Source organism: Pteronotus mesoamericanus, unplaced genomic scaffold (assembly GCF_021234165.1).
Source record: "Pteronotus mesoamericanus isolate MK-2021 breed Mesoamerican mustached bat unplaced genomic scaffold, CSHL_Meso_final contig_182, whole genome shotgun sequence".
Taxonomy (NCBI): domain Eukaryota; kingdom Metazoa; phylum Chordata; class Mammalia; order Chiroptera; family Mormoopidae; genus Pteronotus; species Pteronotus mesoamericanus.
This window is the reverse complement of record NW_026555078.1, coordinates 27,199,687-27,271,775: the sequence shown is the minus strand read 5'-3', so window position 1 is coordinate 27,271,775 and position 72,089 is coordinate 27,199,687. Positions and strand designations below refer to the sequence as shown.

The window sequence follows — 72,089 nt, the reverse complement described above, 5'->3', positions numbered from 1 at the left end:
AGCAGGCTTAATAAGTATTTGATTCTTTTTATTTGTTCTAGTCACATTCTTTCCCTTTGTCTACTTCTTTTTCAAGCTGTTGTCTGACTGTTTCTCTCTCCATATCTATCATTTCACCCTCTCTTACTTTCTCACACCTCAAAATCCTCCTTCACCCCACTTCTGTTAAGTGATGTCCTTTTATATTAAGAGCAATATCAATAAGTAAACACTTCCCTCTCTTGGGCCCTTTCATATTGCTATTTGTTGTTCCCACAGCCTCCCCTGAAATATCTTATTATAAATGCTTGAAGATTCACCTTGAAAATCAGTTGCTGATGGTTCATCATATGTATGAAAAAGTGAAAAATTAAAACTGACTCAAATGTTTCTCAGTGGGCAACTGGTTAAATGAATTCTGGTGAATTCATAAAATAAAATACCATACAAGCATTAAAGATACAACTATGTATTGACATAAAAGATTATGACGTATTTTTGCATGAAAAAAGTCAGTTACAGTGCAGGATGCACAGAACAATATGAAGACACTTTTAAATATACATATTTATGTCTTCGTTTGGACTACTGTAACAGAATGCCATAGACTGGATGGCCTATAAACAATATTTATTTCTCACAGGTCTGAAGGCTAGCAAGTCCAAGACCAAGGTACTGGCTGATTTGGTGTTTGATGAAAGTACACTTCTTAGTTCACAGATGGCCACCTTCTCATTGTGTCCTCACATGGAGGAAAGGACAAAGGAGCAATCTGGGGTCTCTCTTATAAGGGCACTAACCCCATTCATCAGGGTGCCACCCTTACAACCTAGTCACCTCCCAGATGCCCCACCTTCTAATACAATCACATTGGGGATTAGGTTTTAACATGAATTTGGGGGAACACAAACATTCAGTCTATAAAAATTTACATGTTAATAGTTTAAGAAGAATTTATTCCAAATTGTCAGAGAGGTTGCTCTTATGTAGCAAAATTAGAAATAATTTAATTGTTTCTAATTAGTGTTATGATAAATCCATGTTATTGTTTCTTTTATAAATTTAAAATGTTTCCACAATACAAGGTTTGTCATTGCTATTCAAAGTAAGATATCAATGACTCATTTTCCAAACTTCTCACTGCTGCTCCATTTTTAAGTGTATAAATCGAGTCCCCAGACCCAATTTCAACACAGGGGGCCAGTCAGGGGGTTCCCCTCTACCAAAAAACAATTCTCAGATACCAACAATGTGTCTGAGAATTTAACTCAATTCTGACACTATCTACTCAGTGATAGCCCCAGGATCCACAAGTTCAGGTTCAGCCCTATAAGAATGACCCACTACGTCCACACACCAGGTGCCAGCCACAAGCCCAGGCGACCTGTGCTTCTAACTGACTAGCCACATATTGGGGTTCCAATGACCCCTTCCAACTCAAAATGCCAATTGCAAGTCCAATGTTGTCACCTACTCTTCTGACCAACTGGCAGTAATCAGAGGTTCCCACAATCCCCTCCTTGGTTTTGATTAATTTTCTAGAATGGCTCATAGAACTCAGAAAAACCTGTTCCTTGCTAGAACCTTACTAGATCACTGGTTTGTTGAAAAAGGATACAACTCAGGAACTGTTGCATGGAAGAATGCATGGGCCACGGTGTGGGGAAATGGCACTTGCATGCTCTCTCCAGGCACACCACGCTCTCCACATCTCCATGTGTTCACCAACCGGGGAGCTCCTCAAACTCTGTCATTTTATGGAGGTGTCATTACACAGGCAAGATTGATTAAATCACTGACCGTTGTGGACTTATTCAATCTCCAGCCCCTCTTCCCTTCCCAGAAATCAGCAAATGGGCCTGAGAGTTCCAACCCTCTATTCCAAGGTTGGTTCCCCTGGTAACGAACCCCACCCTTACGTGCTTCTCAAAGGTTATTTTATTAACATAACAAAAGACACCGGTTTTTTTGGTTTGTTTGTTTGTTTGGGTTTTTTCTTTTCACTCTCAACACTTTGAAAATTCCAAAAGTTCTGGGAGCTGTAAGACAGGAATTGTGGACAAAGAACAAATGTATATGAGGAATATATTTTGGTCATCTCAGTCACCGCATATACATTTCTTATAAATCAAAATAGCACAATGTAGGTAGCAGGAGGAAATATTTCTCATGGGTTTTCAATCACCAGAAGACAGGGGACACACTGAAGCTGTCGCTGGCCTCATTCCTTCCCTCCCAGCCGCAGATCCAGCAGCACGCAAATATGCACAGTCCCTGGAACCCAGTATGGACCCTCCCTGCGGGAATGAAACAAAGATCCACAGCTCTCTGGGACTGACCTAATGACCTAACTCTCCTCTGGGCCAGAGCCAACACCTACTCTTTGTAATGTCCTATTTGTAACATCCAATTTATTCAGCTACAACTCAGAGTTGGTAATGTGGACCATGGCTAATGTTACCTATGCAGATCATTACCAAGGAAATCGATTGTGTTTCCAAAATCAAAGGGTTCCGGGGAATGTTTAATCCATTTAAACAAATATGCTATCTTCTGTTTATTTAGCAATAGCCCTTATATATACAGTTGTAAACACAACTGCAATGATTTCTAATTATTCTTATCTGCTCAATAGGTGACTTAACAACTGGGGCAATTTATTACTGTTCATTCATTTGTATCATGACAATCCTGAGGGCAATTGAACTACATATGCTAACAAAAACTCAGTGATTCAGATTTCTTTTTTTTTAAGATTTTATTTATTTTTAGAGAGTGGGGAAGAGAGGGAGAAAGAGAGAAAGAGAAATATCGATGTGAGACATCAATCGGTTGCCTCTTGCATGCCCCCAGCTGGGGAACTGGCCTGCAACCCAGGCATGTGCTCTGGCTGGGAGTTGAACAGGTGACCCTTTAGTTCACAAGCCAACACTGAATCCACTGAGCCACACCAGCCAGGCTGATTCAGACTTCTTATGCATTCAGACAGGGTACTTGCAGGTTGACTGAATTCACTGTTATTATAAAATGTATTCACCAATTAATATCACCTATGCATAAAAATAATGCATAGGGTTTGTGCCTTCATGTCTTCATTCAATAAACACACATTATTGAATCCCTATTTTGTACCAGGTGTTGAGTTGGCCCTGAGAACATAGATAGACATAAGGTAGTCTTTCTGAATTTAAGGATCTTTCAGGCTGGTGTCAGACAGTCAGGTAAGGAGACAATTGCCCCCCAGGGAAGTAAGTGGTATGAGAGATACTCATTATCTATGTGTTGATGACTTTCTATCTCTTGTCCACATACTCAGCTGCTTTCTGAATGTCCCCACTTGGATGTTCCTCAGAAAAACAGAACTCACTTTGAGTATTTAAAACAGAGAGTTTAATGCTACACAGGTGAGATAAAAGCTGAGAGGACAAAGAGGAGATTCTGAGGGAACCCTAAGTCTGGCAACAGCAGGAAGCCACTACCACCCCCAAAGTGGAGGGACAAAGGAAGGTGATTGTGTCACCAGAACACTAGGCAAGGAGCTACTGGAGGAGACTGGGACAAGCCTGTGTGAGGAGCTGGGGCCACAGAGCAGACACGGCTGCTGCTGGAGACACTGCCAGAGGCAGAAAGAGAAGGGGAACCATATCCCGGCTTCTCCCCTGCTCTTGTTCTCTAAACCGGGGCCAGTGCCTCCTTCTGCCCAAACGAAGCCAGAGGCCAGCTGACGTGAGGGCCTGGGAATTGTAGCCAGCAAATTAGCTCCTGGTGACACACCACTAACAGGGACAGGTTTAGGAAAATGATCTGTGGGCAAACAGGCCCAGGACCAACACGTGCCTCAGATCCACTCAAAATGTTCAAAACTGAACTCTTCACCTCCCTCACAGCCCAATCTCATCCCCAGAAACCTCTTCATCCTCCTGTTTTCTACCTTAATGATTGCTGCCAAGAGTTGTGCAAACCAAAAACTCGATTATCCTTGATTGCTTGCTCATCCTAATTCTGACAATCACCATGTCATTTGACCTCTGTCCCCTTAATCTCTCAAAACAGTTGTTCTTCACCCCAACTGCATAGCCTTCTTCAGGTCACCTTCATCTCTAACATCAGTGACCACACCAGCTTCCAGACTGATCTCCTGCTGCTAGACTTGCCTCTTGTTGTCCTTCCAATTTATTTTATAAAGTACAGATCTGATTATGTCAACCTCTCGCTTAAAATCTTTCTTCTAGTGAGTACTTAGGGCATGTCCTCAGAATTAAATCTAAATTCATTTTCATGAATGAAAGGTCCTTCTGATCCGGCCCCTTCTTCTTCAGCCTCATTCGTTCATTCATTCGTTCATGTTTGCATTTATTCATTTAATAAATGTTCACTGAGTGCCTGCTCTGTTAGGCACTGGGCCAAGCACGTGGGATGCTTCCTCGCCCAAATGAGCCAGGCTCTCATTAACCGGTGCTCTCAACCACATTCTCTCTCCTTCCTCTTCCCCACCCACAGCCTCCTGGACCTCTTTCCGTCCCCACGCTTATTCCTATTTTCCTTCATATCTTAAATGGATCCTCCTCCAAGGATTTGTAACTCTTTATCCAAGTCTGGACCTCTGCCCCTCCTAAGTATCCATAGAGTGTCTTATGCCTACTTCCTTTATTAGCTTCATATGCCTACTTTATCAAAAGTCCTCTTACAGATCTAAATCCTCAAATAGTGTGTACATTCCTTGAAAGAAGGAGCTCGATTTCATTCACTGCTGTATTATTCCAATCACCTAACACAGTGTTTAATACATTAATAAGATCTTTATTAAATGATTTGATTAGTTAACTAATGAGCACAAGAGGCTCTAAGAAGGTGTCCTGTCAGAAGCATCCCACCTTCCCTGAGAGTGGCAGAATGGCAGGAAGTGTTAACTTGGGGAAGGTAGTACGTAAACTGTATTTTGAAGGACAACTTGGAACAACTGCTAGAAGTTGGGAGGACAAAAATTAGGTAAAAAGATAAGGGAAAGCACATCAGTAAGAAAAGTTAGCATGGTATGAACACGGAGGCTCATTCCAGGAATTTTAGGTAGCTCTATAAAGCCTGATTCATAAAGTTTTAGAGTAAAGAGAGTGAAAGATGAAGCTAACTAGGGATAATGAAGGGCCTTGCTAGAAAGTTAAGAGTTTAAACTGAAAATTTGTAAAATGTGCTAAACAAGGAATGATGAGATCATATTGCATTTACAAATGACATTCTGGCTGCTGTGTGGTGGATGAATTAAAGATGAGCAAGGTTGGGTGCAGGAAAACAATTGAGACAAGAAACAATTAGTGTGGAACCTGAACAAGGTGAAGAGATATACAGAAATAGAATTGACAGAACTTGGTGATTGACAAGGTAAAGGGAAAAATAAAGGGTCAATCTGGTATCACCCGTTCAATTTCACCATGTTGGATTTGAGATGCCTTTTGCTCACCAAGGGAGAAATGTCCATTTAGATTAGATAGGTCTGAACTCAGAAATGGTCTATACTGGATTTATGGGATAGGAGTGCCTATTGGAACGAGAAGGTCTAGTGAGAAAGGGATGGGTATATGGATGTTCACTGAACAATTTTTCCAACTTTTCTCTCACTCATAATTTTGCATAATAAAGTGTTAAGAAAAATGAGAAGATGAAGAAAATAATGAAAATGAATAGAACGGAATAAAAATAATAAAATAAAGAAGATGCAACTCAAGAAGAAGATGGAAAAGTAGCAAAAGGTAGTATTCTAGAAATCAAAAGAAGTGTTTCAAGAGGGAGGAAGCAATTAAGTCTGCAGATCAATAAAGTGAGATAAAAACCCTAGTCACTTATTGAACTAAGCAATTTAAAACCTAGGTAAAGGCAGTTTCCTGGACTGATGAGAACAGAAGGCACTGAGAATAGGCAGTGAGCAGGAAGTAAAAAGTAGAGACAATGAGTGATGACTAATCTTTTCAGAAAATATGGGTGTGAAGGGAAAGCAATATCAGGTGACAGCTAGAGGGGCTATTGAAAGAATCTCTTTTCAAATTGGGAGGCACCTGAGCCTATTTGTACTCAGCGGAAAAGGGGAGATGGCAGGTGTGAGAGGAGATAAATGGTGTTTCCAGATCCCTGAAGAAAGGGCAGGTGATGAAGAGAAGAGATTAGCTGCTGGCAGCTGGAGAGAGATCTCTTCCTAGAGACAAAGGGGTAGAGATAGAATAGATGCAGGTAAATTTGTTACGGAGATGTGAGAAGTAGAGTGAATTTTTGCCCATCTACCTCTAGTGTCTCTGTGAAATGTTGTCAAGGACAGTTGCTGGTAGGGATGGGGAGGAACCAGCCAAACAGCAAGGTGATAGAATAGAGCTATCTGCTTGATAGAGTTTCCATGCATACTGCACATGTTTACTAATTTTTGTGGAATTAGAGAACTGTAGGATAAAATGCAATCAATACTATATTCGATTATTCATATGTAACTTAATCTTTCTTTAAAGATATTCCCAGACAAGAGAAATCTAAATGAGTTCATCATCACCAAACCATTATTACATGAAATTTTAAAGTGACTTATTTAAGAAAAAGAAGATCCAAACTATGAACAGTAAAATGGCAATAAACAATTGAATCTAAAAAACTAGCTAAGCAAATAAGAACAGAGACAGAATCATGGATACGAGGAATGTTTTGATGGTTGTCAGGTGGGAGGGGGGTGGGGGGATTAAGAAGTACAAATATGTAGTTACAGAATAGCCATGGGGATGTAAAGTACAGTATAGGAAATGGAGTAGCCGAAGAATTTATATGTCTGCCCATGGACAGGAACAATGGTGTGGGGACTGCCTGAGGGAGTTGGGGAGAGCTCGATGAAGGAGGGTAAAGGAGGAAATATTGGGACAACTGTAATAGTATAATCAATAAAATATAATTTAAGAAAAACTTTTTATTGCTTAAAAATTGTCATTACTTTTACAAATAACAATCATAATTACGGTGCAATCTGCTTAAAGAAGTGCTGTTTCATGGAAATAACATTTTTATGCCTCACAATGCTTGTCTGTAAATCAAAGTGCTATATCAAGTGGGCTTCAACTCTTATGATTAATACATGCAATGGGTCTTCAGGCACCTATGCAATGTGCTGGATCCTTTGGTCTCGGGGCAGTGTTTTTGAAGATGTTTTCTTAAGAACTATTCAAAGAATTTCTTAACACAGCTTCCACAGCATAAAATTGTTTTGGGCTAAGAATTCACTTCAGTGAAAGTTATCTCAGAAATCTCCCTTCCCTCCTAAACAACACAGAATATAACTAAAGTCAGACTGGGTTTAGGTCAGTCTTTCTGTAAATACATTATTTATTATGGGTAATTATGAGGTAAAAAATTGAAAAGTTCATGTCTTAAGACTACTGTAAGCCTAGGGGGAATCTCATTTTTTTTTAATCCTCACCCAAAGATATGTTTATTGATTTGGGGTGGGGAGAGAGAGAGAGAGAGAGAAACATCAATGTAAGAGAGATACATCAATCAGTTGCCTCTCGCATGTGCCCCAACCAGGAATTGAACCCACAGCTGTTTAGAGTATGGGAGGATGCTCCAACCAGCTGAGCCACCTGGCCAGGAAGGATCTCATTTTTTTATGTGACTTAAACAAGGAGCACTTTTTTCTCAGTTATCAGTAACCAAAGCCATTGTTTTAAAAACAACATTCATGAAATAAGTAGATGGAAGAAGAAATCCTTTCTCCCCTTTACCTCCACCACCTCACTGTTTTTACCTCTAAAAATCTATTTAGTGATAAACACTTACAGCGATGCCTCATAAAAACATTTCTTTCAACAACAGACAGCATATATGACAATAATGGTGGTCCCATAAGATTATAATGGAGCTGAAAAATTTCTACTACCTAGTGACATTGTAGCTGTCGTAAAGTCATAGCTGGCATAATGTTATAGCCATCAAAACATCACAGCCGTCGCAATGTATTACTCACAGCTAGGATATAAAAAAGAAATATTTTTGTATAGCTGCACAATGTGCTTGTGCTTTAAGCTATGTGTTATTATAAAAAAGTGAAAAGGTTTTTAAAAGTTAAGTTTATGAAGTAAAAATGTTTTAGTAAGCTAAGGTTAATTTATTATTGAAGGAAAAAAAATTCTTATAATTTAGTGAAGCCTGAGTGTACAATGCTTATAGAGTCTATAATAGTGTTCAGTAACATCCTAGGCCTTCACGTTCATTCACCACTCACTCACTCATGCACCTAGAGCAACTTCCAGTCTTGCAAGCTTCATTCATGGTTAACACCCTATATGCACAAATGTACCATTTTTTAAATCTTTTTTTTAGATTTTATTTATTTATTTTTAGACAGAGGGGAAGGGAAGGAGAAAGAGAGGGAGAGAAACATCAATGTGTACTTGCCTCTTGTGTGCCCCCCACTGGGGAAATGGCCCACAACCCAAGCATGTGCCCTGACTGGGAATCAAACCAGTGACCCTTTGGTTCTCAGGCCGGTGCTCAATCCACTGAGCTACACCAGACAGGGCCCATTTTTTAAATCTTTAGTGTTATATTTTTATTGTACCTTTTCTACATTTAGATATATTTAGACACACAAATACCACAAATACTGTACAGTATTCACTACCATAATATGCCACACAGATTTGTAGACTAAGAGCAATAGGCTATACCATCTAGGTTTGTGTAAGTGCGCTCTGTGTTGTTTGCACAATGGTAAAATTGCACAACGATGCATTTGCACAATGATGACATTGCACAACAATGCATTTCTCAGAATATGCCTCCATAGTTAAATGATACATGACTGTATACTTTTCCACAAAGTTCTGCTACTATCCTACAGATATTTGTTGGGCTACATTTAAACTACATAAAAATTTTCTTAAAATATGAATGAACCAATAAACATTTATTTTATCTGAAGTCAACAATACTGTCTTTTTAAAAAGTATATTTTATTGATTATGCTATTATAGTTGTCCTAATAGTCTCCCTTTTGTCCCCCTCCACCCAGGAGCCCCAATTTCTCATGCAATCCCCACACCATTGTTCATGTCTGTGGGTCATTGATACGGATTCTTTAGCTACTCCATTTCCTATACTGTAGAGCCCCATGGCTATTCTGTAATAATAATACTGTTTTAAGAAAAGTTTGCTTAAGGAGATAACACCTACAAAGAAGAGAGGGGTTATCTCCTTAAGCAAATAGAATTGGGTAGAGGTAGAAACCAGGCCACAGTGTGTTGTAACTGAGACTTCAACTAATCCAACAGAACTCCAAAGCTGAGATGGCCTTCCAGAGCTGACTTGAACTGAGGCAATGGTTGCGCCTTTGTACCCCCACATCAGCCAGGCATTGGCAACAGGCCACTCCACAGGGGAGTGTACACATGTGGTGAGGCCTTTCTCTGAGTGTAGCTGAAGGCAGTGGCTGTGAGAGACACAGCTGCAAGCTGTTAGTTGATATTCCCAGCAGTTGAGATTGAATGAGCCAGCCCTGAAGAGGGGATCTGAGTGGAGCACTATGGAATCCACTAAAGCCCACCATCAAACAGCATAGTCCACTTATTTTTTACACATTTGCTCCATCTGGGAGTAGTTTCTCCAGGAGTTCGGTTGGGAAACCTTATGTTTTCTGGGTGACTTAGAAAGGTTAGTGGAATAAAGTACAGCTGCTGCTGCTCCAATTAATCTTAGAACCATAACTGATTCTCATTATTTCTTCCACCATCCACCCTCATTAAGCATCTCTATTGATCTAAGCAAGCTGCCTAGTAGGGTAAGCCAGACCCTTTGGGGAAACTGAGTCTCCAGTGACCATTGCACTCCACAGGTGGTGGCTATAGATGGTGTCCATTTACTCTCAAAAAGAAGGCATGAGAAAACCAAGAGTGGCTGCAGTGGGTCACTTCAGTGTCAAACATATTCTTCCCTGCCCCTAGTATGGAGAAGTAGCCCTACTTCCTCCTGATGATTAAGGGAAATCACATTTGCCAGGACAGTGATTCCTGTTCTTGCCTGGTGGTTTCTTGGCACATGAGGTCCAAAGAGGCAAGGTGAAAGCTGAAGCTTGAAGTGCAATGAGATTCGCTCATTATGTCCTCTGATAACAGGACTGCCAGACCTACAGTGCCTAAAGCAGGGAAAAGAAGTACAGACTTTTCAAATGAGTCACTGCTAGTGATGACTTAGAGAGACAGTCCCATTCCACCCCTTGGCCTCCAAACTCCGGTGTTTTACCTAGTAGGGATACAGAAGTACCACACAGTGTTTGTTCTTTAGGGTGTACATAGCATCCTAAGAGATGGTGTCAACCTTACAGCGTATCATCTCCAAAATGGAGCCTCCGATGCATTTTTAAGAAGCTATTTTACCACTCTATCAGGATGATGGCTTCTGAGAGGTACAGCATGAGATAGGACCAATGGACCCCATGGCCTTGTGTCACTGTTCCATGCATTTTCTGTAAGGTGGGTTTGTAGGTGGGTCTGCATGAATCCAGCTCGTGATGGGCAGCACTAATCAAATGGCTATTTGATATCATGTGGTCACATGCTCTGTCTCTACCATGGCCCAATAGCCCACTGAGTGGTTTTTGAATGGCTTGCAGTTCTTTGCAGCAGAAGGCATGGCCCTGTGCCAGAGGGCTACATTATAATTTTTCTTTTAAAACTTGCCATGAACTGCAAATGATGACATTTCCCATTATAAATACCTCAAGCACACGTATTTTGAATGAGGGCGAAATTGCACATAAGAGGGCAAAAATTGATTACTGGGTGGAAAAAAACTCTTAGATATTACAATGGTTTGTGGGTCTCCAAAGCTCCTAACACCCCTACCTAACAAAATCGTATTTCTTAATATTTTATTTTTCTCATTGGATTTTTGAGCATGAGCAGCACAGACATTAATTTCATGGCAAATATGCAAAAGGCATGTTGGAAGAGTGCTATAAGACTATGGTGAACAATGGCTGTGTCATCTCTCGATGGATTTCTCTATTCTAGTCATATGGTGAGAGTAGGCTGCCTGTATCTATTGGCTGCCATTGACTACCTTGTGGATGTTGTCTGTTTAAGCCTCAGTGCTTATGCATGTGACTTGGACTTTGAGAATTAAGTAAAAATATCTGATATTTTGTTATTTCATTTTACAAAATTCCTACAAAAGTCCTTCAACTCATCATTAATTATATCAAGTGCTAAAAAATAAAAGATGTCAACAATATTTTACTGAATATATCAGCCCATGGTTTTATTAAAAGCCAGTCAACTCAAGACAGTCCATTTGTCATATATTGTGATAGCTTTTTTTCTAACTATAAAGCTGTTCCAAATATGACACCATTAAGACTTTTGGATCACTTGAAAAGAAAACATCCTAATTAAGCAGGTAAGTGTACAGAATATTTCAAAACTTTAAACAGAATTTTGAGCTATGTAATATTGCTACTCCCTTAGTTAAGAAGAACACAGATGAAACGACAATGGATTGACTGGATCTTATAAAATTGCAGAAATCATTTCAAAATCAGGTAGTACTCAGAGTTAGTTGTTGAGACTGTTGTATGAATATAGAGAATGCAATTTCAACAGTGATGCAGCAAGATCCAGTAAAAGAACTGCCATTGGGCAATAATTCAATTCAAAGATGTGTCAATGAGTTGTCAGTTTACATTGAAAAGCAGTTAATTGGTATATTGAAACAGAGAAAACTTTCTATTCAGACTGATGATACTGAGCTACTAACAGTAAGGCCCTTCTAATGACAACTATTTGTTATCTTTATGATTATTATAATTATAAGAAGGGATGTTTGTAAATTCTTTGAGAAATAACTATACTAGGGTGTCTATTTTTGCTCCTGTAAAACTTTGGTTTCATGAAACACAAGTAACAGTGGAGAATTAGGTGCCCTGTTCTTCTGACAGAGGAAAATGTAGTTAGAAGACATGAAGATGTATAGACCCACCCAAAGGCAGTACATCCTGAAGTTCTTGCGATAAACTGCATTGTACATCAACATCAACTGGTTGCAAAAAAAAGAAAAGAAAGTGAATTCAGTTCTTGATCTCACTGTTATAATTAGAACTATGAATAAAGCAGTCACACATAGTAAATATGACTTCCTTTTCAGAAAGTTTGACATTGACAAGAAACAATATGTAAGACTTCTACAAACAGAAGTTAGAAGGCTCTCTGAAGGAAACTGTATAACAAAATTTGAAAACCTTTTTGATATGATAATTTCTCAGAAAGCAAAGGAGACAGATTTAGCAAATGAGATCAGCGCGCGCACGAGCACACACACAGACACACAAAATAGCTTACATAAAATGAGTCAAATTTTTCAGATTTAATGAAGAGTAATTTGAACTTCAAGTACAATTATAATAAATTTTCAAATTTAGCAACGTTCACTGAAGAATTGAAGAAATTTTAAATCAATTTAATGAGAAAATGTTTTCATGGTATGCAGGAGTTAACAGAAATTAATGGATTATTCACTGAGAATAGGCTTAACAATTTTTCAGATAGTTTAAGAAGTCAAACTTCTAGCCAGAAAGCAAACTAGAGCAGCATGGTTTAAGGGCCAAAATCCAGGGGCAAAAAATTCATTGTCTTGTAATCCTGCATGACATTTTTCTTAGTAGTAGTTCTCACCTGTTTAGGTAGGAATTCTAATTCCCCAAAGTATTTCTGAGAATTGCAGAGGAGTATCTCATATGCATTAACTAATTAATTCAGGTCATTCATGGCCTCAGCCATGCTGGGGCTCTGCTGTGATTAAATGCCAGTTGGAGATCTGCTTAAATGCTGTGGCTTGCTTCCGCATGTTGATGTTCTTTACACAAGGTTAGATCCTTGCCGAACACTCCAGCTACTGCCGCTCTCAACCATTGCTGAGTGTGGTAGTACAGCAGCAGTGAGCTGCAACATGAGAACAGAAACAGTTTTCTCCCCGCTGTATTGTACTGTGAGAGGGTTTCACAGCAACATTCTTAAATGTTAATGTGTCTTTTAAAAAAAATCCAGCACTGCTATCTCTTCAACCCCCTTGTTTATGTTGGTAAACCCAATCCACACCAGAGTTTCTCCCTATAAAATAGGTTGTCTGAGTTTCAGTTGTCCTTTTATTGTAGTTTGCTCCCACTGGGTTCTTTATAATCTATAGGAGCTTATATATACTTGAAATCCAGTAACTGACACTATCACAATTATTTATTTCCCAAAAAGCCTTTATCAGCATCTGTAGAAATCAGATCAAATAGAGTAGGTGTGGGTAGAAAGGAAGTGTCCTGTCTCCGCCCATGGCTGTACCAGAATCTTAGTTTTGGCCAACCTAGAATGTCCATTACATTCTTTTTTTTTTTTTAAGTAAGATTTTGCTAGGCAACTTAAAAATATATATATATTAAAACTACTAAAATGAGAATTCTGAAAATTTGGATTCTAGTCTTACGTCTGTTACTAGTTTTCTCTTTGAACTCATGCCATGAACCTATTTCTTAGTGCACTATATGAAATGTTTCACAAGGTGGTTTTGAATATCAAATGGGGTGGTAGATGTCAATGTGCTTTGAAAATATTAAATGTTCTATTCAAATGTGAAAGTTTCTTATTTTTACAATGTTTAATTAAAATTTTGGCCTTTGGCTTGCATTGTTCACCTACTAAGCAATGGCATTTATTTTGTTTTTTAGTCTTATTTCTTTAAACACTATGTGAGATAAATTATTTTAGAGATTGCTATAAAATTTTAGAGCTGGAAGGGACTTTGGAGATTATATAGCTCAAGTCTCTCATTTTTCAGATGAGGAAATGGAGTCCCAAAAAGAGTAGGTTATCGAGATTGTGGATGGTGTAAAATGTCAGGAACCCAAGATCCTTATCCACATGTAGTACTCATTTCACTGCATCATGGAAGAGTGATCTCAAGGATGTTCTGTCCTCTTTTTTATAGAGTATTCAATGTGAACAGTTGTCCACCATGCTATTCACTGGGCCCCCAATAAGTAAGCTATGTGATATTTATTCATACCATTTCTTATTTCCAGAACTTTTACACACTAGAGTTCATAAGGTCCAGTTTTTAGGACATCAACAAAATTGAATTCATTGAGTTGCTTTTCTGTGCTAGGCACTATTCAAAGCACTGAAGATATAACATTTAATAAGACAGACACATCACTTCCACAGTAAAGCTTATATTCTACTCACATATTAGGCATAAAAGCAATATATGTGTTAAGAAGAAAATAAAGTGTTTTCTCAGACTTATAGGACATACAGCTAATACTCTCCTTTGCAGTGTACTTCTTTAGTTGGAAGTGTCTATTGAAACATTCCTTCTCCATATTGGACCAACATTTAAGTTTCAGTCTTCTTTGAGGTAGTTTCCAAGTTCTTACTTAGGCCATTTAAGAATATATCTATGCAAGTCCACATGCAATATGAGAACCACTTTATGTCTCATATTATCTGTCTTGTTCTCAATGGCACAAGTATTTTGCTAATACCCTGGGTTTCTTTCATTCCCTGAACATGGAGCAGTTCTTGGTTGAGCAAGAAGGAGTGAAGAACTGGCTTTTAACATCTGTGTCTAGCCATTTCAACCTCCCTCCACATTTTGGACCAGAGGGAATTCATTCAGCTATTCTGTCCTCCTGAATTCTTCTCCTTTATGCCAGCTGACAATTAGCTGCTGCACATATTCTAGTTGAGGTAGTGAGAATGGGGTGTATAAGGCTCTGAGAAATGAAACTGGGATCCAGCAGCCAAGGGGCCATAGACAGAGCCAAGATGAACAACCAAAGGCTAGGCTCTCAACAGCATAGATACTTGAAATGCAGCCTGGTGGGAAATGCAGCCTGGTGCGGACGATACTAAGGAAAAGGTCAGAAATTAGAAGGTGGTCAGCCTTTTTATGATAGTGTCATTTCTAATCAACTTTACTGAGCTATAATTTACATACGATAAAATAAACCCATTTTATGTGAGTTCGATATGTTTTGAAATATGTATATACTTGCATATCTACCACCACACCAACATCATAGTACTTTGGATTGAACTCCTGTTTTCCTGCCACATAATCTTCTCAGCTATTTCCCTGTGCAGGTCCTAGGTGATCCAAGCTCTAGGATTTGTCTTTGCTCCAATGGAAATTTTCAGTGACGTACCAGTAGCAACAAGACCTTGAGATAAACTCCTTCCTGAATCTAATTGCTACAGATCTTGCTAATGGGATTTGCAAAGGGCTTTGAGAACATCCATGCAGCAAGGATCACGGATGTTTTGCAGCCTGGTCACATGGGGAGTGTAGAGGGAGCAGTCAGCTCATAGATCCAGACACTTACCTGTCCACATACAAAACCTTTTAACAACTCACTGAATTGTCTTTCTTTTATCCCTCACAATCCTAGAATAGGGGACAGAAAGTGGGGAGTAGGGGTGAGGGTCAAGACTAGGTGTTTGTTGAAGTAATGTAGACAAAGTTTGGGATTCCCAAGATTCACCCCAACCCTTGGCACATAGTGCATGTTTAATATCATGAGCCCTGATAATAAGATAATGCTGTGAAGCTTTGGCTTGCTTAGTATTGCCATGTAATTTATACTCGCACAGGAGAGTAGCTAACCTGTCTTTGCAAGTCCAGGTCTAAAATTAATCAACTTCTGTGATTGCGTCTGGTTCTTCATAGACAAGTTCTGACACACTTAACCAAAGGAGCCTTTATACATTTTCCAATATAAGAGCCAAACAGCTAATGTTTCTGCATTACCCACCAAAAAAATCAAAGGGAAAACATTACCCACCCAAAATTTGGAAAATATGAGTTGCCAGTGGTTTAGTGCACATGGAAAGAAAACCAGGCTAGGATTAATATTAAGCAGTGTCAGGAGCTTCTTTCTGTTTTAATTTTTCTATCACAGTTTTTCATTTAAAGATGGTTATTTTAAAGTCGCTGAATAAGAAAGACATGACTTGTAGTGAAAATTAACATCTAGTGGAAAATACCTTTTAAATGCCAGGTTCACTGGAATTTTTAACGTTCTGGTGTGTATGTGTATGTTTTATTTTACTGATAGAAACCACAGTTGTTTTGGAGAGAATGACTGTATCACACAGTTTATAAAAGTAAGCACTTGACTTCTAAGATTTATTTTGAGATTCTCTCACCTACCCTCCATCATCTGACTGCCTGTACTGTAATATGAAAAAAAATATTTTCCTTGTAGCATTGAAACAGAGTTGGAAGGAGATGCATAGAAATTCTGGAAGCACAAGAGCTTATCTTTCAGCAGGGTTTTGGCAGAACTTCAGCAGACTGTATATCGAACTTGAAGATGTTTCCCCTCTACAGATATATGAACAAATCTGAATTTTGGCCTTAAATAAAGAATAATTATATAATATTAATTCATATCACAACCATAAGTGCTCAAAATCTAGCAAAAGAAGTCTTAAAACTCCTGTTATACAATTCCTAGATTCATAGTGTACTTTTCACTCTTCACTTTCATAAAAATCAGATGAAGGTAAGTTGGTTTGAACCGCATTTTGAAATTGTTAGTTATTTACAATAAAGAGGTTTCATGTCCTTGTAGCTGAAAAAATGGTGCACATTATGCAAAATGAGAAAAGTTATTTTAAAGAGAGTAAGGACAAAGGAAAAACAAAATCATTTTTTAACTGGTTAGTATAGTGAATATAGGTAGAAAGCAATATTGTCTATTTGTAATGCATTTAATGTTGGTAGCTTTTGCGAACAGGTAAGAAAATTGACATGGTGGGGTTTTCCCAAAGCAAACTGTTATATACTATAAAAGTTTGTCTTTCTAGCTGTTAAATGTCTCTCTGATAACTTACTTACAGAAACACAATTTTATGTAATCAAATTGAAAAGATCTTTGTACATAGTTATTAACATCACATTAATTTTATTTTAAAAATTTTATGATTGTGCATTCTACTTCATTGTACATCTGTTTATTATAAATATTGAAAATATTAGAAATATATGAACTTATAAAGAGATAATCTGCAAACAACATTGTTATATGAAATAAATTCAACAGATAAACAAAGTGTATAATAGTGTATCATTTGTATAAAACAAAAGAACACGAAACAGATCTTTTGATTTTCTAACTGAATGCCTCTGGGCAGACATCGGAATAATTGGTAGTAGTGGTTCCCCGCACAGAGAAGGAAGAGGCAAAGGAGCTCAACAGAGCTTTTTCATATTTGCTCATTTGCTGTATTGGAATTTTTTCCAGTGAAAGGCATAACATATCCATCAACACACACATAGTTACATATTACTCAATTTATCCTCATTCTAGAATTGACACTTTAGGGAAGACGAACTATGTTTTTTGTCCTCCCCACATCCACCTTTTTTAGCTTTGAGCATTTCCTGACACACAGATACCGCAGTCTGAGTCAGATAAAGGAGTGACGTGGTTTATAATGCTGCTTCCACTGAGTCCTAGTTTTATGACTTTTTACTTTTACCTCTTTGACCATTAATTTACTAATCTCTAATATGATCACAACAACTCCTACCTCACAGGGTTGTCCTAGTGCTTAAACGGAAGAGCCCATCTAAAAATGTTTAGCATAGCGCTTAGGGTTTGTTGTTCCTTGTGTGCTCGGCACCATCCTAGATTCTGAGGCTGCTGAGATAAAAGTGTTTTGGCCCATAAGGAGCTCACACTCTACAATGGTATACAAACCTACAGCTTAAACAAATTACATGTATCTGGTCCATGAGAGAATGGGCACAATGTATGTTGAATTAATGAATAATACAATGATATATTCTAAGCATGCCAGCATACTAGTGTGGCCTGGGATGGAGGATAGAAAGTGGGCAAGGTAGATTCTTCATAAACATCTTGCTTTGGTTTGTCGATGTACCAACTTACATGTAGGTGGAAAAGAGATGTTGAAATCCTGTACGTGAAACAGGAGGTGTAGTATTACCATGAATTTTCAAAGATAAGGCTGTTCTTTTTTCTCTGATATCTTTCCTTTCTAGAAATGGAAAATCCTTTGGATCTATGGCTTTTCAGAATCTGCCAACTGACTTTGATATTGGAAAAATATCCAAATATCACTTTCTTTTCTAGCCAAAGGGATGTTTCATCAAGGTTCATTCCTACAAATTTAATTTGGGAAGGTATTCCTTTTATCTTTTATAATGAATAGACTTTATTTCTTGGAGTAGTTTTAGGCTTACAGAAAAATTAAACAGAAAGTACAGAGAGTTCCCATATTCTCCCACTTCCCCCACAGTTTCCCCTATTACTGACATCTTGTATTGGTCTGGTACATTTGTTACAACTGATGAGCCAATATTGATACATTATTATTTTTAAAAGTCCGCAGTTTACATTAGGGTTCACACTTTTTGTTTTAACCTCCTATGAGTTTCCACCATTAGTGTATCAGACAGAATAGTTTCATTACCTTGAAAATCCTCTGTGTGTCACCTATGCTTCTCTCTCTCCCTCCCCCTAATCCCTGGCAACACTGATCTTTTTACTGTCCCCATAGTTTTGCTTTTCCTGGAATGTCGTATAATTAGAATCATACACTATGAAGTCTTTTAAAATTGTTTGTCTGTTGTTTTTTTTTTACTTAGCAACATGCATTTGAAGTCTTCCTTAAATATGTATTTAATGTCTTTCAGTGGCTTTATAGCACTGAATAATATTTCATTGTCTGGATGTACCACAGTTTATCAAATTACTTTTTGGTGTGTCACACTTGCTTTCAAGTCTTGGCAATTTTGAATAAAGTTGCTATAAACATTCATGTGCAGGTTTTAGTGTGAACATAAGTTTTCAACTCATTTGAGTAAATACCTAGAAATATGATCGCTGGATTGTATGGTAAGACCATGTTTAGCTTTGTAAATCAACTGACAAACTGTTTTCCAAAGAAGCTGTACTGACCATTTTGCATTCCTACCAGCAATAAATTTCCTATTGCTCCACATCTTTGTCAGAATTTGGTATTATCAGTGTTTTGGATTTTAACCATTTTAAATGTGTAGTGGTATCCCATTATTTAAACTTGCAATTTCCAGCTAACATATTATATTGAGATTATATTCATATGCTTATTTGCCATCTGTGAGTTGTCCAGATCTTTTGCCTACTTTTTCATTGGTCGTGAATTTACTTATTGTTGAGTGCTTTATATATTTTGGGTACAAGTCCTCTATGACATATGTATTTTACAAATATTTTTCCCAATATATGGCTTCTCCCCTCCCCCCACCATTTTCATAGTAGTGCCTTTTGTAGAGAAGTTCTTAACTGAATAAAATTAAATTTAGCTGTCTTTTTGGATCATGCTTTTGGTGTTGAAGCCAAGGTCACCTAGATTTTTCCCCTATGTTATCATCAAGAAATTTTATAGTTTTGCATTCCATTCTGAGTTAATTTTTGTGAAAGGTGTAATATGGTCAGAGACTAGATTCATTTTTTTAAAAATTAATTAATTAATTTTTCAAATACATTTGTCTCCGCCTACCCACCACCACTTTCCCCTGCCCCCCCCTCCCCGCCTCAATCCTTCCCCACTTTGGCTTTGTTAGATTCATTTTTAAAGGTGAATGCACAGTTATTTCAGCACTGGTATTGCATTGAGTCTATAGATCAGTTGTAGGGGGGAGGGATTACATCTTGACAATATTAAGCTTTCCTATTGATCCAGTCAGTGATTGTGTTTTCACTTCAAATTTCAATCACTCCCCCTTTTCTGTATATAGGAAACTAATTGGCAACTGACCCTTGTGTATTAAACTTATGTCCCACAATCTATTTTTTTAAATTCTCACCCAAGAACAACTTTTCATTGCTTTTTTAGAAAAAGAGGAAGAGAGAGAGAGAGAGAGAAACATTAATGGGTTGCCACCTCATTCATGCCCCAACCGAGGATGGACTCCATAACCTGGGTATATGCCCTGACCAGGATTTGAGCACATGACTTTTCAGTCCATGGGATGACACTCTAACTGGGACCTACAATCTTGCTATAATTGCTTATATCTTTGTTTTGTTTTGTTTTGTTTTTTATCTTCCACTGTTTTTCTGTCTTCTTTGGTTTAAAAAGAAGCATTCCGTATGATTTATTCTGTATGATTACATTTCTATCCTCTCTTGGCAATCAGTTTGAGTTTGCAATATATGGAGTCTGACAAGAAGGTATCCAGCCATGTAATATGAAGAATGGAGACATTTATTGAAGAAAGTACAAGATACAAGGAACATTGTACATAGGTCAATGACTCCTCAGTCGCCTTCAAAGTAGGCACCTTGGGACCTCACACAGTTCTTCCAATCATCATATTTTCCTGAATCTCATCTACGATCTTAAATTTTTTCCCTTCAAAGGTGATTTTAATTTTGGGAAAAGATAGAAGTGGCAGGGCACCAAATCTGGGCTGTACGGGGGCTGAATCCCCTGGGTGATTTGATGTTTCATCAACAAACTCTGTATGAGATGTGATGCATGAGCACGTGCATCATCATGATGAAGTTGACAATCACCAGTTGCCCATAACTGCAGCCTTTTGAATCATTGGAATAGTTTCTGTGGAGGAATGTTCAAGTTTAATGTAAAAATCTGATGCAGATTCATTGCTCTACTTGCTCAGTCATTTGAATGTGACGGCCACACAGTACACATGCTCTCTCAACTGCACCTACTACTCCCATGGACTAGTACAGTGTGGTCATCATCATTCATGCATTCACATCCCAGTCCACGCTCCTTGGCTGCCAGGTTACATTGATGAGGCCCAAACTGTTCTTATTATATTGACAATGGTTGGGCTTTTTCCGGGCAGTCCTCATACATTTATGATCAGTCCAAGTCCACTTTCAAATAACATTATACTGCTTCACCAGTAATGTAAATACTTTTTAAGAGAAGTTTCCCAATTCCTCCTTCTTGTCCCTTTTAACATCACTGTCATTCATTTCAGTTATCTTTGAGGTATAATCATTGAATATATTTTTACTGTTATTTTTTGGAACAAAATGTTATTTGCTAGATCAACTAAGAATAAGAACTTATTTTGCCTTCATTTATTCTTTCTACAGCACTGTTCATTTTACTGTGTAGATTCAAGATTCTAACTCATAGTATTTTTCTATGCTCTGAAAAACTTCTTTTAACATTCCTTGCAAGGCAAGTCTATTGGCAACACATTTCCTCAATTTTATTTCTCCTTCACTTTTGAAGGATAATTTTGCAGGATACAGAATTCCAGGTTGGTGTGTTATTTTTTCTTTCAACAATTTAAATATTTCACTCCACTCTCTTCTTGCCTGCATGATCCCTGAAGAGAAGTCCAGTGTAATTTTTATCCTTCTCTATAGGTAAGGTATTTTTCACCATTTCCCTCTACTCCCTACCCCCATCTGGCTTCTTTCAAAATTCTCTGTCTTTCATTTTCTGCAGTTTGAATAGGGTATATTTATGAGTCTTTTATTTGGGGGGCACGATATTTATCCTCCTTGGTGTTCTCAGAGCTTCCTGGATCTGTGGTTGGTTTGGTGTCTGGCATTAATTTTGGAAAATTGTCAGCCATCATTTCTTCAAATATTTCTTATGTTCCTCTCTTTCCTCCCTTTCTGGTATTCCCTTTACAGTTTTATAATTGTCCCACATTTCCTGGATATTCTGTTGCATCGTTTTTATTAATTTTTTTCTTTGCACTTTAGTTCTAGAAATTTTTATTATCTTCAGGATCATTCATTCTTTCCTCGGCTGTGTCCAATCTATTGACGAGCCCATCAAAAGCATTCTTCATTTCTGTTACATTGATTTTCATTTCTAACATTTTCTTCTAATTCTTCCTTAGAGTTTCCATATGTCTGCTTATATTACTCATCTGTTCTTGCATGTTGTTCACTTTTTGCATTAGAGCCCTTAGCATAATAATCGTTACTTTAAATTTAGATGTGATAATTCCAAAATATCTGCCATATCCAAGTCTGGTTCTGATGTTTGGTTTATCCTTCCAGAATGTGTGTGTGTGTGTGTGTGTGTGTGTGTGTGTGTGTGTTTTAGCATGTCTTGTAATTTTTTTGTTGAAAGGCAAATATATCAGGGAAAAGGAACTTACGCAGATAGGCCTTTATAATATAAAATTTTAAATGTATCTGACTAGGAGTTAGGCTGTGTTATTGTTTGCCACAGCTGTGGTGTCTGAAACTAAAGTTTACTCTAGTGTCCTTGTTTTTGTTTCTCTTGTCTTTGGATGTCCCCAGTGACTCTTTAAATAGGGTCTGATGCTTGCAGTTCTTTTAGCTATAATCCCCTGTTATTACACAAAAACCCTACTTCTGTGGTGTTATGGTAAGGTGTGGGAGGAGGGAAAGAATTCTATGGTCCTATGATTAGGTCTTATTCTTGAGCCGGAGTTGTTTACCTCCTCCCATGTTGAAGGCTAGAGAGGGTTGGAATTGGGTGTTTCCCTTCCTCTCTGATAAAACAGTTTCCCTTGAGATCTTATAAAGAATAGATGGCTCTGGGAGTATTTCAAAAGGGTTAGTTTTCCCCTCCTCCTAAAAAAAGAGGAGTTTTTTGTTTTTTTGTTTTTGCTCAGATTTCCACAGTGAGACTCTGTTACAGTTCCTAGAGGTAAAATTCAGAAAATTTGTGGGGCCTCTCTAAGGCTGAGCCCCCTTGCAATTTTTAACACAGGCTGGCCCACACAGAGCCTCCAGCCATTCCTCAATTACAGTTAAAAGTGTTCCAACTGATACCGGCTCCCTTCAATTACAGTTTAAAGTGATGTTGGCTTCAGCTGCTGACTTTCACTCCTGGTAAATTGTGATCCTCTGGTAAACTGCGACTCTCCATCTCTCCAGTTTTCAGGGCAGCAGTTTTCCCTGTCACCACAATGCTCTCTGACGACCTAAGAGGAGTTGTGGGTTTTCAGTTTGTTGAGCTTTTCTTTATTTTTGTGATGATGGAAACTCCCAAACTCTTTACATTTTGGACCAGAAAACAAAAATCCCTTGGTAGTTCTTTGAAAATTTATGCTTAAAGTGTCTGTCATAATTAAAAAGTGCTCGTGTCAAATTTCAAATTTATTCTTATCCTCCGTAAACTCAAAGATACATATTTATTTCCTGTTTTAACCCTTGAAAGAAAAAAAAAGTTTAATGTCTATTATTTTCTAAGTACTTTCCATTCAAATGATATATTTTGTTGTTGTTCTTGAACTAGAATTGGGCAAAGGGAGGGGAGTGAAAACTAAGGGTAATAATAAGCCAAGAATCACTTACTGACCACTAGTTTTTCTTACACAGTTTGGTAACATTCTAAATTATCTGAATCTGATGTGTTTCAATCTTTAAAAGACTCAGTGGTCTATATAAGTTATTAGTAATCCAAATCTCGGGTTTAACTTGCCTCCTCTTGAATCACTGCCCACATTCAATTCCTACTAAATAGGGGTTAAAGGTCACTTGAGTCATCTGCAAGTAATCTTTCAGCCTACTTAGTTCTGCAAAGTGATTTGGAATAAAATTTGAACACTTACAAAGATTAGAAAGTGATTGAGTAAGGCTGTTTGTTAAGTTTTATTTACATTGGAATGACCTAAATGCATTTATTAATAGTTGATTTAAAGAGGATGATTTAAAAATTTTCCCATAGAAAATTTTGCCTTTTAGTTTTTTTAAACACGATTGATTGAATTTGGGAATACTATCTGGCTTCATAATTATGTGAAAACAAGTTAGTTGAATATTACTGCTTTTCATGTTCATATATGTATGTGTGTGTATACATACACACATAAATACCATGTTTTAATACCTTTTCAAAAAGGAAAATAGAACTTAGGGCAAATTTAATGAATGTTCAAAAATATCTTTTGCTGATTGAACTATTCTGCTTTAAACCTTTGAAATGCTTAACAAAAATTTAAATGACTTAGATTTGCTATTACAAAATGCTGGGGGTTTTTTTGATGTAGCAAGTATTATACACTTTAAATATATTCAGTGGCCAGAGAGAATTTCTTACAAGTATAATAAGAAAGGAAATGATGAAATATCTCTGCAACCATGCTATATGAGGGTAGGAAAAATGTGGGCAGTTCCAAAGTTGAAAATAGAGAATAAATGCAGATTTATATTACCGTAATTGGAATTCTCGACAGTTAAAACTGGCTGAACTCCGGCAGAAGCCCATGTAACTACTGCTAGCAGAGGCACAAATTTGGGGTAATAGTAATGGTAAGAATAATAAAAACAAGACCACCAACAATACTAATGGCTAACATTTATTGATTTCTTACTATGTTCCAGGTATTGTTCTAAGTGCTTTACACGAGTTATTTCACTTAATCATCCTATAATTTTGTGGCATAGACACAAATGAGTAAACTGAGGCTTAGAAGGTTAGATGATTTATAAGGCAGTGTCAGAGCCTGTATTCAAGCTCACGCATGGCTCTGACTCTAGAGTACTTAACACCAAGTTTTCAAAATGTTAAAAAGTTTATAATTTCCATTTGTTCTTTCCACACTTAAAATAGAAAAATGACGTTATTATACGGTCCTTTCCTCTTTTCAGGCATTTCCCACAATACTTTTCAAGAAGACATATGATTCAGCGTTATAGATCTGAAAAAGAAAAGTACATTAAGATCAATAACCATTATCTTTATGAGTTTATTGACTAGTTAAAAAGACATGCTATATGCATTGGCTGTTGTTTTACCAGAATTTAATAATTTGTTATATAGACCATTGTTTTTACACACCAATATAACTGAAATTCAATACCCATATTCCCATTTATTTATAACCCGAGCTAGATTGTAACATTACTAATAAGGCAAAGGTGGGAAGTGAAAAAAGCTAGTATTAAGTGGAGATATATATGCAATGTTTCTATGTTAAGCTCAAAATACATTCTTTTTACTGACAAGATTGAAATGTATGCTTCCAAAGCCAAAAAGCGATTGTCTTATTCAGGAGCTTGCAAAGTCATGATAGCAAACAGGTAATACTTGGCCACCAGCATATCCAGTTAAGTCCGGTTCAGAGCTCTTGCCTGGGATTTAGTGGGGGTATGAAAAATCCCTTTTTCCAGTCCACACAGAGAACTCACTTCCTGTGGGTTAAGTCACAAACTGAGGGGTCGTCTTCCTCTATCTCCACCTTTTTTGAATACATCTAAGATTATTTTTGGCTTGTTTAGAAACAACAAGTAAAATAAAAGACTACCTAAAGCCGTTTTTCCTAATCTGCCCCTGAAATTCAAGTTTATGCTCTTTAATTAAAGCCACTTATACCTATTTTTAAGTGCTTAAAATAATTTCGTATTTTAAGATTTCCCTGCTACTTTACCTCCTTTGAGAGGTTTACACAGATAGGAACTTGTCATACATGTATTTTTTGCATTCACTTAGTAATCAAACTTCATCACAATAGCTCAGCGGACAACAAGCGTACCCTTCCACCCTTCCATTCTCTTGCAAAGAGCATGGTCGGCGACGTGGCCCGTGGCTGGGTAACCTGGCAAGAAAGACTCCATTGTAACACATCTGAGCAAAGAGACCAACGGGTTTGCTACCTTGACTCGAACAGTCTGCTCTTTTGAACTGGGACTCGCTAGAGCTGGCAGCTAACCTGCACAGCACAGCCCAGCCTCTGGGGAGAAAAAGAGCAGGAGGCTTGCTGCACCGAGAACAGGAAATGTGATGCAGACATGGGACCCACAAACTGAAATCCCTTCTCAGCAGCGCCTCCCAAAGTCAACCACTGCCTTCCCAGCGCAGGGTCCCCAGACCACGCTGGCCGCACCCCAGCTCCTTTCTCTTCCCTCCGCAGCTGCACACAGACGAGCACGTGAGCGCGGTAGCGCGTCCCAGCTGTGCCTCAGCTGACCGATTCCTGATTGGATGAGACGGACGTGGGCTGGGGTGGGGCCTGGTCGCCTGCGTCCCTCGCCATTGGCTTTCAGGGAACCCGCCTCCCCCTCAGGTGAGGCGGGCTTGCGGGTGGGCGCGCCCCCGACATTCTCCTCCCTGCCCGCCCGCGCGCCCCCGAGCGCGCCTCCGCCCCTGCCCGCCCCCTGCCGCTGCCTCTGCTCCATAGTGCACAGAGCCGCCTAGTCTGAGGGGACGCGAAGATCGCCCTCGTCGCCTCTTGAGCCAGTCGTCGGGCTGGGCCTTGACAAGCAGCCCGAGGGAAGGCTCTTCTGAGCCCAGCCTGGAGTCCTGCTATTGTCGCCTGCTCCTCCTGCCTCTGATCTCACGAGGGGTTTCGCACCTCTGGACGTGCCTTTCCTCTCCCCGTGTGTGGAGGGAGCCAGCGTTTAGGCCGAAGCGAGCCTGGGGGGCGACGGCCGTGAAGGTATCGCGGCGACCGACTCGCCATGGAGGGCGCCGGAGGCGCGAACGACAAGAAAAAGTAAGCCCGTGCCCTTCGCGGGCACCCCAGTCTGCCCGCTGCCCCGGGCTCGCGGGCCGGCCTCGGCGTTACGGGGGGCCGCCTTTTTGTTTCTGCCTCTTCTCCCTTCCCCTCTCTCTCCCCCCAACCTCGCGGGCCGGGCTCCCCCTCTGTCCACGTCGCCATCTTGTTGTGGGGGGCGGGAGGCGCATCGAAAGCGCTTTCTGGGGCCGGGGGCTGGGCGCAGCTCGCCTTCCCTTCCCGGCCGCCGGGGCCTCGCACAGCCCTTCTTATCCGCCTCAGAAAGCCAGCTTGCCCTGTGCCCCGGTTCGGGTGGACTTCCCCTAGCCTGAAACCCTGGGAGAAAAAATGAGCCACGGCTCGATCGCCGCGGTTTGTAGCGAGCTTCCGCTCCTTCCCGCCCCCAACCTCTCCGGTTCCATAGAAAACTCGGCCCCGGGGCGGACCCTGCACTCAGGTCTTGGCTTCCCAGTGGGCTCGCGGCCCTGGGTTCCCGAACGAGGAGCTCGCGTGGTCGGACGCGATCCTGCCCCGAGTAGTCCAGCCGCGGCGGGTGTCTGCCTTTGTGCATTAGGGATTTGCCGCGATGGCTTGAAGATGGTTAACTTTTTAGTTTGCACGTGCAGGTTTTGGTGTGTTTTAATCGCCTTGAAAAAGTTTCCGAGACTAAGAGTCGGACTAACGGGAATTTGGAGAAATAGCAACATTTTAAAGAGAACATCAGAATTGGATACTTGAGTTTCTCTCACCTGTCATGATAACCCAGACATTACAAATGAACATGTGCCTCATTCTTGAAAGTATTTCAGTGAAAATGTAGCGGCTTTTTCTATTTAGGCAAACATTTTTAATGACATTGAAAAACAGTATGTCATCAAAGCAAATAAAATGCATCATTAAAATTTTTAGAAGTCTTATTTTCCTAAAATTGAAGTATATTGAGAAAAAAAGTTCAAAATATAGTCGAAGTAAATAATCATTGTTAAACTTAATGCAAGTTAAAAAAAAACAAACCAGAAACCAAAAAACCTTGAAGGTCTAAGTGGTATATCGCAAGATTAAGAATTGTTAGTTGGACCGGTGGAATTGAGTGACTCCCCCGACCCCTACATAAACAGTTTAATCCACTTTGGTGTTTTAGCCTTTGAGGAAATCATTTTAAGAAATTGAAGATTATTTATAGGAGTTACGGTTAGTCCAGTCGATTGGCTTTACTGGTAAGTCCTTCCCTTCTTCAAGGAGAGATTAATGTCCCTAATTAGTGTCAGCAAAAGATAAACTTGTTTATGTTCTTTCTATTTTGTAGGTCCCTTTTTGGTTGTTATTCAATGAATGATACATTCTTAGTTTAACACCAGAGAAAGCATTTATAAAATTCAAAAAGTGACTAAACAGGTTTAGACTTAATTCCAAGAGTTGCCAGTAATAAATTGCAATTAATTTTGCAGAAACGATTACAGTGCTTTTGATGAAATGATGTGGCTATTATATCGTAAACCTGAAGCAGATTACCTTCGTGTAGTGCCAATTCTCTGTCCTTTTTATATGCTGAATCATACATACATTATACTGTACATCAAGTTATGCACCAATCACTTCCTTTTCATAGGCAATATTGTAATCATTTCCCCTTTGCAATTCATCAGTTGAGAATATCATAAGCAGCTTTAATATAAATGAATTAATTAGCTACTATGCATCACCCCAATGCTAAACTAGTTCTTAGATTTTCCTCAGTCCCATCTGTTTAAAATTTTTCTCATTTGAAAATTTAGCAAATTTGGATCAAATTGAATATTTCTTAATATAGAAAAATTAAGTTAAACACCAAATAAATGGTGGCTGTACAACAATTCTAATTAGATGCTGTTTGTTAAAAATGTCTGGTTTTTGTCCTTTTCTAAGCAATAATTTTTAAGCTTTTTGAAAAGATAAACAGATTGAGGGACAGGGATTTTCTATTTCCTTACAATTTTCCGTTTTAAATAAGCCAGGATTTGGGTGAGGGACACAAACTTGTCTTTTTTTAATGAAAGTCTAGCACCTGGCTGGTGTAGCTCAGTGCATTGAGTGCTGGCCTGTGAACCTAAAGGTCGCTGGTTCTATTCCCAGTCAGGGCACATGCCTGGGTTGAGAGCAAGGTCCCTGGTTGGGGGTGTGTGAGAGGCAGCCAACTGGTGTTTCTGGCATTGGTGTTTCTCCCTCTCTTCCCTCTCTCTGAAAATAAATAAATGATTTTAAAAAAGGAAAAATAAAGTCTAGGAAACTCATAGCTGAAGGATTGGAAGAAATCAGAACAGAGGATGGATATGGTTATAATAGATTTAATACAGGGCCTTTGATGTTGATTCCTTACGGGTAAGGGCTGGCTTTATTTAGTAGCACATTGGTATAGATTTTTAGATTTCAAAGGAATGTCAAAAGGTCCATTGTTCGGTTTCAGGTTTCAGACCATACTCCGTCAAAGTTTTCCAAAACAGTTAATGGATCATTAAAGTAAAATCTCTGAGAATGAATATTCCTTAACTTCCTCTTTAATTTAGGTCATTAAAAGCCAAGAAGCTCTCTAGTTTATTAGTGACATTTTTCTTGTTAGATTTTTACTTTTATTTTCCACTTGTTTGAAGACCAGCCTGCCAGGTGGTTAAGAGCATAGGATCTAGAGCCAGACACCTCTTAGTCAGTCCAGCCTTTTCACTTCGTTAACTTTGTGAGCTTGGGCAAATTGCTGAATGCTTCTGAGCCTATGTCCTCTTTTTGAAATGATGATAATAATAGCAGCCAAGTTAACAGTTATTGTGAAGATTAAATGAGATTATACCCAGTGCCTGGTTTAGGCGTCTTGGTAACACTTGAAAATAAGCATTTAAATTAGAACCTGTTAAAGTTCTAGTTTAAACTTCCACGCTTAAAAACTCTTTTTGCAAGTTTTTCCAAGTATTTATTTATTTTAGTTCTTCTCATCACCTCATCCATCTTTTTTATACCTCCTAAAAATGAAGAGACTAATATTGGATCCAGAGCTTTAAAAGGGATTCTGTCTGGTTAAAAGAGTACATTCCTAGGTTATGTTGGCATTTAACATCAATTATTCTTCTTGAGCATCTGATCTACCATCTATTCTAGGTTCCCTTCACAATTTCTTACCCCTTATCTCCACCCCAAATAGGTTACTTTGAATTTACTCTGGAGTTTAGAGACTAGAGTCATAAACACATTCTAGTCATACAGATCATTTCAGCAAGGTATTGTGCAAGGCACTGCAGTCAGGACTGGCAGTAACTTAAAACATTTTTGTCTTACTGTTATAGTTTAAACAATTTTATAAATACTAATCTTTGCTAAAACATGAGTTGATAAAGTATCTATTCCCAATAAAGCATATGAACCTACATGGTAGAAAAACTGTCCTTTGCTTAAGGATTTCTGCATTTAAGACCATTGGCTTCCACCTCAAGGCAAAGCTTCAAGCATGTCTTGTTAGTCTAATTTTGGGGGCTTGATTTGTATGAAATCTCTATTAGTGTACTCTTCCACATGTGTGTTTGCTGATGCATGTTGTTTTAGACGGATAAGTGTGGTGGTTCATTCCTGTGGTCTTACTGTAAAGCATTTTGTGCATTTTGGAGGTTGAATTTTCTAATCTTTCTTCATGTTGATTTCCATTGTCTTTGCAGTTTTGTTGGTGTTTACACTCAAGGTTAAGATTTTTGTGGTTATGTTTTGTTGTATGTTAGGAATGGTGTCTAGGAGGCTTAGGGAGATTACTCTCTCAACTGATATTAATTAATTAATTAATTTATGAGCTTGTAGTAATTTGTGTTTGGTGTGAGATTAAAAACTTATACATAGATGTTAAAGAGTTGGGTTAGATTACTGTGCTTGTTTATAGATGTATCTTAAAATATAATAAATTTATGTACTTTAAAAAGATTAAAATCTTATCTAATATTGTTAACATGTCTGTTTCTCAGCTAAGAAATCAAGTTAAATGTGTTGTTGGATTACTTTTCTATTAAGTTGATCTTTATTAAAAAGAGCAGTCTCTTTTTTTCCTTTTTATTTCTTCCTCTTTTTACTTTTTTAAATGTTGGGACTAATTATCTGGTTGATGGATTTTACCCAGCCTTCTGCTACTTGTGTATGTTTTCTGCTTAAATACAGGATTAGAAAAAGAATTTGAAACTAAGATAAGCCAATCTTCTTGTTGCTCAGTGTTTTTGGTAAAAGTGTGATGAGGATTTTTAAATTAACTATATACAGGTGTTGGAATTTTAAAAATAATTGTAGTCTTGTATGTCTGTTGGGGCATGAAGAATTAACTATTTTTGTATGTGCATTGAGTTTTATATTAAAATTTGATTTTTCTGCAATAAAAATAAATAAAACCATATCTACTTGCCAGACATGACCCTTCTGGAAAAAATATGTAAAATCTAAATTTAATTGTGGTAAAAAGAAAAACCCATAAAATTTCCCATCTTAATCATTTCTTAATGTACAGTTCAATAGTGTTAAGTATATTCACACTGAAGTGTAACCAATCTCCAGAACTTTTTCATCTTGTAAAACTGAAATTCTATAACCATAACAATTACACTCTATTTAACCCTCCTCCTCATCTCTGGCAACCATCACTCTGCTTTCTGTTTTTGTGAATTTGACTACTAAATATCACCTATTAGTGGAATCATACAGTTTTTGTGACTGGTTTATTTCACTTAGCATAATGTCCTCAAGGTTAATCTATGTTGTAGCATGTATGAGAATTTTCTTCCTTTTAAGACTGAATAATTTTCAGTTGCATGCCACAATTTTGCTTATCTATTCATCTTTCCATGAACACTTAGGTTGCTTCCACCTATTGGCTCCTGTGAATAGTGCTGCTATGAACATGAATTTACAAACATCTAAGATCTTGATTTCAGTTATTTTGAAATCCCCCAAAGTGGGGTTGCTGAATCATAGAGTAACTATTTTTTGTTTTTGAAGGAATCGCCATACTGTTTTCCTTAGTGGCTGCACCATTTTACTTTTCCACCAACAGTGCACAAGGATTCCTTGTTCTCCACTTCAACACTTGTTATTGTTATTTTCAAATAACAATATAATCAAAATTGATTATAGCCCTCTTAATGGATATGTTTAAGTGATTGTGGTTTTAAGGGTTTGCTTGTTAAACAACTTAAAGCTAACTACAGAGAACAGTTGCCAGAGGAAGCTTTATCAGAAGTAAGGCACCTCTAAAATAAGTATTATGTTTTCCTAGTGACTTTGATATGGTTGGCCAATACTGTTTGAGAAAAAGTTACTATTTAACTTTTATGTTTTATACCTATCCTTTTGTGGTAAAGTCTCACTTAACTAATAACTTTGTTTTAAAAGATTTATAAAACAATTGAAATAACTTTTATAAGCAAACTGTCCCCAGAGTGTTACCTTTTAGTTTTTCAGGTGATCTCAACTGTCAATTGATGTGTGTGTCTGCATTTTAAAATTTCACTGGGTTATAATTATTAAATATAAAAATTAATTCAAAGTGAGATTTTCAAAATTGATTGTTTTATAAATGGGACAAAAATCTAGTGATGGAACATAACTTACTACAGTTCTTCACCCAATTGTTTGGAAAGTAAAAATATATTTAGACAAATTAGAAGTGTTTACTAGTTAATGTTCCAGTTTTCACTCACTAGTGACAGTTCCTTGTGCCTCTCCCTTTTTCCTAATTGTGAGAATTTGGTCTTTCAACTTAAAAATAATATGGTAAAAATTAACGTAAGGTTTAAAGGCAGAAGGTTTAGCCCTGACAGGTGTGATTCAGTTGGGGATTGTTCTGCAAAGCAAAAGGTTGCTAGTTTGATCTCTGGTTGTGGCGTGTAGGAGAGGCAAATGATCAATGTTACTCTCTCACATTGATGTTTCTCTCCCTCTATTCTAAAAATAAATAACTAAAATCTTTAAAAAAAAAAAAGTAGAAAGTTTAAGTTTTTAAGAATTAGGCTATATGTATGTCTGTTCTTGTAGACCTTTCCTTGTAGATTCAGATGTTAAGTAAATTTCTTTAAAGTGACCTCCTCTTCCCCTTTCAATTATAAAACATGTTTCACTGGGCAAGATCACAAATAGACTGAATTTGAAACTTGTGATATGAAAGAGAATACTGGCACACAGTGAACTCTTTAATAAGTATTTGAACAAATGAAGCAATGAAAGAATAATTGAATGAACAAAGAGAAAGATTTTAAGATTTTTGAAAGGTTTTTTCAAAGTCACTGTTCTCTCTTCTATGCCCTCCTTTTCATAGGATTTTTTTTTTTTTTAAATGCTTGAGAATCCCTTATGCTATGTTGGGACCTTCTTGAATCTTGAATTTTAATTTTTTGTCATTTAAGAATATAGTATTTTTTAGAACCAGGCTAGTAAACATTTTGTTAATAAATACAGCTGTGTAACATGTACTTGGCATTGACAGTAACTCAGTACCCTGCTTTAAGGTATGCTAAAAGTTAGTGCCTGCCAATCTACAATATATATATAAGAACACTGAGTTTTTTAAAAGTTTGCCAAAAAATCCATATGACTATGCAGAAAATCAGCCAGCTAAATGTGTGGAAAGTATGTCTATCCTTATTTTATTTTCAGCAAATTTTTCTCAACTCTATGTATCAGCTTCCTGGATGAATGTCAGTTTGCCCTGCTTGGGCTGTTTATTTTTTACTATGCTGGTGGGGTTCCCTAATTCCATGAGCCAAATGTCTTACTGTAGATTCTTTGATTGTCTTGTTGCAGGTTATTGTCTCCTTATGTGCTACTCTTGATCAATGCTGGTATTATAACTGGTATTCTCATGAATGGACTATAGGTTTTTGTTGCAAATCACCCAAATGCATATTCTACAAAGTTTCTACCAAGCATAATTCTGCAATTGCTCTTGCTTTGCCTTTTGGGAAGCTCAGAGTCACTTCTACCATGAATTAGGGTTTTTATTTTATTTCCTTAAGAAAGAGGTAGTAATGACTAAGGGCTGAATTTAGGCTCTAGAGATTGGCTGCTTACTTTGCCATTCACTAGTTGTGCTATCTTGCACAAGTTGTTTTACCTTTCTGTTTCTCACTTTCTTCATTTGTAAAGTAGGAGGATAAGAATAATCGCTTTATTATAGGTTATTGTGAGGATAAAAGAGATGTTAACCCAAGTGAAACACTCAAAACATTTCTTGCCACAAGGTAAAGACAATGAATTAGGAACTATGTATTATTATATTCATATTCTTATAATATTTATTAAGTTATTTTCAGAAGAGTTTCACTGCCCTGAAGTCTCAAGATATTGCTTAGAATCACCCAAACCTTTGGGACAGTCTGACAAAGGCCGATTTAGTCCTTTGGTCCAAACTATCAATGCACTTAGAATAGTTAGTGCTACTTTCTCTTTACATTGATATTTTTTCCCATGAGTATCTGGCCTTTGCAAATTAAATGAAGGGTTTTTTTGTTTGTTTGTTTGTTTTTGCACATAGATGTTATTCTAAAATAATAATTTTTCATAGTGATAATAATAAAGGAAGAACTATATTCTAAAAGGTGTTTGGCTGCCACAGGATGGGAACTTAAGAAAGCCTACTTTTCCATGCTCTTCTGGTATTAATTCATTAAATGTCTTTTATTCAACGTGTTGGCAGAAACAAGTTGGAAATTGCCAGCCTCTGCAGAGGATGTAGCTAAAATGTTCAAACGGGTTATATGTCAAACCAGTAGTCAAAGCGTTCTCTGTGAATGGAGGAAGGGATATATCTTGGATAATGTAAATAAGTTGACTGTTTCTGTGGTTTAAAATTTTTTTCAACTTTTGACCATTTTTCTAGCACCTAACCACTCTAACCTATTACAGATTATTGTGCATTCATTTATTCAGCAGATATTTGTGCATCTAATTTCTCAAGCAAAGCATTGAATTGTTGATGGCTCAGGCCACAGTTGAATATTTAGTTTCCTGAGTTAAGTGATTCATCCATAACATATGCCATTTTTATTTCTATTTTTTAGTGCAGTGTGGTTTCAAATTAGAGGTTCTGGCAAAATCCTGTCTTTAGGATTTAAGGTTTTTAAAAAATTTAATATAAACCATCACAGGAGCATCATCTATAGTTGTGCTTACTAATTTGCCCAGTCTGCTTTAAGAATTTTCTTAGACACACAAAAAATTCTCTCAAAAGACAGTCTGTTTATTTTTGGCAACTTTAAATGTTAGAAAGTTCTTTATTCCACTATTTCTCAACCCTGACTAATGTTTAGATCTCTTTCAGAGCAAAGGAATCTCTGTAATCCTTCGAGATGTGCCCAGTAACCTCAATCTGATACCACATTAAAAAATGTAACCCTGTTCATTTGGTACCAATTTCATCACAAATAAGTGCAACCTTAAACACAGAAGAAGGCTTATAGCAAGAATATTGACCTATATAGAGATCATATAGATGACCCAGAATGTTTTTTCTCACATGGCCAACAAAATGAGGACACACTTTTTAAATTCTCAGAGTTTACCTTCAACACTGCTTTAACTCTATTGAGTAAAGCCCTGCCATGTTGTAACTCCCACTTAGTAATCACTGGAGTTGCATAAATTACCAAATCTGTCTTCCATATGACATCCTTATCAAATATCTGACGGTATTTATCATGTCTCTTTTTTCTTTTCCTAAGTAAAAATGTCCCCAAATTTTCTTTAATCTTTAAATAAAAAATATATATTGAGCATCTGATCTCTAGAAAGGCATGGGCTATATTAAATACGGGACTTAAGTCTCAGGTGGAATCAGAGACCTGCCACTTACTAATAGTGTCACTTCCTTTTTATAGACAAGGAAACAGGATCAGATGATTATTTAGGAAAGTTTATGTGGTAGTAGCATTAGATAAGACGGATTAATATAGGTAGAGGACCAAGACATTTGCCTCAGGAAAGCTGCTCCTTTGTCATTGTTTCCAGGATCTTCATCATGGTCAGGATTTTGAACTCAATTGGAACTTCAGGATGTGATTTCTATGTGTATACCTTTATTCTGATATATATATATGCTTTTTTTATTATGTAAGTACTTGATTATTATAACTTAAGTATCTTCTGTTATATTTAAGTAATTAAGGATACATTCTTCTCAATACACACACACACACACACACAAAGTTTAGCATCACTGACCTCTTAAGTTCCAGTTTCAGTTCTGTTAATATCTGAAAGCATGTTGTAACAAGGGAAATGGAAAGAAAAGCATTTACCAGCTGAGAATGGGAAGTAAAAGAAAGGGTAAAGAGTGAGAGTAACTGATAGGATTTTGGGAAAGCCATTAACACAGCTGTTACTCAGGGACAGTAATTCTCAATCCTTTGATTTTTATGGCATTCATAAAAAGAGTAAAATAATACTGTTTTTAAAAAATTATTTCAAAGAATTGAGAAAACTTTCCCACAGTTACCGTATTTTTCATTTGGTCATCTTTGAATCCTAATCATGATCTTACATTTTTGAGGCCAAGTTACTGGATTTTATTAAGCGCACACTTTGTTACTGGCCTGTCCTTGAATTGTACCTCTAGCTTCTTATTCTCAGCAATTGTACCTTGCTCAGTGCAATATTGCCCAACCCACTTAGTTCAGTGTTCTGCCTGACAAACATAGTTGTTATATTATGCATATGTATTGCAGGTAAAAATAAATTTTTCTTATTTTTTTCAGAATTTGCTAGTTAACCTGTTAAATCTCTGTTATAAGATCTACTAATGGTTTTCAGACTTGTGTTGCTTAAGAATCACCTGGGGATTTAGTTAATATAGGGGCCCCCAGAGATTCTCATTTGGCAATTTTCGGATGGGAATCAGGAATCTGTAAATTTTACAGGCACCCACAGATGAAACACAAACCTTGGACAGATAAAAGTGCTCATCAAAATCATCTGTGGAACTTTTAAAAACAGATATGCCAAACCTACAATTTGAATTTCCAGGGTTGGGATCTACGCACATTATATGTGGGAGGTAAAAGTTCTGTTGGTAATTGTGACTTTTACCACAAGTCAACCATTGACTAGTCTTAAGTCCTTAGAGTATTTTTATAGTTACTGAATTCTAAGTATGTGGAAATGTAAATGTTTTAGAGGTTGGCTATGTTTTCTGTATTTGTAAAGCATTTGGGAGAATTTTTAAGAGAAAGTTTTAATAAACCATTTTTGAGTGAGAATGAGCAATCTTTTACTTCTGTGGGCTTTTTTGAAGGACACATACAGAATTACTCTCTCAAAGCAGAGGGGCTCAAAGCATTCTTCAGACAAGCATCATTGATACTACCTGCTAACTTGTTAGAAATGTGGGTCCTCAGGCACTACCCTCCTGAATCAGAAATTGGGGGTAGAGTCCAGTAATCTGTGTTTTGAGAATCCTCCTCCAGGTGATTGTAATGCAAGCTAAATGTTGAGAACCTCCCTCTTAGAGGAAAAGTTTCACATACACCTTTTTGGTTTTATTTATCTAGTACTTTACATAGTAGGGGATCAAAGATTTTTTGAGAGGCTCATTACCAATTTTGAACCAGGAAAGAGTTGGTTGAAATCACTGTTTAGGAATAATCTAAAAACAAAAGCATATTTTTTATAAATCACATAAATACACATTAATACAAACATGTAAATCTATTAATTAATATATATAAGGTATAAGTAGAGCATTTACCTATTAATACTACCTCAGATTTGATACAATTTTGTTTTCAGAATGTACCCTCTAATTTAAAACAGTGATTCTTTTTCACTGTTTTTCTGCAACATCAGACTATCAAGTATTTATTTATTTTTTAAAGGTTTTATTTTATTATTTATTTTTAGAGAGAGGGGAAGAGAGGGAGAGAAACATCAATGTGTGGTTGCCTCTCGAGCACCCGTTACTGGGGACCTGGCCCATAACCCAGGCATGTGCTCTGAGTGGGAATCAAACCAACGGCCCTTTGATTCACAAGCTGGCACTCAGTCCACTGAACCACACCAACCAGGGCAGATATCAAGTATTTTAAAGTAGGCATTTTTGTGAGGTTATTGAAGGGTGAATAATCTATCTTTTCTCTAATTGTGGGTATTTAAGAGACATTACCATGCTAGAATGAAAGCAAGAAATTTAAGTTACTTTCAATAAGTGTATATATATTCGGAATATTTTTCTTTACAAACCATTTCACCTGTATTTTGGAATTTCAAATTATGAAATGACCGAATTTTCAAAACCTGAAAATTAGAGTGATAAATTGAAAACATTGAATTGTATTTGCTTACTCAGTCTTTACTTTATATTTCCTGGAAAATAAAGGAAGTATTTAATTTGTTTTTAGTTAGTCTTTCTGGAAAATAAGTTTAAAAGCTATCCCTGGCCAGTGTGGCTCAGCTGATTGGAGCATTGTCTTGTAACAGAAAGATCACTTGTTCAGTCCCTGGTCAGGGCACACACCCAGCTTGTGGTCTTTATTCCCAGTTGGGGTGCATACAGGAGCCAGGGCAGATCTGTGTTTATCACTTTGATATTTCTCTCTCTTGAGTGAGAATAAAATAAACCTTAAAAAAAATTAGATGACCACTTCTTTCTCATTTTTCTGACAAATGCAGATGTACTGATAGTGTCATTTTTTAGTGAATTCTTAAAGTACAAAATATGTAATTCTGTCATCTTGAAACTGCTATCATTAATATTTTGTAAACTTTGCTAACACATATAATTGTATCTTTCTGGTTTTCTATGTGCGTTTATAAATTATATGTATATATGTATATACACTTCATACACGCACACACGCCTTACATACCCATATAGAGAAATGAATTCATGCTCAAATTTTATTGTATAATCTGTTCTTTTCACATCTATAAGCACAGATTAATTTTTGTAGACTTTGCCTTATCTTCTAAACTTTCATGTTACTTGATTTTTATGGAAAGATTATTCCTGTGGCTAATATTTTGTCAGGGATTGAGCCTGGTAACTACTATTGAATAAAGACAAGAAACAAAGTTATATTTGTCCTAGTACATATGCTCCATGAGGGTAGCAACTTAGTCTGTTTTGTTTATTGAACTATGCACCATACTGGAAATAGGGTCTGGCTCCCAGGAGATGATCAAGAAATACTTGTTGACTAAATGAATGATATTCTCTACCATGAGTACACCAAAGTTTCTTTTCTTTTGTTTTTTAAGATTTTATTTATTTTCAAAGAGGGGAAGGGAGGGATGTGAAACAAGCATCGATTGTTGCCTCCCACATACCACCACCCCCAGACAGGGACCTGACTCACAGCCCAGGCATGTACCCTGACCAGGAATTGAACCAGTGACCTTTCAGTTTGAGGGACAATGCCCAACCCACTGAGCCATAACAGTCAGGGCCCAAGATTTCATTTTAAAGTATATTGACAAAGATTAGAACTCAGAAGACGTTTTTTTGAAGAAAATCATAAATAGAAGATAGATAGCTGTCCTGAAAATGTAATTTATATTTAATTTGAAATTTCAAATTTAATTTTTGCTGTTTTTTCATTAAGTATGGGTTTTAAAATTAAAGATTACTTGTTTGAAGTATTCTGATTTTGCAGCAATCCTCAGATGGAAAGTATAGCAATAAATTTTATTAATAATAAGAACACTCCTATAATAAATGTGAAATAAAATATTTGTCTAAAAGTAACCCCCCTTGGAGGTAAAAGCCACTAGAATTATAAATCAACTTAATGAAAACTTTCATGTCTTAATGATGGAAATTGCAACACTTTCTTGGAAAAAGACTGTAGAAAACAAAATGCATCAACTCTTATGTTTCCAACTGGGCTAAGGAGACATTTATAAAAGTGTTAAAAATGTTGATTGTAAATTTGTTAACAAAAGGAACCACAACTGATGTGCTTTCCTGACCACATTAGCTTAGGACAAAATAGTAAAATATATTATAGATTGTAATGATGAGGGAAATAATCTTAAACCTCGAACCTCTTTTCAGCAAATTGGTATTTTGGATTTTCAGCCCTCTCCCTGTGTCTAAATCTCTTCACTGGTGAGATCACTTACTCTCCTTGCTGATGATATTGGTGTTCTTCACTCTTACACTGTTTGGTGGATTTTTTTTTTAATCAGTAGTCCTTCCCCCGACCCCCCACATCTAGTATGTTACCTGTATTCGTAAGTGCTTATCCAGATAATCACAGTAAACCCAAATAGTATGCCTTGTTTATAGTCCTGACATTGTTATGCTGTTTGATTATGATTATAATCTATAGGATTACAGGAGCACTGATGAAGTACAAATTCCAGGATCTCAGAAAGAATGCTGAAAGGACATCAACCTTCTGTGGGGTAATGTCAAGGTCAAACAGCAGATAATAGCCAGTAGTAAAGCCAAGTAGAACTTATGCACATCCCTACTAAAATGACAAAGACAAATGAGGTAGTTTCCTGTCTCCAAAAAGCTTTAAGGATTATAGAAGAAGTTAAAAAAATAGCAAAATAACCAAAGTGGTCAGATCTAGGAGAGAGGAGCAATTTTAGAAGACAACAGGGACAAAGTGATGCTAGAGTTAAAACCTGAAAGTTTCTCACAAAGATTTACCAGGTCACCTATTCAGTTGTGCTCTACTTCAGGCAGAGAGAGTGGGGTGAGTGACCCAGAAGGAATGAAATATTATGTGTTGGATTAACTGTAGTGTGGCTGAAGAATCTGGGAAATGGGAGACTTCGGCCAAGATGGAGGCATATGTAGGTACACGTTGCCTCCTTCTGCAACCGAAAGTAAGATAACAAATTGAAAAACAAAAAATAACCAGAACTGCAAGGAAGTCAAATTGTGTGGAAGTCTGACAGCCAAGGAGCTAAAAAAGAAACATTCATCCAGACCAGTTTTGGGGGGTGAAGACAGGGAGCCAGGGCAGAGAGGATGTGCAGCAAGATGGCGGCTGGAGTACTGTGTGGGCAAGGCTGCAGCTGGCAGACTGGGCAGTCCCACATTTGTGTGCACATAAACCGGAAGAACAGCTGGGAAGTGAGACAGACTATACAACTCAGGGTTTCAGTGAGGGAAAAGAAAGCCTCACAACCTCTGGAGGTGAAAACTTGTGGGGGGTTGCAGTGGCAGGAGAAATTCCCAGCCTCACAGGGAAGTTCATTGGAGGGACCCACAGAGTCCTAGAATGTACACAAACCCACACATTCGGGAACCAGCACTCGAAGGGCCCAATTTGCTTGTGGGTAGCTGGGGAAGTGACTGAAAGCCAGCAAAGAGCCTAGCAAGCGACATTGTCCCCTCTTGGACCGCTCCCCCACATACAGCGTTACAATGCAGTGACCTTGGTTGCCCTGTCCTGGTGAACACCTAAGGCTCCACCCCTTCCAGCATAACAGGCATGCTGAGAAAAAGAAATATGGCCCAAAGGAGAGAACAGATCAAAGCTCCGAAAATAGAACTAAACCATGAACAGATTACCAACCTATCAGGTGCGCAGTTCAAAACACTGGTAATCTGGATGCTCACTGAATTGGTTGAGTTTGGTCGCAAAATGGAGGAAAAAGTGAAGGCTATGCAAAGTGAAATAAAGAAAAATATACAGGGAACCAACAGTAAAGGGAAGGAAACCAGGTCTCAAATCAACGATTGGGAGCAGAAGGAAGAGATAAACATTCCCAGAACAGAATGAAGAAACAAGAATTCAAAAACATGAGGAGAGGCTTAGGAACCTCTGGAACAACCTTAAGTACTCCAACATCCAAATCATTGGGGTGCCAGAAGGAGAAGAGGAAGAGCAAGAAATTGAAAACTTACTTGAAAAAATAGAAAAAATAATGAAGGAGAACTTCCCCTATCTGGCCAAAGAAATAGATTTCCAGGAGATCTAGGAAGGTCAGAGAGTCCCAAAGAAGTTGGATCCCAGGAAGCACACACCAAGGCACATAATAATTAAGTTACCCAAGATTAAAGATAAGGAGGGAATCTTAAAAGCAGCAAGAGAAAGGAGACAGTTAACTACAAAGAGTTCCCATAAGACTATCAGCTGATTTCTCAAAAGTAATCTTACAGGCAGGAAGGGGCTGGAAAGAAATCATGAAAGGCAAGAACCTACATCCAAGATTACTTTATCCAGGAAAGCTATCATTTAAAATGGAAGGGCAGATAAAGTGCTTCTCAGGTAAGATGAAGTTAAAGGAGTTCGTCATCACCTAGCCCTTATGTTAAAGGGACTTTTCTAAGAAAAAGAAGATGATCAAAAACTGAACAGTAAAATGACAACGAACTCACAACTATCAACATCTGAGCCTAAAACAAAAATTACTAAGCAAACAGCTAGAACAGGAACAGAATCATAGAAATGGAGATGGTAGGGGCGAAGAATGGGGGAAAAGGTACAGGGAATAAGCAGCATAAATAATAGGTACAAAATAGGCAGGAGGAGGTTAAGAATAGTATAGGAAATGGAGAAGCCAAAGAACTTTAATGTACGACCCATGGACATGAACTAAAGGGGGAGGAATGCTGGGGGGAGTGGGGCAGTGCAGGGTGGAGGGGAATAAAGGGGAGGAAAAATGCGACAACTGTAATAGCATAATCAATATATATTAAAGAATCTGGGAAATGATGAGGATGAAGAGATGGGCAAGGAACTAGGTAAGGTTGGGTTTCATTGAAAAGAATTATACTTTGTCTTGTGTACATTTGATCGGATGGTAAGCAGGACATAATATCAAATTTCTTATTTTGGAAGGATTATTGTGGTAGTAATTTGAGGGAGAAATTAAAGTGAAGTAAGGGAAGGATGAGTTCAGTGAATGGTTTCTAAATCTCATGGTGTATCACATGCCCCTTTGGAGTTTTTAAAAACTCGGATTTTGGGACCTTGATCAATTTAAAAAATTGGAGCCTAGGAGTTTGAAACATTGACCAATGTCTCTAAGTGATTATGATGCAAGTAGACCTGCATTTGGGGATATAGCTATGAGTAGACTAAGTGGGAGGCTGTCTTAAATGTCGTCAGGGCTGTTCTGCTTATCAGTATATTCCTAGTACCTAGCTCAGTTCATGGTACTTGATAGCTGCTCAGTAAATATTCACCAAGTGAGTATTTCTTGAATGGAGGAAGTTATTCTAAGGTTCAGGAAAGCCAATTCTCATCTTTTGTTTTGGTACTCTTAAATGAGCTAATACATGAAAACATTCAACACAGTGCCTGGTGCATAGTAAGTGCTCGATAAATGTTAGAAGGAGAAAATTCTCTTCATCTTTTCTTTCATGGTGCTTTGTATGATTAGGTATCTTAATTGTCTTATGCCTAGCCAGATCTCTTGAAGTGAGTGTGCAAAATGGCTTTTATTTTGGGAATCCAGATATTCAGCAAATAGAACACTAACAGTAGTGAGCTAAGATATTCAAATAGTTTCTTGGTGCAAAATAAAAATTTAGTGGGAGTATGTGAGGTAGACTGTCCTCTTAATTCTTTCCCCTTTCTGGTTGGCAGTACCCATTAAAGAGTGCCTTGTTTTGAAGTGGACAGTGAAGCAGAGAGCATTGGCATTGTAGATGTCTTTCAGTTGGGATTTTGGATTACTAACAGGCTCCAGGAGAGGGCCTGACCATGAATCCCTCCAAATAAGTTAGGGTCAAACCCTAAATTTAAAGGCAACCCCTACACCACCACCCCCCACCCGCCTTTTTTTTTGGCCTTTGGAGATGTGAAGAAAACATTTTCAACTTCACAGTGATGACTTATGAATACTTGGTAATTAGAATGAGTTTCGGAGAAGCAGCATAGACTATTGTTAATAGCATGGCTTTTAGAGCCAGACTGCTTGCATTTGAATATGGGCTCTACCATTTATTAACTCTTAATCATGGGTAAGCTATTTAACCAGGTTCCTTATCTGTAACATTATGATAATAAAGATTAAATAAATTAATTGATAAAAAATGTTTAGAATACCACTATGTACATACTATGCACCATGTATAAATGTATAAATGTTTGAATTTAAAGCTGCAGGCCAAAATGCCAACTAAAGAACATGAACATTTCCTTGGAATTGAATTCCTTTGGCCTAAGACATTAAAAGTGCAGGGAAGTTAAAGTAATGAGGTACAATTTTCACTTATCAGCTTGGCAAAAATTAAAGAGATATAAAGGACCCATAATTTATATTACTACAGAGTGTGTGAGGAAATGTGTACACATATTCATGAATTGGCAGAGACAAAAATGGGTATAGACCTTTTTGGAAAGAAATATCTAAATGCCACATCGTTTATTTTATTTTATTTTTTTAAGATTTAATTTTTTTAGAGAGAGGGGAAGGGAGGGAGGAGGAGAGGGAGAGAAACATTGATGTGCAAGAGGAACATCAGCCAGTTGCCTATCATATACCACAAACCAGGGATGTGGCTCACAATCAAGGCATGTGCCCTGCCTGGGAATCGAACTGGTGACCTCTCGCTTCACAGGCCTGTGCCCAATCCATTGAGCCACACCAGAGAGGGCAGAATGCTGTATCCTTTAGATCAAGGAATTTCATTTCACAATGTCTATCCTATAGAAATGCTAATTCAAGAAGTGCAAAGCAGTAACGTATATCTTTATGGCCCAGAAAGAGTTTTAAACTCACCAAGTAAGAGAGTTGGGAGTTTTAAAATTTCACATATTTTTATTAGAAATAACTGATCATCCTAACATCTTGAATGATTATTATCTAACTTCAGTTCTTAAAGTCATGTATTTACAATTAGGAACACTAACATGTTTTTCTTATACAATCAGTAGGCACCACAGATGCCTTAAAATATGTATGGTTATTTTGTATTCTAAAGGATAATAGACATTCTTTGTCAAATGGCTATTGCATATTCATGAACTCTAAACAAGAAGCTTAATAAGATAGTGGCCCTAAATTATCTTCTTAAATATATTTCTTATACAAAATAATTTCAGGGTAAAATTGTTAGTTTCTTGTCCAGTAGTGTATGTTAAATAATAATAAAATTTTAAGTGTATGAAAAGTATACTTGTATGAAGTATACTTGAGTAAGCATGAAAAGTATATGAATAGTACCACGAAGCTTAAGATTAAACTATTTTGCTAGTTTACTCAAGCATTTATTCTAGGACAGTCATGGAATTGGGTAAGCAAACTATTCAAAAAGCAGAGTTTTTACCGTGCTCTTAATCGATTTCCAGTATGACTAGCAGTCTGAGAAATAGCATCTTATACAGATATGGAAGTAGCAGAGACTTACTTGATCTATACTCAATAAAATAAAAACATAGATAATTGATAATTTTGAGTAATACAGTGAGCATATTTCCATGCCAAATGTCTGCCAGTCTACAAACATTTTATTGTGTAATATAAATAGTAAGTAAACAAACAGTCCAGGATTCATTTCTCCATCATGTGGTCTAACAAATAATTCTTGGTCAACACTAATTCTGTGGCGTATCACTTGATAAATAGAGTCTTCCTGTGAGTAAAAGCTGAACAGCACAGATGCAGAAACTCCTAAGAACTTGGGAATCTTTAAGCTTAGAAATGGCTTAAGAGCTCCTGTAGTCACATGTGAAGAACATCAATCAGATCAGTATCTTCATTAAATTTTTATTACAGGTCTCTTAATTGCTTATGTCTAGATTGATTAGGTAATAGAGGAAGGCAGGAGAGTATTTGGAGTCAAAAGAAACGAGTCAAAAGTCACTTTGTAGCTATTGCTGTTCTACCAGCTTAATATTTGGCCAAAGAACATATATGCATAACCCATACACACAGACAACACTGGTTATAGCCTGAGGGAAGGAGAGTGAGGGTCGGGTAGAAGTGGGCAAAGGGCGGGGGTGGGGATATATGTAATAGTGTCAATTTTTTTAAAAACACCCATTTTTAAGTTATTATGCACAACTTACGTTTCTCTAGACTTAGTCATGACTTCTCTATGTTGAGACTTTTTAAAAAATATATTTTTAAAACAGACTTTTTAAAAAAAAGATTTTATTTATTTTTAGAGAGGGGAAGGGAAGGAAAGAAGGAAAGAAACATCAATATGTGGTTGTCTCTCACATCCCCCCTACTGGGGACCTGGCCCACAACCCAGACATGTGCCCTGACTGGGAATCAAACCAGCGACTCTTTGTTCGCAGGCCAACACTCAGTCCCCTGAGCCATACCAGCCAGAGCTCTATGTTGAAACTTTTTGAATGGCAGTGAAGGTGCAGTCTTCATATACAGGCAGTGTTTCAGATGTGGGCTAAACAAGAACATCTCCTTTAATTTGACATGCCAGGGGGAAAACACCTCCTTCAGACAGGTTTAAAGCTTCATCTTGGACTTCTTATGAAGCTTCCTTATGTCTCAGTAATCCAAAAATTTGTATCACTCTCCATTAAAAATACTTTCATGTAGCAGACAAATCTCTGTATCATTTAATTACATAGTATCTTCTAATCATTCTGTGGTAAGCAGAATGTAAAATTAGTTTTATTCAAGCAAAGGCAAACTAATATAAATTCTCTCTCTTTTCCTCACCCCCTTCTTTTTTGTTAAATAGGATAAGTTCTGAACGTCGAAAAGAAAAGTCTAGAGATGCAGCCAGATCTCGGCGAAGTAAAGAGTCTGAAGTTTTTTATGAGCTTGCGCATCAGTTGCCACTTCCCCATAACGTGAGTTCGCATCTTGATAAGGCTTCTGTTATGAGGCTTACCATCAGCTATTTGCGTGTGAGGAAACTTCTCGATGCTGGTGAGTTGTTTTACAAGGGCATAATAGGCCTAAAAGTTAGAAATTAAAAGAAATTTCAATTATATATAGAGGATGGTCAATTCTTCCTTAATATAACAGCCTTTTTATTACCTGCTTTTAAAGTGTCTGGCCTTTTGCCCCTCTTTATTTCCTGCCCCACCACCTACCTATCTACCTGTCTTTTAATAACATGACCCTTCTTTCACTTTTCAATTGTTTGCCTTTATAAATTACTTTAAATAATCATTAAAAACAGCTGGCAAATCTAATTTTAGTCTTCCTGTTCTCTGGCCCTCACTGTGCTGTGTTAAAAGGAAGGGGTGCTGGGGGAAAAATAATATGCAGAAAAAAATATAGGTTGTGTATATTAAAGTATGTGTCAAACTTTATTAAACATCTAAATATTATTTAAATATAACTTATAAACAATTTTTTTCCTTTTTTTGTGCTCTTTCTAGGTGATTTGGATATTGAAGATGAAATGAAGGCACAAATGAATTGCTTTTATTTGAAAGCCCTGGATGGTTTTGTTATGGTTCTCACAGATGATGGTGATATGATTTACATTTCAGATAATGTGAACAAATACATGGGATTAACTCAGGTAAAATACCTGTATATTAAGAGTCCTTATTTATATTTTTATGATTTTATGATATAGATCTAATTTTTGAAAATGTGTTTACAGTTTGAACTAACTGGACACAGTGTGTTTGATTTTACTCATCCGTGTGACCATGAGGAAATGAGAGAAATGCTTACACACAGAAATGGTGAGAAGAAAAGTCTATTGTTTGATTTAATGTGACAGGTGGTTTTACCTGATCAGATTCTGTTACTAATTTTTAAATTTTGTTATTGTAGAAATTTAAGGCAAAACATCATTTCATGTTTAATAAAATGCTACTCTATTCTTTTTTAAATCCATTCTATTTTTTTACGAATTTCATTAAAATATGTAAAAAAAGTCTTAAAGCCCACATATTGTGTGCCATATGCACACACACATATGAATAGATAAAATGAAAAAATAAAAACAAGGGTCAAGGAAGTTATAAGTTCAAATACAATTTTAAGACGAGAAGTCATAATATAAATGACAGACAATAGGATTTTAGACTGTAACTGAAATTGAGGTGCATGCTTGGATTCAAGCTTTCTAAAGGCCCAAGGGGGGAAAAAAGAGAGAAGTTTCATCAGATTTTAAAGAACATAATAATTGCGTATTTGACCTCATATGATGTTTACAATAACTTGAAGGTATGCAGTTAGATTATAAAATATTACATTATGGATGCCCCCACATTAGCAGCAACAACACAAAAAGACCTCTAACTCTTATGAATGAATTGTTAACAATCAAATGTTCCAAGATTTTGGGAAAGTGTCTCTTCTTTTTCCCACAATTTAAAAGGTGAATCGTTTATTTCTGGAATTTTCCAGTTTTTATTTTTGAACCTGAGGTTGACCATGTAACTGAAACTGCGGAAAGCAAAACCTCGGATAAGGAGGGGTACTTACTGTACTCCCAGGGCACCCTCTGTTACTGCCCTACTACTGGCAGTTACTGCCCTACAGCATACTGGGAATCCTCACTTAAAAACTTAACAAGTAAAGAAAATCTTTTCAAACCTGTGCCCTCTTAAACAGAGTGTCCTGATCGTAATTTGTAAATTTTCATTGTATCATTCATGACAAGTTAAAATGAAAATTTGTCATTATGCCCTGTAGTTGCTCTTTGCAGTTCTCTGAGTGTATGTTTGTTTACTTCTCTATTACACAACCTCAAATTTATAGTACTTTTGCATAGTTTTTTTATGGTTTCTTTTTCATCTTGTCTCATTTATAATAATAGTTAATCTCTATTGAGAAGTTACACTGTGCTAGGGCACTGTTTTCTGCATTTATGTGCTTAACTCTTTTATTCCTCACAACAATCCTGTGAAGTTACTGTTGTTATTTATGTTTTGTTGAGGAAACTGAAGCACAGAGTTATTGAATAGCTTGCCGAAGATAACTGGGTTAGTAAGTGGCCGAGCATGGGTTAATCTTAGGTGGAATGGCTCCAGAGTCCACACTTCTTAGCACTTTCAGAGTTCTTTTCATGTTCACCAACTCTCATTACATTCTACTGCCATTTTTCACCTTGTCAGCAGAAGCTCTCTCCTCTTTTTAAATTTCATACTGTGTGTTTACTGTGAACTTGGAAAGCAAATACGTACTGTATAAAGGAAGAATAAATTCTGAGCAAGGACCTAAGTAGGTTTTCAATGGGTTTAACATACGAGGTCAAGTGGTTAGACTTGAGGGTTTGTATTGGCTGCTCAGTCCTTCTGATGGGCTAGACTCTTAAGTGGATAGATATTAGGAAGTCTTGTTTTGATTTGGTAATCATGTTAATTCTAAATCAGATATAGTCTGCTTAATATAATTTAAATGTATGTTTTTAACCAAATTTTTAAGCACATGAACATTTTTTGGAAATCATTTCAAATGCAGATTTTCACTTAGAAAGGCTGCTACAGTGCATTACATTTTAATGATACACTAAGAGCCATTGGTGTATTTACACAACATAGACCTATTATTTTTTAATTAATGTTAAAAAGATTATTTAAATTTCATAAGTTACTATAAAATATTTATTTTTTGAAGGCTGGAAATTTATTTCTTCAAAATGTTTTTCCCATTAGGAGAATACTAGTACTTTTCCACTACCTTGGTATTAAAATTTTTCTTCATGTCCCAATTCAAGAGCTTTGTATTTTCAAAGGTCAGTCCAATTCAATCTTAGATTATGGAGGACTGAAAATACCCTAAAGTTTACATGTGGGATGGATCACTGCTGCCACCACCAGCACCAGTACTACTTCCCATTCCCCAAACACACACCCTTACACTATCACCAAGACCAGTATGATCCTGTTGCATCTTTTTAAAATCCACTCTCAGACATTTCTAAGGAGGGCAAATTCAGTCCTTGTTTAAGTAAACCCAGATAACTTATATCAGCACCAAGACTGCCCTAACTTGCTAGTTCTGTTATTAAAAGTTTGAACTATTATTTCTCCTTCCTTGAGTCCAGCATGTCCAGCTAACTAGACCTACATTTAAATTTAATTTGTTTATTTTTTTACTTGACACATTTCTTCCAGTATACTGACCTTAAAAATCTACAAATCTTAAGATTTCTCTGCTGTCTTATTGTCATCAATTTTCAAGTTTTTATAGGTTTTGCCTTTTCATTTACCTTTTGTCATCCCTTTTACTTCTGCTACTGAAGAATGAATTCACCATGGTAATGGTGAGACCCTCATTACCATGATGTATTCTAATTCTTACATATCCTATGTGTTGCTGCTAGATAGATTCTCTGTAAGTTCCTAATCATGCTTCCAACTTCAGAATTTTTTAGAAGCTCCATGTTGTATATTTAAGGCTGAACTCCTCATTATATCCCTCCACAGTTATGGCTCTAACCTTCTCTTCTAACTTCATCTCATTACTCTTCTGTATATACTTTACTATTGTGGCCAAACTGAACTACCTACTACTGTTCCCCAAATGTGCTATGATTCCCACCTATGTGCTTTTCGTTCTCTTCTGCCTGGTGTACCCTTCTAACTCATCTCTACTTCTTGAAATTCTAATGTCTCTTTCTCTAAGAAGAACTTCCTGATTTCCCCATAACTAGAAACTATTTTCTAAGCTGTCTCTGTACTTGTTTAAAGCATTCTTGTAAGTCTCGGGCACTACTCTGTCTGTGCTGTATTGTGATTAGCTTCCCTACATCTGCTAAATGTTTAACTTCTTCAGGACAGGCAGTGTGTCTTATTCATCTTTGTGTTTCCTGCAATACCTAGCCTAGTTCCTGAATAATGAATACTGAACCAGACTGATCAATGAAGATAGGAAAGCAAGTTGCTTTGCTTAGTCATCTGAGTGTTGTAATCTCTTTTTTCAGTTATATTAGGTTTGGAATATGAATAAATAAACCTGAATTGGTTTAATTATAACTTTGCTTTGAAAAGTCATTTACTTTTTTTTCTCCTAATAACAAAATAGAAATAATTTCCTGTTATATAGGAAGATGTAAGAAAAAATCAAATATAAAAAATTGCTTATTTACTATTACAAATAAATTTTGGAGTGCTTATTATAAACTGAACTAACGTATGTAGTAAAGGTTTGGAAGAGTTTGCTGCAGTTCCTTGTTTTTGGGTATGTTTATATACTACTGATAGCACATTTGTAGGACAAATTCATGCCATATTTATATTTCTTTATAATTTGACCCTCTTTACTGGCTTGAATGTGAAATAACTGTTACCCAACTATGGATTCTCCTCCTACCAACTCAGAATCACTGCTGTCAAGAACTCGTTACTGACTTGAGGGTTAGGTTGCTGGATGTGTTGGAGTGGGCAAAGCAAGTGTGTTTCTCTTTGTTCATGCTGGGATGTTTAATTGAACGGCTCCCAGTTGCTGGGTACTGTGCTACTCTTGCTATAACACATTTGCATATTTAACTTTGTTTTTAAACTTTATTTCATGCTTTTCTTAGGCCTTGTAAAAAAGGGTAAAGAGCAAAATACACAGCGAAGCTTTTTCCTCAGAATGAAGTGTACCCTAACTAGCCGGGGGAGAACTATGAACATAAAGTCTGCAACGTGGAAGGTAAGTAAAAATGATTTGTGAGTAGTGATGCACTTGATTTATAGATAATTTCATGCATCTTGTCATTGCTAGTTTTAAGGTAGCTTTAGAACTGTGAAAGAAAACTTAGAGTTGTCCCTTGGTATTTGCAGATTTAACATCCAAACAGGATAGAAATTTGCCAGTTTGAGACATGAACTTAAATTATGTGAATTGTGACACTGGTTTACTGAGCTAACAGTCAGTTAGCTTTGCCAACCATCCAGTGTTTGAATCTTGATAGAGCTTAATTTTCTTTTTTTGGGTTTTGGGGGTTTTTTTTGGTTTTTTTTTGTTTGTTTGTTTGTTTGTTTGTTTTTTGGTTTTTGGTTTTTTTTTTGCTCAGTGTTGAAACACTTGTCACAGGAAGAAATAACCATCAAACAGCTACAATAACCAAATGAATGAAAAATCAGCCCAGATTTGTATGAAGGAGGTTTTTAATATTTTTTCCTTTCTTACCGAATTTATTCAGGTGACATTGGTTAATAAAATTATATAGGTTTCAGGTGTAGGTTTCTATAATGCATCACCTGTATATTGTTCTGTGTGTTCACCAACCCAAGTCAAGTTTCCTTCCACCACCATTTATTATTCCCCTTATGCCCTCTTCTACCTTCCCATGGCCACCATACTATTGTCTCTGTCTGAGGGTGGTTTTCTTATCTTTCTTTCTTTTTTGCTTAATCCCTTTACCTTTTTCACCCAGCCCTGCAAATCCCTCTCCTCTCTGACAGCTGCCAGTCTATTGTCTATCTATGAGTCTGCTTCTATTTTATGTTAGTTTATTTTGTTCATTAGATTCCACATAGGAGGGAAATGAATTGTATGGTCCTTGTCTTTCTCTGGCTGGCTTAATTTCACTTAGCATAGCACACTCCATGTCCATTCATGCTGTTGCAAAGGGTAAAATTTCTTTCTTTCTTTTTTTTTTTTTTTTTAAACAATAATTTGTGGTACCTGCGGGGTAGGGCATGGGTGGTGTTGTAGGGAAAATATTTAATGATTTCCAGAAATACAGTTAATCTACTAATGGCAGTATATTTTATCAAAGCTTACTTTCAATATCACACTTAACTACTTATCTCTGCATTTTTTTCTAGCATTGTATATATACATATTTAAAAACTGCTTTTCTTTATACACAGGTGCTTCACTGCACAGGACATATTCATGTGTATGATACCAATGGTAACCAGTCTCAGTGTGGGTATAAGAAACCACCTATGACATGCTTGGTGCTCATTTGTGAACCCATTCCTCATCCATCAAATATTGAAATTCCATTAGATAGCAAGACTTTCCTCAGTCGTCACAGTCTGGATATGAAATTTTCTTATTGTGATGAAAGGTAAATGAGATAAAATATAACTTGAAAATTTTAATTAATCCACTTTTTAAAAACTATTTACTATATATAAAGACTCCTTCTCCTAAACTGTATACCATGATACATCCTGGAACTCTGTAATATCATGAACTTTGATGATTAGTTCAGCCATATTGAACATTTACAATGTACTATGAATTCTTGCTCCACCAGGTGCTTTTCAGAAATTATTAAGGTGAGGTCTTTTTCCTTTAGGGACTCTAATTTGAACAGAAAACAAATATATTTCAAAGACACCATAAATAATTTGGTTATGAACCAAAAACAGAAGTCCTTGGTCATCTCCTCACCTGTGTATTTTCCCTGAGCAGCTTTATCTATTGGTTTCTGTTGCCATTTCCAAGTTTATATTCCTATTTTTTTAATTTATTTTTTTATTCTTGTTCAAATACAGTTGGCTCCATTTTCTTGCCACCACTTTCCCCCACCTCACCCACCCTCGGTCCTTCCCCACTTTGGTGTTGTCTATAGGTCCTTTATACATGTTCCTTGGCCTTGACTCTTCCCCTTCTTTTTCCCTGTTACCCCATTTCATCTTCTCCTCTGGTTATTGTCGTTTTTTATTTCAATGTTGCTGGTTATATTTTGCTTGTTATATTCCTAACTATTTCTGTTTAATTGCCAATTTGATTGTTTTTTTCTGGATACTCATGTGTATTGTAAACTAAATATTTCTGTAACTGAACTGCACCTGTACTGCCTCGAACAAAAACTTCAAAAACTGATTTTCCTCTTATAATGTCTATCATGGTTAAACGTACCATTGCAGACAGGTGACTCCAGCAAAAATTTGGAAGTCATCTGTAACTTTTTCTTTACCTTCATTATGTACACTTAATTGGTCTCTAAATTTTATAAATTTATTATCTACTTATATATGTTGATCCATTCCCTCCTTTTCACCTTTGTTGTTCTGCCATTGAATTTTTCATCTCATTACCTTTGTCCTGAACTGTTGACATAATCTCTTAAACTGTCTCTCTACTGACAGACTTGTGCCTTTTTACTCTCTCAACCAGGTTTCTAAAAGGTGGACTTCCTGATGTGAAAATCAGATCATGTCATTCTCCTTTTGAAAATGCCTCAAATGTTTTTTTTCATCTTCACACACAGAAACTTATGTTTATAAAAATTTTAGCCCTGGCTGGAGTGGCTCAGTGGATTGAGTACTGGCCTGCGAACCAAGAGGTCACCAGTTTGATTCCCCATCAGTACACACGCACAGGTTGAGGGCCAGGCCCCCATTTGAGGGCATGTGAGAAGCAAGCCATCAATGTTTCTCTCACACATTGATGTTTCTCTCCTGCTCTTTCTTCTTCCCTTCCCGTCTCTCTAAAAATAAATAAATAATAAAATAAAATCTTTAAAAAATTTTTAGAGGAGGGCAGGAGAGTTTTATTTATCAAAAGAAGACATGCATTTTTAAAAGCCAAAAGAAAAATAGACTATAAACTTCTTAGCATGGCAAACAAGGTTATTTATAGCCCTTGCCTACTTCTCCAGATTAATCAGTAGAAGGAGGACTCCTTCTGATGTGTCTCCTAACACCCCACAGCCAGAGAGCTCCACATGCTCTCTGTTTTGTTATCTTAGTACTTTGCACTTACTTTCCCACTCCTTAGTGACGTTTTCTTCAACTCCTAACTCACATTTACCTTCCAAGGGCCACCTACTGCATTTGTCCTTTGTGGAGTTTTCGGGGTTCTCTAAAATTAAACTATACTTCGGTCGTAGCATTTATTCAACTGTTGAAATTATTTGCTTGCTTGTCCCTTTTTTTTTTTACTGTGAGGCTATATAACATAGTTTCTAAAGACATAAATTCTGTGGCCAGACTACTAAATCCTGACTTTGCTGCCTTATTTTGAAATCATCTTGGACTCATTAGTTCTTCTCTTTGAATATCAGTTTTTTCATATTTAGTAACACCTACTTTTTGGGGGGTCATCTTGAAGATTTTATGAGAAAACCAATTTTAAGCAGGATAATATAGATAAGAATGTCCCACCCCATTAGACAAGGAAATGTTACAGAGCATTGGCTTTGAAATCACATAATCTTGGATTCAGCCCTGGCTTGCAGCTACGGTATTTACAATGTGGCCTTGGTCATAGAATTTAACTTTCTAAATCTCATATTTCTTAGCTAAAATAAGGGTCCTATGTCAAAATCTTGCTTGCAAGGATTAAAAGAGGTTGTTGAGTGCCTGGTACGCATAGTGAATGCTTCACCTCTGTTGTCAATTTTAAGAAAAATGAAAATAGAAAAGCTAAGAAGTATGTCATAGCATTTACTGCCCTATTCATGTAAATGTATGATATAACAGAAATGCCCATCCTTTTTTGAGGAAAAATTTTTTATTTTTAGAACTTAGTAACCAAGTATGGGAGTACTATGGGGAAAAAGGAAAGTGATGGAGCTAGAGAGAGACAGGAAATTGGCAGAATGATCATGACAAAGGAGTAAAGACAACCAGCTTAGAGATCAGCAAAGTAAGGTTTTGAGTTTGACCAGCTATCTGGTTAGAGCTCTTTCTAGGACTTACAGTCATTCAACACATCTACTGAGTGGCACAAAAATAGATGCTAAAGTAGAAATGAAGATTAACAGTTTCCTGCCCTCAGCACACTTAAAATAAATGAATGGTACACTGCATAGTTGCTTTATTATTCTTTTTGTTAATTTTTTTATTTTTTAAATTATATTTTTCTCTCTTTGTCCTCCTCCACCCAGCATCTTTCAGCCCCTCAGGCAATCCCCCCACCATTGTTCATGTCCTTGGGTCATGCAGATAAGTTCTTTGGCTACTCCATTTGCTATCCTGTACTCTATATCCCCACAGCTATTCTGTAACAACGTATTTGTACTTCTTGTTCCCTGCACCTCTTCACCCATTCCCACACACCCCAATCCCACCTGGCAACCATCAAAACGCTCTCTGTATCCATGAATCTGTCTGTTCTTGTTTGCTTAGTTTGTTTTTTAGATTCAGTTGTTGATAGATATGTATTTATTGCCATTTTACTGTTCATAGTTTTGATTTTCTTTTTCTTAAATAAGGCTTAACATTTCATACAATAATGGTTTGGTGATGATGAACTCCTTTAGTTTTTTCTTGTCTGGGAAGCTCTTTATCCGCCCTTAGATTCTAAATGATAGCTTTGCTGGGTAGGGCAATCTTGGCTGTTGGTCCCTGCTTTTTATGACTTTGAATATTTCTTGTCAAATTCCTTGTAGCCTGCAAGTTCTTTTGAGACAGTCTTATGGGATCTCCCATGTAGGTAACCAACTTCTTTTCTCTTGCTGCTTTTAAGATTCTCTCTTTCCTTTAACCTTTGACATTGTAATTATGATGTGTCTTGGAGTGGGCCTCTTTGCCTCCATCTTGTTTGGGACTCTGTGCTTCCTGGACTTTCATGTCTATTTCCTTTGCCAAATTAGAGAAGTTTTCTTTCATTGTTTTTTCAAATAGATTTCCCATTTCTTGCTCTTTCTCTTCTTCTGACACCCCTATGATGCGAATGTTGGACCTCTTGTAGTTGTCTCAGGCTGCTTACACTGTCCTCATTGTTTTTGGATTCTTTTTTTTCTTCTTATTGTCTAATTGGTTGTTTTTTTGCTTCCTTATGTTCCATATCTTTGATTTGATTCTTGGCTTCATCCACTCTACTGTTGTTTCCCTGTGAATGGTTCTTTATTTCAATTAGTGTTTCCTTCATTTCTGACTGGGTCTCTTTTATGCTGCTGAGGTCCTCGCTGAGTTCTTGAGCATCCTAATAACTAGTGTTTCGAACTCTGCATCTAATAGACTGCTTATCTCCATTTAGTTCTTTTACTGGAGTTTTGATCTGTTCTTTCATTTGGGCCTTGTTTCTTTGTCTCCTTGTTTTGGCACCCTCCATATATATTTTTTCTTGTATTAGGTAGAGCTGCTTTGACTCCATGTGTTGGTAGTGTGGGCTAATGTAGTAGGTGTCCTGTAGGGTCCAGTGGCACAGCCTCCCCTATCACCCAAGCTGGGTATTCACAGTGTGCCCTTCATGTGGGCTGAGTACATTTCCTTTTGTAGATGCACCTGGGTTGCTGTTGGCAGATCAATGGGAGGGATTTACCCAGACCATTCAGCTGCAAGGAATGGCTGTGATCACTGACCATCAACCTCCGCCCTCCAGGGAGGATCAGCTGTGCCGCGGGAGGGTGGTGGTGCTCCATCGTGGTCCATAGCTGTCCACTGGATGTGTTGGCCCTGGGGTTTCCTGGGTGGTGCAGGCCAAGGTCAGCCCCCACCTGTGTTTTGCCTGGGGCCACCCTTCATGAACTATAGAGCAATCTGAGATGGCTGCTACTTGTGCTAGGATTGGAGAATCCCAGGTGAAGCTGAGCTGTGAATGTAGGCTGGCTGCTGCTAGTGCTGGGCCTGGGGCTTACTGAGGCCAACTCTTGCTGTTTGAGAGGATTTAGTAAGTTGTGCAGTATGAGCTAAGACCAGCTATTCATGGAAAAGTAGCTTCAGTGGGCCTGTACTTTGGGTGGGACACAGTGTCTGGGGATCTCCAAGGCAGGTCAAACAGTGTTAGCCAAGTTGGAGTCTCAGATAGGGCACCAGCTTGCTGGCTTTGTTGGGGGAGGTTTTAGAAAAGGGACAATGACTTCCCCTTACCTGGATGCCAGACACTTCAGTTTCTCCTTACATACCTCTGGTGCCTTTGAAGCTGCTACCTCAGTTCTGGAGCTCAGGTGAGTCTGTGGGTGAGTAAGTTCTTTAAGAGGAATTGCTTGGGCCTCCAGAATTTTCTTCCATTGACTCAATCCCTGCTGGTGTTTGCAGCCAGAGGTTGTGAGAACTTATTTCCCTGGCACTGGAACCCTGGTGTGGGACTGGGACTGGGACACCTTGCTCCCGAGATTTCCCTCCCGAATTTTTATCCACCACTCGTGGGTGTGGGACGAGCCTGTTCCAAGTCTGCGCCCCTCCTACCAGTCTGGATGGGCGTGGTTTCTTTAATTCCGTAGTTGTCACACTTCCATTGAATTCGATTTCTGACCATTGAACTTGATTTCTGACCATTCTGAGTGGTGGTGGTTCTATATTTTATTTGTAAAATGGATGTGGTTGTGCAAAGAAGCCTACATGGTCGTCTTGACCAGAAATCTGCATAGTTGCTTTAGATTACAGGTTTCCTTTTATTAAACATGCTTTTTGATCAAATTTTCTGGATCACTCCTTTCCTTTTGGTATGGAATATAAGGTATGAATTCTTTAAAGTTAAATTAACTTTTTACCTTACTTCTTCCAATATGAATAAAAGTGACTTTTTAGGAAAATATGTGCTGTTTATACTTTCACATCTTGCATCCCTTAGTGGTAGACATAACTCAGATTGAGAAGTACTGATTGACAACTGATTAAATCACAGCTTCTTAATATCATATACAAGGCCCTCATTAATATGATCCTCCTGCCTACTTTTCCAGCCTCATCTCTTTTTGCCTGCCCCCCACTGACCACATCAAAGTTTTTGTTGCCTTTACAATGTCAAGCATTCTCTTATCTCTGTCTTTGCTTATGGTGTACCTTCTTCTGATACAGTTTTGCTCTCTTTGCCTTTCTTCTTTGTTCAGCTCATAAATCTCTATAGGAACTGTTCTTTATCCCAACATTCCTTTGTTTCTTTTTTTTAACTGTATCAGACAGATAGACTTTTTTCTTTTTTTTTGTTTGAACCAATTTTGATCTTTATATTTTTACATTACCTTTTAGTCTCCTCATATCTCCCTCCCCTCAGCCATCACCACACTGTTGTCCATGTCCATGAGTCCTTTTCCCTTTTTGCTCAATCCCTCTACCCTCTAACACCCCCCTTCACGAGCATTTCTTCTTATGGGTAGGGGTGGTGTTTCTGAATCCTGCAGCAGGTTCTTATCACTGTACTTACACATTATTTCATAAATAGTATGGTAAGTGTACTGAAAATTAGCCACATGTTGAGTTTTCTTTCTATTTCACACCTAGAATAGTGCCAGGCATACATAGGTATATAAAGTTCTAAATGAAAAAACTAATGGTAATATTATTTAAACATATAACCTACATAAGACCAACTAAAATTACTTTTAAAGCATAATTTAAAGTAAGAGCTGGTTTTTAAAAATATTACTTGTCTTTGAAATACTGCCACCTAGTGTAGATGTATTTAGGGAGATCCCTTTGTAAAGATTCTGGATTTTGGCTTGGTGTTTTTTTGTTTTGTTTTTTATAAATCATTTTTCTGTTTATTTATTTATTTTGGAATGAACTGTGGCAGATCTTGCTCTAAAGTGTGACACAACTATATTAGTTTTATACATTTCTAAACAGAAGGATATCTTCCCTGTGTGCTTTCTGTAATTAATTGGGTTTTGATTTGAGGAGGCAGGCAGGGGACAAAATGTTGCATAACTTTTGCTTGCACCTCAGGAAGTTCTTTGAAATGTAAAGTCTGAGAAATCAAAAGTTTAACTCATGTTTTGCTCCCAGAAAAGAAGAGAACATTTGTCTTCTGAGAAGTGCTACAAAACAGCTTTCTCTTTCCCATGAAAAGCGTTCCATTTCAGACTGTGGTTATAGAGAATAATAAGATTTAGTCTTTATCCTAAAGGAACTGCCAGAGAATTAGAAGGGGTAACTGGATTACTTTCTAGTCTACTTTCAGTTTGATGTCATTGCTTCATCTGAAATGAATTCCTATAATATTATGTATTAAAGAATGAAGTACAAGAGCATCTTCCAAAACCAACATAATAGATTTCCTTTATTCCCATTTAGTATAGATACTCTTTGGTTAATGATATTAAAATTTTGTAGTGGACATTGATCCCACAAAGTTGAAGTCTTGCCTAGGGGACCTGTCATTTAAAGAATCTGGTTTATACACACACAAAAGCATCTAGTTTTATGATAAGACAGTGTTAAGGATTTAATCTATCTATATTTTAAATTAAATGTCAGTGACTACATTTATAACATTATTTAATTTAGCAGTACTTCATATCTGTTTCTTGATACCCTGTCTTGTTACCAAAAGTATGTACAGTAAAATGCGATAAAAACAAGCAACAAGTTTGAGTGAAAGGGATTAAAAGGTCAAATAACAGGATGAATGCAGAGGACTTAAATGGATAGTGCCATATTTAGTAACTACAGACTTACTAAAGGTGAGATATAAATTTATTTTCAGCAAAGAAAAATTCTCTTTATTTTTATCCTCACCCAAGGAATTTTTTTTTCTTTTATTGTTTTAGAGGGAGGAAGGGATAGAGAGAAACATGGATGTGAGAAACATCTATTGGTTACCTCCTGTACACTCCTGGACCAGGGATCGTGTGCACCCAGACCAGGGATCAAACCCACAACTTAGGCATGTGCCCTAAGTGGGCATTGAACCCACAACCTTTTGGTTACTGGGCAATGCTTCGACCAACTGAGCCACACTAGCCAGGGCAAATGCCCCCCCCCCATTTATTTATTTATTTATTTATTGAAAATTTATCTGTTTATAAGACTAATGCATATTTGTTAATCTAGAGAAGCAAAATTTTTCATTCTCATTTAGTTTCTCTTTTTTCTTCTTACTTTTTTTACCTAACAGAATTACTGAATTGATGGGGTATGAGCCAGAAGAACTTTTGGGCCGCTCAATTTATGAATATTATCATGCTTTGGACTCTGATCACCTGACCAAAACTCATCATGATAGTAAGTACAATGGAGGAGCTCATGGGTGTTTTATTTAACTCTTGCTGTCTCTTTACTTTTCGGTCAGTGTCTCTTTTGTTTTCGGTCAGTCATCTAACTTTTTGGTTAATATTAACCAGTCTTTCTAAACTAAATAATCTTAACAAAACTCTTCTTAAGGGATCTTGGCCAATTAATCTGTTTTGTATTTGTTAAAAGGAATACCAGTTGAAGCAGAATTATTTGTTATCTAAAACTTCCCTGGTGTTTTAAATACAAAGACTCAAAAAATACATCATAAGATACTATAGCATCTTATTTGCAAATTCATACTTAAGTATTCATAACAGTGGTTTGTACATAGAAGGCACTCAGAAAATAATTGTTCAATGAAGTGAGAGTGATCAACAGCATGCCCTAGGGATTATAAGTACTCTTGACGTAAGATTTGTTTCTCAATTTTACTCGAATGTTATTTGAAGATCCCATGGTAAGTAAAACTTTGGAATTTCTCACTTGCCTGTTGAATCTGTACCTAAACATGACTTACCAAAGTGATTGGAAATGCTTGACTATTACTGAGTTAGTGTGCTTATCCTTAAACTACATAATGGGTCCCAATACTCATGATAATATCATCTTTATTATTTATCTAGTACTTCCTCCCAAATCAGTAAGCAAGATTGCCTAAAGTGGCATGATATCAGTGAGATTTAAATATACTAGTATAGTATCTTTGAAGCATCTTTGGTTACCTGAAAACTATAGCAGAAATTTATGGAAATGATAGCACTTTTTTTAATGTTCTTTGTGGAGTGCAGATTATTCATTCTCTAGTCTCCCTGATGCATTCAACATACAAGTCATTAGAGGACTTGTAGTCACCATTGTCCCTCATTCCTGACTTTCACTTTTTTTAAAGTGAAAATTGGCAGGGCAGCAGTTTATTTGGGGGATTAGAAAAATGAAATTGGGTATGTTTTCAGCTATCCTGGCGCTTTTCCTCTCACTTCCAATTTAAACACTTACAACTGATTACATTAATAATAAATATTTCTTTTTCTAAAACAATATACATTTGGCATCCATTCATTTGATTGACAGTTATTTTCTCTGCATGACACTTCTTCCATTTTACTCGTAGTGTTTACTAAAGGACAAGTCACCACAGGACAGTACAGGATGCTTGCCAAAAGAGGTGGATATGTCTGGGTTGAAACTCAAGCAACTGTCATATATAACACTAAGAACTCTCAACCACAATGCATTGTATGTGTAAATTATGTTGTGAGGTAAGCTTGGAAAATAAATATTTTGGGGAACAAGTAATAACTCTTTTGGGTACTCTGTTCTTTTATAGGAAGAGGAGATTATAAACATTAACTGAATTTTATTTTCACATTTCTATCTAATTATCATTTTCAGTGTTTCCAGGCCAGGTAGACACTTCAGATTTGTTGATTAAAGGAGCAATAAAATTTATATTTAAGCCAAATGAATGTGGAGCTGTTGATCAACCCTTTCTAACTCTATTCCCATAGGTGATATAACCTTATCATTTTTCTACCTCTAAAGAAAATATGTTACCTCTTTTAGAAAGATCTTGGTCATTTATCTATATATCTTTATATACTAGGACCATCCTTAGTGCCAGAGTTCTTATGTGCCAGTTTCATTATATGTGAGTCAGCACAAAAATTGGAAAGTTCTATTTATGTCTTCCTTATACTTGACTGTTATATTTCTTTGTCACCACCACTCTTCCCAAAGGGAGAGCTGAAGTTTCTTAATTGAAATTAGTCAAATATTTATCTTACACTGTGAGTTTTAATAGGTCTTTATTTCATATTGGTATTTTAAACCTTGAATTAATGTGACCTAGTAGGCATGAGATTAGGTCAGTATATCTTAAAATGATCTTATTCATAAAGTAGAATTTCTTCAGGAGACAGGGTCCTTTCAGAGTCCCTTTCCCTCTACTCCCATTGTGTCAGTGCTCATTTAAAAATTACTGGTCTCTCTTTTTGACAGTGGTATTATTCAACACGACTTGATCTTCTCCCTTCAACAAACAGAATGTGTCCTCAAACCAGTTGAATCTTCAGATATGAAAATGACTCAGCTATTCACCAAAGTTGAATCAGAAGATACAAGTAGCCTCTTTGATAAACTTAAGAAGGAACCTGATGCTTTAACTTTGCTGGCCCCGGCTGCTGGAGACACAATCATATCTTTAGATTTTGGCAGCAATGGTGGGTCTTTGATTATTTTGTTAATTGCCTAAACTGTGCCTGCTGATGCAAGCCCATTTTAACTGAACTTCATGTTGACATTTTTTGTTCGTAATCATTTGGCCAGAATGGTCTTACATGTTTTGTTTTTCATAGTCTTCTTGAAAGTATTTTCTTAAATATTTTGCCTCTCTAATTTCTTAGCATTCCTGCTTTTGTCACATTGGAAATTGTGCTTCATAGTGTCCTTCAGGTTATTTCTTTTTCCCACTTCAGTTTCCTCAGCTACTCTGCTATTTCTGTATCCTACTGTCATATTTCCTCCACAATTTAACAGTTATATTGCAATAGGTACAGTCACATTAAAGTAAGCAGTCATACCATAATTTTAAACATTAAAAATGAGAATAATTTCATACAAGGTTAAATTTTAATGAAAAGGGGTGGAATTGCTCGGTTTTTCATGCTGTATAGATTATAGGGAGTTGTCAGTAGTGGGTTGGAAAGATAACTTGGACTTACGGTTATACCATAGTATCTGTAAACTTTCTGATTAAGGAAAGTTTGGTAACATTTTTGTTGTTTTAGTGAACTCAACAAACCTTTGATAAAAGGGGGCATATTTCTGTATGTGTTAAAATCTAGATATTCTTTAAATTGACCAATTTGTTTCCCTACAGACACAGAAACTGATGAACAACAACTTGAGGAAGTTCCATTGTATAATGATGTAATGCTCCCCTCCTCTAATGAAAAATTACAGAACATAAATTTGGCAATGTCTCCATTACCTGCCTCTGAAACTCCAGAGCCACTTCGAAGTAGTGCTGACCCTGCACTCAATCAGGAAGTTGCATTAAAATTAGAACCAAATCCAGAGTCACTGGAACTTTCCTTTACTATGCCCCAGATTCAAGATCAGCCAGCTAGTCCTTCTGATGGAAGCACTAGACAGAGTTCACCTGAGGTAGGTATTATGATACAATAAGTAAAGGATAAATTTCAGATTTTAATGTTCCGAAAGGGATGTATTTGTAGACTTGATTCAAACTTTTATTTGATCCACAAGCCATGGTTTTGTTTGTGTGCATTTTAGCACTTTAACATTACTACAGAAATTGTTATTTTAAGAGTTTAACTTGGACATCAGTGCATGTTTTAGTCAAAGATAGGAATGTGGTGAGGAACTGGCTTAACAAAAATTAAAAGGTAAAACATATATCGCTCCTCTATATATTTATGTCAATGAGACAAAAAGAAGTTTTGTATTTAGACATCCACAGAGAAAAAACTGTGCCTACAATAGCTCTACACCCATATATACATACTAGCTTTTGAGTTGGAGAATTGTCCAGTGGCATGGCTTACGAGGGAAAGGACCCTAAGCTCTGTCCAATTTAGTCCAGTGTCCATCACTATTTCGAAATTCTGGATAAGTGTAACATGAAAATATAAAATCTTACACAGAGTAGATACTCAATAGCTATTTTTTATGCAAGTTCTGTTTTGATATTAGTGTTCCTATAGATGCAATAAAAGTCCTCTTTAAGGGTAGGCTGGCCTAAGGACTAAAGGTACTACATAGAGCTTTATTTCTAAACCTAGAGTGCTTCAATTTAAAGAGTCTTCTGTGTCTAAAAGTACGTTGAAGAGTTGGGTAACTGAGATCTGAATATGATGACTTGATAAATGAAGCACAAATAAGACTTAATATGTGGTAAACTAATTTTATATTAAATATTTATGGATCCAGACTGGCAAGCTAAGAAGAGGAGATTTGAAATCTCATAGTCTTTTAGAGAATACATCCTATACTCTGGTTGCTCAGTTTGCCTGGCACAAAATGTTTTTGATTCATTTTGTTTTTAATCTAACAAAAATGTTATAATGAGGAAAGAAAAAGTTTATGTTCAGAATACATAACTATAATTTTTTGGTTAGAATTCTTGCTCAGAATGTCTAAAAGAATAGTACATCCAGCCTTGGCCAGTGTGGCTTGGCCTGGAGCGTTGTCCCGTAAATTGAAGGTTGCAGGTTCAATTCCCTGCGAAGGCACATGCCTAGGTTGTGGGGTTGGTCCCAGGACAGGGTGCATAAGAGAGGCAACCAGTAGATGTTTCTCTCGCACGTTGATTGTACCCTCTTTCTCTTCCTCCCTTCCCCTCTCTTTAAAATCAATTTTAAAAAATTGAAAGAATAAAAAGGAATAGTACATTCATGAAGGTGAATTCAGGTAATGGAACTTAAGTCTCCACATCTGCCCTAGAGTAACTGTAAGATTTTCAGGTAGATCACCACAAGCACATGCCCTCTCAGTACAACAGGGGATTCCAGTGAGTGTATATCATCTAGTTGTTGGCCAGTTGGGTACCATGCGGTAGTTGAATTATTCAATGAGTTATTTTTAATTTAGTCTTTCTTGTATTTTTTTCCATTACCATTTAGTCCCCTTATACCCGCCCAGATGAGTTTTATTCTTTAGAATAAACAGATAACGGCAATTTTTAATTTTATAAATGATGTCATATTGCATATAGTCAGAAATCTATATATGGCAGGTCCCCTTTTTCTGTGGTGGACACATTCCAAGACCCCCAGCTGATGCCTGAAACTGAGGATAGTACCGATCCCTAATCAGCTTTGTTAGCTTTGCCGTAAATGTGGCGGCAGCTTCTTCATTGGCAAGTACAGGCTACTTGCCAATAAGGGGCAAGTATTGGCAAGTAATTGTTACATTTTTCATCCCTTACTTGCTTGTAGTAAATGGCTTGGTGTCACTTGCTTCTGGGGATCCCTTGTTTAAATCTTTATATCGGCCCAGTGATTCCTGGCACAACACATTGCCAATCAGTTGGAACACGTTTTCTGTTCACATCTTGCACCCACACATGTAATGCCTTTTCCATCTTAACTAAGCACTGTCATGTACTGTGCCTATAACTTTTGTAGTTTAAGATGTGACAGCAAAACTAGCACAAATTTCTTTTTCCTTCTTAACAACCTCAACATACAGATTTTGTTTTGTTCTTTTTTCTTTCCTTATGAAGTCAAGAACTTTCACAGTTTAACTTAAAGGAAGCACTGTACAGCTTCTCTTTGGCATATCCAAACTGCCAGCATCACTACTCTTACAGTTTAGACCATTAATAAGTAAAATAAGAGTTACTTTGAACATAAGCACTGCGATACTGTGACAATTGATCTGATAACCAGGATAGCTACTGAGTGACTAATGGGTGGTGGTATGTACAGAGTGGGTACTCTGGACAAAGGTGTGATTCATGTCTGTGGCAGGATGCAGTGGGGCAGTACGACATTTCATCACACTACTCAAAACAATGCAAATTTTAAAACTTACGAATTGCTTACTTCTGGAATTTCCTATTTAATGTTTTCAAAACTCAGCTGATCACGGGTAATTGAAACTGCAGAAAGCGAAACTCCAAATAAGGGGGGAACTACTACTAGACTAGCAAAATTAGATAAAAGTCTAAGTTCAAAAATTTGACTTCTCACTAGTTCAGTAAAATTCAGAACAGATGAATTTTATTGTGTATTCTCTGAAATCTGGTTTGAGAGTTAGCAAAACACACAGGCATTATCTGGGAAAGTAAACACACTTAATTCCTTTTATAGCCTACCAGTCCCAGTGAATATTGTTTTGATGTGGATAGTGATATGGTCAATGAATTCAAGTTGGAATTGGTAGAGAAACTTTTTGCCGAAGACACAGAAGCGAAGAATCCATTTTCCACTCAGGTATATGAATTTGTTTATTACATTTTATATTAAACTTTTTTTATTTTTAACTTGAAGTGACTTTGGGTATAAGATGTAGCCATTGTAGAAACTCATGCATTTGTTGTTTTATAGGACACTGATTTAGACTTGGAGATGTTGGCTCCTTATATCCCAATGGATGATGACTTCCAGTTACGTTCCTTTGATCAGTTGTCACCATTGGAAAGCAGTTCTACAAGCCCCCAAAGTACAAGCACAATCACAGTATTCCAGCCAACTCAAATGCAAGAACCAACTCTTGCCACTGCCACTACCACTGCCACCACTGATGAATTAAAAGCACTGACAAAAGATGGAATGGAAGACATTAAAATACTGATTGCATCTTCATCTCCTACCCACATACCTAAAGAAACTACTAGTACCACAACATCACCATATAGTGATACTCGAAGTCGGACAGCCTCACCAAACAGAGCAGGAAAAGGAGTTATAGAACAGACAGAAAAATCTCATCCAAGAAGCCCTAACGTGTTATCTATCACTTTGAGTCAAAGGTATTTATTTTTATGTAACGTTAAAGTTATACTTCTTTTATCTGTTTTTTAGAAAATGTGTGTGATAAATTATTTCTAAATGTAGCAAACTTTCTGATATATATGTTTAAGGAGCATAAAATTGATACACAAATTCTGAACTTAAAACAATAAGTCCAAAAACTGTTTCTAAATTAGCTTGTGTATTTATTTTCCCTAAAATAATCATATCAACTATCTGAATGTAGGAGGGTCTTCTAATACCTCTAAAAATAAAATCTAGCCAGTAAGTTCTATGAAGGTACAAAATTGACCCAGTTTCTTACAGTTGTTAAATCAGACTAGTTAACATATCCTCACTGCTTCCATTTCGTGGGGCTCTTTTTAAGCTTACCTGAAAAAAAGCTCTTCTGACTTACGGGTATTTGCAATTCCCCATTCCATGTTGAGCCTTCAAGTCCTCAATATTCAATGTAGATATTTACAAGACTTCTTTTTAAGGTTTGTGTATAGTTATTTTACAGTTGCTTTTATTGTTCATTGCATGTTTATAGAACATTCATTATTATAGGTTAAATAGGTTTTTAAGAGTTACAACAGGAGTCTAAGCCTGATTTTATGACATTGCTTCTATGGAGCAAATTTGAGCAAATATCTAGACATCAACCAAATTTTAAATCATAATTTCTGTATATAATTTATACTGGGATTTAACATTTTAAATTTGTGGCTACTGTCAGAGGAAGTAATTTTAGCTGGTCACTGGGGGGCAGTGTTGAAGAGAGAACGGATTCCTTTTCTGTTGTGCCTAGACTGATTTCAGAGAGCAGTAGCAATAGGAAAAAGCACCGCCATAGTCAGAGCTTATGGCTTTTTTTCTCCTGCCTTGCATCACTGCTTTGACTTAGAGTACTGGGAGAGGCCTTTCCCTAGTGCTGAGAAAAGATCTTGGGGTTTTAGATTAACAAAGAAGCAATCTCCATTACTTTATAAATTACTATGTCACCAACTGACTTTAGACTCTGAGTTCCTCTAGGGCAGTGACAGTGCCTTGGATGTATTAGTGGTATTGATGCTTAACTCAGTATCTAACATGTAGTAGTTGCTCAATAAAGGTTGTTGGATGGACAGATGAATGAAAGTAGTAGTGATGATGATGACCTGTAATTTACAGTTTACTGTTCACTACAAGAGACTATGGAATATTGTTTTGACAACCGTGCTTGTCAAAACCAAAGTCTTACTATCTAGTCACATTAGCAATTTTGTTATATCAATTCCACTACAGTATGCACTAAACATTTTAAGAGAGGGATTTTATTAATTATATGTAAGCTTTTTCATTACTGTTTCTCTAGGTAATTATTTGCAAAATCAAAGTGCTATACTAAACCAGACAACTTACAGCTTTATAGCAAAGATTAAAGATAACCATTAAAAGTACTACTGAATGTATTTACTTGATACACTGACTTATACTTCATAAAGATAATGTAGTTATATAAGGATTTAAAAAACCTGTGTGTCTATATACTGGAGGTTTTACAAAACTGCAGGTAGGAAGGCAGAAAAATAGATCACCTACCCATATGTATTCTCAACTATATGGAACAGAGCAAGGAGCCATTTATGATTATGTATGGATGGGGAAGTTCTTAGGAAAAAAACAAAACAGCTATGACAAAATTGATGTATTTGAGCTATAAAGCAGTTCTTCACTATTTAATATTAATTTTAGATACATGCTTGTTTGATAATATCAATGCTAGAGGCAAAATGGCTTAGGAAGATCACTGGGGAGAGCATGGGTATAAAGAGATCTAGAATGTACTTCTGTGTCTCCAACTAATTAACAATAGCACTTTGAGATAGTTAATTAACAGGCCTCAGGTTTCTCATTTATAATGTGGGCATTATATCTACCTGTCTTTGGGATTGGAGTGAGACTAAAATGAGCTAATAAACACGAAATGTTTTATGAACTGAAAATGCTATAGAAATGTGAAAATGTATTACAGTAGTGCCGAGAATATCTGTTTTAGGTGGAATGAAAGGCCAATATTACAACAATGTCAGCCTAGTTCTGTTTACTTTTAGTAATAAGAAAATGCAAATTTTAGGTTATTTTGCTTTAAAAATTGAACTTTGGCTTTTAAAGTGATAAACTTTAGTAATCAGGAAAAGTTCTCATATATAACATTATGTTCCTTAATTAGAAAACAGGCATTATGTATTTTCTGGGAAAAAGCTAGTTTGATTTCTTTTTGATAATAAGAAAACCACATTTTTATTTAAATTTTTTTTTCAGAACTACTGTTCCTGAGGAAGAACTAAATCCAAAGATACTAGCTTTGCAGAATGCTCAAAGAAAACGAAAAATAGAACATGATGGTTCACTTTTTCAAGCAGTAGGAATTGTAAGTGTGAGAGTTATGTGTTTGCTTTTCTAGGTAATCTTTATTTACAAGTTATACTTAAGGGTAATTCTTGTTTCTTCTAAATACTACAGTTGTGTCTTTTAGAATTTATACATGATTTTTCATTTTGTATACACCATTTCTTAAAAACAATGAATACATTCTCAGTGTAAAACTTTCAGATAATACAGCTATATTTTGAGTAAAAAGTGATGTTCTCCCTCTATTCCACCCAATATCACCACCAGTCTTGTTCTCTTCACTTTCTTACCTTCCCTTATTTACACTTTGAGTGTAAGAAAGTAACTTTCTCCTTCTTACGCTCAAAACACAGTAGTTATGTCAAGTCAGTGTTTGTGTAATCCATAGAGATATTTTCAGTTTAACCAGGTTAACTGGAAAGAATTTACAGAGATAGCCGTAGTATGTGGCAAATAAACGTCTTTATCATAGAAGTTGTAAGAGAAAGAATTAAAACAATTTGGGACAGTATTTGATTTAAGAAACCTGCCTACTCTATGTTATTAAACTTATATTAATATCAGAGTTTTTTATTTTTAAAAAAACATAGTAAAATTAAAATAACTTCACCGCTTTTAGGGAACATTATTACAGCAGCCAGATGATCGTGCAACTACTACATCACTTTCTTGGAAACGTGTGAAAGGATGCAGATCTAGTGAACAGAATGGAATGGAGCAAAAAACTATTATTGTAATACCCTCAGGTTAGTTTATTCTTTTTGCCCTGAATATCACAAAGAGAATTATATGACTTTTTATTTAGGAGCTTTGCCCCAAGTGAAATGATTTTCCTTCCTTCGCAAGATTAAAACGGAAGATAGCATTTTCTCTAATGGCTGTAACACAGAAATAACTATTTCAAGATGGAATGTGAATTGTTCTTAGAATTGTCTTTGATATGTCTGTGTACTATTAATATTGGATAGAAACTGAACCTTGTGAGTTTTTATGCCTTTCTCTAAATTGATTTATCACTCCTTTGTGCCTTCATCGTATCCTGTAAACATTTCTAACATAGCACTAGTAACGTGTGATATCACTTACTTGTTTCCATAGCTGTGGTTTTGCACCATAGACTAAAAAACCCTTCCAGAAAGAGCTTATTGGCCTTGTTTTTCCAATACCTAGTGCAGAGTGAGTGTTTAATAATGATCACTGACTACATGAATGAATACTTAGATATCTCCTTGTTTTTCAGATTTAGCATGTAGACTGCTGGGGCAGTCAATGGATGAAAGTGGATTACCACAGCTGACCAGTTATGATTGTGAAGTTAATGCTCCTATACAAGGCAGCAGAAACCTACTGCAGGGTGAAGAATTACTCAGAGCGCTGGATCAAGTTAACTGAGCTTTTTCGTAATTTCATTCCTTTTTTTGGACACTGGTGGCTCATTACCTAAAGCAGTCTATTTATATTTTCTATATCTATCTAATTTTAGAAGTCTGGCTACAATACTGCACAAACTGCTAGTTCAGTTTTGATCCCCTTTTACTTAATTTACATTAATGCCAGATCACAGGCAGCACATTCTCACAGTTCTTTGTTATTTAAACCATTGCATTACAGTAGCATCATTTTTAAAATGCACCTTTTTATTTATTTATTTTGGGCTAGGGAGTTTGTCCCCTGTCGAATTATTTTTAATAAGATGCCAATATAATCCTTTTAAGAAGGCAGTAACCTTTCATCATGATCAGTCTGAAAATTTTTTACTCAGTTTTTTCACATTTTATGTAAACAATAATAATTTGCCAGCAGTACATGGTAGCCACAATTGCACAATATATTTTCTTAAAAAAATACCAGCAGTTACTCATGCAATATATTCTGCATTTATAAAACTAGTTTTTAAGAAGAACTTTTTTTTTTGGCTTATGAAATTGTTAAACCTGGAACATGACATTGTTAATCATGTAATGATTCTTAAATGCTTGTGTGGTTTTATTAAATGGGTAAAGCCATTTACACGATATAGAAAGATATGCATATATCTGGAAGGTATGTGGCATTTATTTCGATAAAATTCTCAATTCAGAGAAATGAACTTGATGTTTCTATAGTCACTTTGCCAGCTCAAAAGAAAACAATACCTTATATGTAGTTGTGGAAGTTTATGCTAATAATGTGTAATTGATATTAAACCTAAATGTTCTGCCCACCCTGTTGGTATAAAGATGTTTTGAGCAGATAGTGAACAAACAAAAATCATGCTTTGTTAGCAGAAATGCCTAGTATGTTAATTTGCTCAAAATTTGATGTTTGGTTTTTATGCACTTTGTCGCCATTAACATCCTTTTGTTTTCATATAGATTTCAATAATTGAGTGATTTTAGAAGTATTATTTTAGAAATATATAGTTGTCACAGTAAACATCTTGTTTTTTCTATGTGCATTGTACAAATTTTTCATTCCTTTTGCTCTTTGTGGTTGGATCTAACACTAACTGTATTGTTTTGTTACTTCAAATAAACATCTTTTGTGGACCAGGCCCCCCACCTTGATCAGCTTTTCTGTTAATGTTTATTTCAATATCCTCCAACTCCTAAAATTGTTTTCCAACAATTTAATTATTTTATGAAAGTTACATTGCCATGGCATTGATTATTTCTCCATTTCTCTTTTGCTATCACCGTAATGTATATTGTGTCCCTAAATGTTATGTTAAATAACAAACCATAATGTTCCACTGTAAAGAGTATGCTTTTAGAAATCTGTTAATAAGCCTGTAAACCTATTAAAGTAATTTTAATGTTTTAATATGAATGAGGTGAGTGAAACAGGTCATGAACATTATAGTCACATAATGTTGTAAGGGCTAGAAGGTCCTCCAAAGATTTCTGCCCCTCGTCGGGTTGCTCAGTTGATTAGAGCATTGTCCCAACATGCCAAGGTTGTGGGTTCGATGCATAAATAAGTGGAACAACAAATTAATGTCTTTCTCTCTCTCAAATCAATAAATTTTTTTAAAAATTTAAAAAATAATAAAGATTTCTAATCTATTTCTATTCACAGATGAAGAAATTTAGACCTCAAATGATACACGATTATATGATTTGTCTAAGCCATAAAGTACTGCCAGGCCAGA

General features: G+C 36.7%; 1 protein-coding gene across 1 annotated transcript; it reads left to right on the top strand.

The window, feature by feature from the left end:
• The first annotated feature begins 26,023 nt into the window (after nucleotides 1-26,023).
• HIF1A (hypoxia inducible factor 1 subunit alpha) lies at nucleotides 26,024-70,755 on the top strand. The gene is made up of 15 exons (XM_054567463.1): nucleotides 26,024-26,463; nucleotides 46,064-46,254; nucleotides 46,713-46,858; nucleotides 46,943-47,027; nucleotides 50,819-50,931; nucleotides 52,098-52,300; nucleotides 59,968-60,074; nucleotides 61,198-61,345; nucleotides 62,085-62,305; nucleotides 62,965-63,251; nucleotides 65,921-66,043; nucleotides 66,158-66,582; nucleotides 68,870-68,978; nucleotides 69,579-69,705; nucleotides 70,200-70,755. Exons 1-15 carry the CDS (start codon nucleotides 26,429-26,431, stop codon nucleotides 70,349-70,351), a joined length of 2,472 nt encoding a protein of 823 aa, XP_054423438.1. The 5' UTR covers nucleotides 26,024-26,428; the 3' UTR covers nucleotides 70,352-70,755.
• Nucleotides 70,756-72,089: the final 1,334 nt, after the last annotated feature.

Coding starts and splice junctions, on each gene's coding strand:
- HIF1A (XM_054567463.1), top strand. CDS start 26,429: ATGGAGGGCGCCGGAGGCGCGAACGACAAGAAAAA. Junction 50,932..52,097: donor TAAAGTCTGCAACGTGGAAG/GTAAGTAAAAAT, acceptor CTTTATACACAG/GTGCTTCACTGCACAGGACA. Junction 69,706..70,199: donor TATTATTGTAATACCCTCAG/GTTAGTTTATTC, acceptor CTTGTTTTTCAG/ATTTAGCATGTAGACTGCTG.